We start from the raw sequence: 53716 nt of genomic DNA, 5'->3' as shown, positions 1-53716 counted from the left end.
ATACATGTGTGGATACATAGACAACACCATGTCCCTAGTAAGCCTCTACTTGACTAGCTCGTTGATCAATAGATGGTTACGGTTTCCTGACCATGGACATTGGATGTCGTTGATAACGGGATCACATCATTAGGAGAATGATGTGATGGACAAGACCCAATCCTAAGCCTAGCACAAGATCATGTAGTTCGTATGCTAAAGCTTTTCTAATGTCAAGTATCATTTCCTTAGACCATGAGATTGTGCAACTCCCGGATACCGTAGGAGTGCTTTGGGTGTGCCAAACGTCACAACGTAAATGGGTGGCTATAAAGGTACACTACAGGTATCTCCGAAAGTGTCTGTTGGGTTGGCACGAATCGAGACTGGGATTTGTCACTCCGTGTAAACGGAGAGGTATCTCTGGGCCCACTCGGTAGGACATCATCATAATGTGCACAATGTGATCCAGGAGTTGATCACGGGATGATGTGTTACGGAACGAGTAAAGAGACTTGCCGGTAACGAGATTGAACAAGGTATCGGGATACCGACGATCGAATCTTGGGCAAGTATCGTACCGATAGACAAAGGGAATTGTATACGGGATTGATTAAGTCCTTGACATCGTGGTTCATCTGATGAGATCATCGTGGAGCATGTGGGAGCCAACATGGGTATCCAGATCCCGCTGTTGGTTATTGACCGGAGAACGTCTCGGTCATGTCTGCATGGTTCCCGAACCCGTAGGGTCTACACACTTAAGGTTCGATGACGATAGGGTTATAGGGAAAGTATGTACGTGGTTACCGAATGTTGTTCGGAGTCCCGGATGAGATCCCGGACGTCACGAGGAGTTCCGGAATGGTCCGGAGGTAAAGATTGATATATAGGAAGTATGGTTTTGGCCACCGGAAGTGTTCCGGGCATCACCGGTAGTGTACCGGGACCACCGAAGGGGTCCGGGGGTCCACCAGGTGGGGCCACCAGCCCCGGAGGCCTACATGGGCCAATAGTGGGAAGGTACCAGCCCCTAGGTGGGCTGGGGCGCCTCCCACCAAGGCCCAAGGCGCCTCCAAGAGGGAAAGGGGGCAAACCCTAGGGCAGATGGGCCCTAAGGCCCACCCTAGGTGCGCCTCCCCCTCTCCCCCTTGTGGCCGCCTCCCAGATGGGATCTAGGGGCTGCTGCCACCCCTAGGGAGGGAACCCTAGGTGGGGGCGCAGCCCCTCCCCTCCCCCTATATATACTTGAGGTATGGGGGCTGCCCAACACACGATTTGCTCTCCCTGTTGGCGCAGCCCTACCCTTCTCCCTCCTCGTCTCTCGTAGTGCTTGGCGAAGCCCTGCTGGCATCTCGCGCTCCTCCACCACCACCACGCCATCGTGCTGCTGCTGGATGGAGTCTTCCGAACCTCTCCTTCTCCCCTTGCTGGATCAAGGCGTAGGAGACGTCACCGGGTTATACGTGTGTTGAACACGGAGGTGCCGTCCGTTCGGCACTAGGATCATCGGAGATTTGGATCACGACGAGTACGACTCCATCAACCCCGTTCACTTGAATGCTTCCGCTTAGCGATCTACAAGGGTATGTAGATGCACTCTCCTTCCCTTCGTTGCTAGATTACTCCATAGATTGATCTTGGTGATGCGTAGAAAATTTTGAATTTCTGCTACGTTCCCCAACAGAACGAGCCTGACACATCGTAGCAGCTATTCTAGAGGATCATGATGTTCTCCTTGATTTGTGTGACGGGCTGATCAGTCATAGATATATACTTGGGTCAATTGAGTGATATGCAAGATTTATATGGGAAAGTGAGGAATCTTGGAATTGAAACTAGATGTATTTGGTACCTTGACATGAAGTAAGGAGATGGCATCGCCAGGTTGTATGCCACTGGAAACTTGGACTTCCTCTCCCACCACACCACCATTAACTAGCACATCCCACTATGTGAATAACACATGACATGAGTACATGACTAGCCTTGGAGATAAGTGATTTTTATGTGCCCACAGTGTTATTGGAGCGCTAGGCGTGCATACCTTTGGGCGCAGCAAGTTGTTCTTGAGCAGATCAAATGTTACCATAAGTGGCATTGGTAGATGGAATGACGCACTCACAAACACAATGGCAGTGTTTCTATTGTTGATATTCCTCTTGTATGCTATCTTGATATAATCATCTGTACCAACGCTACACATAATGGTCCATGCACCCTCGGGGATGGTAGTGATGCTGCTAGTATAACTCATGAGCAGGTCATCTGCTAGCTTCATGAGGGTCTCCCTCCCCTTTGAGTTGGCTGAAACAAACAAATGAAGAAAATCTTGTTTCTAAAGATATGTTTTCAGAGTTTAAGAAATTGAATAGTTTTAGGTTGCAATTACCGCTTAGAACTCTTTTGGTGACATAGCAGAGTTCTCTCATACGTGCACACTGTCATGCGATGCTCGTCACAATACGCCTAGCTCCGAACATGAGCCCACTAATACATGGCTGGTAGAGCTCATTGATACCCATATCTTCTACTTGAACATGTTCTATAGCAGTGATCTACCAAAAATATTTACGAGAAAATCATATATTGGGTAAGGTGTCGACACCATAGATGGTAGAAGTTCATTACTATCTGGTACTTTTACCATACCTTGCAGGTGTTGGGACCCATGGTTTGAATTAGTACTCCTGATGGCATTTTGCAGTAGTTGGAGAAGGTACCGTGAACATCGTCCAAAGACACATCAACAATTGCCACTTTGCCATTTTGTATCACCCTACAGTACCTGACGAATGTGCATTTCCTAGATGGTACTAGAGATGATGGGAACATCGTCTCAGTTGTCATCTGTTGTTTTCAAGCAACCATAAAGAAGGAAACCAATGAGTAATGGGACAAACTAATTTCTTGATATGCATGTTTTGCCAACAATATATTTGGTATTGTTTTTGTATGATATATTTGCAATCATGAAAAAACATATTTTTCTCAATACATAAAGAAATAAAGCATACATACCAAATACATGCATGGCCCCATTGTAGTCTGCATTAGTAGGCCACTTGTAGACCTTAGTGGTTTTTGCACTATATAGAATTCCAGGACATAATGACGCACAACACTCCTGCAATTATTTAAGACTGAAATCAGCTTGCGTGTGACATGAGATAGCATCATTGACAAGGAAAAAACTTTATGTTGTTTTTCCCTCACAATAATGTTTGTTATAGTTTATATGCAACTTACAGTATCCATGAGATAATCCACAATATTTTTGGCGTCCATCATGACAATAGCATTAGCACGAGTAGCCTCGGTCTTGAATCCAATTATACTAGCACTATTGTCTCCACCAAATTTTTTAGCATATTTCATCTTGTTCAATATTTCAAAGGATCCATCAAGGACAGCGACAGACAACCATAGAGGGCTATTGACGTTAGACAAAATGACAAACTCATGCAACGCTTTCTGAACTAGTTCAGTAATCATATCTATGTCATTTTGTAACGCAACAACAGTTTTTGCGTATGGGTTAACTTGGGCATAATGGTTTGAGCTTGCATCTTTTTCACCATGTAACCGCAAAATCTGCCAACCAAAGAATACAACATTAGTAATTTGAGGAAATTTTTTAAAAAGGATAAAAAATTAAGTTGGGATACAACCTTTTATAATACTTGGTAACTTAATTATTATAATTGCATAAAGATATCAAAGTTGGGCCATAATTTGCGAGAAAAATTTGTGTTTGCTTCAAACTTAATTGAAAATGCTAGAAGGGCTTGTTTTTCTGACGCACCTCTTGCTTTAACCACTCATTTTGCTCCGTTAGCAATCGCATCTCTCTAGAGTGATGATTTTCTGTTGGTAAATCGATGCAAGTGAGGCAAAGTGCATTCCTCTGTGCCATCTTAAGACTCTTTTTTTCATCCCTCAACATTTCATTCTGCACTTTTAGTCCATAGCTCTCCTCTTTTTCGGTCAGATACTGAAGTTTGTGCCAAGGTACAAGTACAAAGAGTGATTAATAAATTTATAATGCACCTTTCTATTTTAGATCCTATGATGCTACATATATATTTAGTTTGTAAATAAGAAGTGAAGATATCACAACTTAGTACTATCTGATGGATGCATACTTAATAGTGATCTAAATGATGACCAACTATATCATTGAGATTTTACATGTAAAACTATTTTAAACCGGACCTTCACTTGTGTTCTCTTGTTCTGGAACCAACACTTGACTTGTTCCATTGCAAGGCCCGTTGACTCACTCAACCTCCTCCTTTGATTTTCATCAGGGTGTTCACATATGCCAAAAAAAAATGTTCATTCAGTGGAGAAAATGAAAATTGGGTAGACACTGTAAGTTCTTAAAACTAACTACATATAGTTGAGTCTTGTAAATTGTTTCCTTTTTCATTGTTTATTGATAGTATACAAGTATGTTATATGGCATTTCAACTAAATACTTGTTGAGTATAAAGCAGCCATTGGTGATAATTAAAATACACATAATACTCCCTCCGATCCAACCTAATTGTCACTAATTTAGTACAACTTTGTACTAAATCAGTGCTAATTAATATGAATCTGAGGGAATATAAAATTATAACTTGAAATTAACCATGTTCTATAGTAGGAACCGGACCCTTCAAGTATGTAGCTCTGATGACCAGTGAGCCTCTGTAGGTACTTCTTTGTTTGTGGGGTCTCAATGCCATGTTGGTCATCAGAGGAGTTCCCCCCAAGTGTGCTTCTGTTGCTATTTGATATTCCAAATTCAACATCACGTGCTCGATGGTTCCTTGCATGTGACCTGTCATTCTGATATTCAAAATGGTACGTCCGTTTTTAGATTTTCACTGGTTTCAAAATACTAATAGCTTCAAAAGTAAACAAGTTACTCCACAAGTTAATTTTGTTATTATACCCCCAAGACACTTAAAATAATGTTTTGTTCATGTTAAAACAAAGTTCTATAACCCAATTGTTGCATTTCTATACTAACCAATTGGGACATAGAGTTGCCTATCCCTTGTTCTATGTGTTTGGACAAAAAGGATACAAACATGGAAACAAATTATGTGATACACTAGGTGGTACATGTTCCATAGAAGAGGCCCTTCTAGATAAAGGATCACATGTGTTAGTTTTCAAAATGAATTTCTGATGCTTGTAGGTCCTATTATGAACATAGAATTAACGACTTACAACAGCGGTTCTTGAAAAAAAGTGCCTGAAAATCCAATGGTAATTTATTGGGAAGAATGAGTTACAACTCTAACAATGAAAAGCTACCCCCTCATATTTTATTTTCCTAGGCTCAAGTCTATTTAATATTTTGGTCAGTTTCACTTCGCAACCCCACTGGTAATAATGTCTCGTGGCCACACTGGCATCTGTCCTCAATTAGTTGTTCTGTCCACAAGGTCTACTCCGGGTCTCTCTACTAATGTATGTGCATGTGAGCTATTGAAATTGGAAAGCCTCACACAATTAAGCAGTATAGTTGTGGATTTTGAGAATGTAAAGAAGGATTATGTTGATTAGATTGAATCCATAGTTTTTGATAAAATTGATATTGGTACAAGATTCTATTGAGAGACTGGCCTAAGAACTCGGAGGGAATACCTCTGTATAAGCAGATCTAGGAGAAACATGTTGGAGTCAATATAAAGAAACAACAATAGTCTATCAATCAAGTAAGGTCGCACTTATCTAAAACTAGATGGATGAATTCCATGATATATTTCAATATTTCCTAACGAATAGCCAAATAAAAGCCACGTGCAAGATCTATTTCAATTTCTCCTAGGAAATACAAACCATAATGTTCTCATAAATTTCTTCCAACAATAAAATATGATACTAATCTTTGGAGTAGCAAGAAAGTGTGAAAGAAAACTTTCAACTAGCCATCATTGCAGATGGGGAAGGAATTATACCGACTGTGTGGTATGCCCATCATGAACTTCTCCAATCTTTCTCGCCATCAACGAGTGGACACCCTCAGCAAGATGATCCACTGCAAGCTTGAGAGAATTCACAACCTATAAACTGTTATAGTGTTTACTCACTCAAGGATGGAGTATTGTTATGTTGTTTCCCCTCATCTTTTCTTCTACTTATAGATGCCACCTATATGCGGATTTTCTTCTTGGCTTCTAAACCCCGATAGTAGCGCCTGGTGAGAGAGAGAGAGGGAGAGAGAGAATAATTAACTATTCAATTGCTCTTGAATACGACGAATATATAAGAAATCATTTTCTTCATTTTGGTACACTAAAAAGGTGTCCTATTAATTGCACAGGCTGGATGAGATATATTGTAGTGAGTGAATTAATGCTACCAATTAATAGAGAGAGAGGCAGAGAGAAAGCGAGAGAGAGTGACTCATTATTCCATTGCTCTTAAATAAGAGGAATATGGGAAATCTTTTGGTTCACTTTGGTACACTAAAAACATGTCCTATTAATTTCACAGGCTGGATGAGATATATTGTAGGGAGTACAATTAATGCTACCAATTAAATCCAGGCCTAATTCATACTGAGTGGCTGAATGTGTGGGCTATACTCTATTTACTTCATGAGTATGCGTATGGCCTTCAATATTGTCACAAAAGCAGGGGGTCTCCATAAATATACTACTCTAGCCATTCCCCCCTTTCGGCTAGTGGCCAGTCCCTCACTAGCATACTGATGAGTGATATTTTTACACACATTCACCCTTAGTTTAAATAGAGATATTCGCTCCGATATTGCTACTAATGACTAAAGAATGCAATGAATTCCATAATACTCTTTTTGATGTGTTTCCACATGAAATGGGCTAAAAAGGGAAGAAATCATGTGAGAACATGGAAAGGAATGGAAATGAAGGAAGAAGCAATCACCAGGAGGCGCACCAGCTGCCACAGACCAAAAGACGGCATTCCATATGGGCACCGCGTGGATTCCGAGGCAGCTCGTCTACCTGAACAACTTTTGTAAAGGGGACCCCATCAAAATGTCAACATAGGAGAGAGTCGAACGAAGCCAAAATAAAACCATCATCATCCCCTTTCATCAACCTTAGTCGCCGACACTTCCATCTCCAAAGCCGCCATCACCACCATAGGCCAACACCATCTAGTTCATACTTGTAATCGTGCATCGCATAAGGACTCCATTGTAAGACATATTTGCAATCAATCAATCTTCAAGATGTGTTTTGAAATGTTTTCTTCTTGCGATCTAATCTCCATGTATGAATAGTTCGGTATGGTATGGTTTGAGGCATAGGCCATGCAACCCTCTGTATTTGTTGTGGGGGTCAATGGAAGATCTTTGAATTAACAACATGTATGTGTGAAATAAAATTGTTCCCTAGATGTCTCTTGTCTTGTCCGCGATCTTCATCCTTGTAGGTACCTAGGGTCATGGAGATCGAGCAAACTGTGAGGCTAAGTGCAGGGAGAACGTGAAGTGTTATTCTAAACACGAGTGATAGAAGGGTTTAGTACGGTAACACGGATCCAATGCTTGGGGATTCATGAGGTGTAGTCATTTAACGCCCAAAGCTCTTATCTAATATTTATTATCTTAATTATCGTGGCAACCCCGCGCGACGGATAGGGCCTGCGGTAGGACAATTGATTCCTGATGCAGGACTCGTGCCGGTCAAGATGTTATTTGGACACATCCGCCACTTCGGTTCATAACACATCTCAATGGGTGACTTACAACACACAAATTAAGATCATATCTGATCTGAACACAATGGTTGTAAGCATTAAGACCTCATACCCATATCTCCTTTTATTTTAGGTTTTGAACCATCATTTCCTTGATTGATCCGGTCAAAAGATGGAATTAATCCTTTAACAAAGCTTGCTAGAGACTATCACTTCAAGCTTTTCCCAAGTGTCAAAGGTACCTGCGGGATGGCTATATAACCAACGCTTTTGCTTTGACGGTTAGTGTCAACCCAAATAATTTCAATTTTTATTTCATCATATGTGAAAGCATTAAATTTAAATATCCCATACATTTCATCAAAGGGTTGTAGTATTGTTACGGATCCTCTATACTTTTGCCTGTAAATTGTTTACCTCGTAGCTTCCTAAGTAAATGCGGATTAATTCAAAAAAAATCCATTTGGTCCTGGTCCTAAAGATGTAAATATTTTCTAAATAGGTGGTCCCAAGAGATTTATTGTCGTGAGTTGATACACATGTTCAAACTGGACCATGGTTTGTTAGGACTGGCAAAATAAATTAGTACATAAAAATTAACCAAGACTTAGAACAAAAACTAAAAGAGCTTAGCTCCCCAGCAAGGACACTAGATTTTTTTTAAGTCCTACAGTATCATAGGGTTTAGTTGTAGCCCTTTCAAAGTAATAGTATCAATCCCACATGAAGCACGTGAAATGGTCTTTGCCTCTTGTAGAGATTTACTCGAATGTGCCTCCAAGTAAATTTTTGTCTAAACCAAAAGCGGCATGGAGGTGGAAATATTGCAACGGTGAGTGACTGAAATCTTAAGTGCCAAAAGTAGTAACAAAGACAAAAGGAGTAAGGATAGTGATGAAATCTGCACTAAGGCTAAGGCGTTCTCAAGGAGTTTGGATTCCCCACTTGTATGTTTGCTACTTAATTATGCCAACACATAATTCTTGGTCCAGATAACTAATACGCTTTACATGATTTTATAGGTGGGCGGAGCCAAGTACAGGCACATGCATACAGTGTAGCTCCATATCGCACACGCTGCCACCTTTCCTCCCTATGCGGCTGATGGCAATGATGATTAAGGATCCCCGAGTGGTCGTAATAAAGGGGGTCTCGATTGGTCCCCTATCAATGGTCAGGGAAGGAGGGAAATAGCTTATTTCACCGCAATACCTCCTCAACCCACCTTCGCAAAGACGGTAACATCCTTTTCGTACATCAAGGCAGATGTTGAGCGGTTGACTTCACTCGGCATTGGGAAGAATAGTTAACATAAGCATATGAAAAGAACGTTGTATCTTATCAGTATTTCGCTCCTACACATACTAGAGTTACTCCATATCCCCTAGAACTTGGGGAATTACTCAGAAATAGAGACAACAAGCATTACCAAAGTATTCATGGCAATTGCAGATGAATGATTAGTGTAACACACATATGAATCCACGCTAGGTTTCGGTATGACAACACGGTAAAATTATGAAGATGCGGATGGAGATGATGATGTAGGTTGATGTCGAAGTCTCCTCAATCAGTATGATGGTGTGGTGGTGCCCTTCTACTGATTCCCCTTCCAAATCAATCCCAAAGGTGAGGATTCATGGTTATGGTGTCTATGTTTGTCTTCTCTCAGTTCTAATAATGCAGAGTTAAAAGTAGTCACCAAGGGGAGGCGGCACCATGCGGTACTACCACTCCTATGAGCAGGTATGACCGTACCACACACCATATGGTGTCTATGTTTGGCTGGTTTGTCCCTTGGTCGGTGCTTCATATGGTATTTTATTATCTTGTCAATTGACGTAATATTCACTCATAAATGGGTATTTTCCCCCCCCCCCCCCCCCCTCAAAATTTTTTGGGTATTTCCCAATTAATGCTCCAAATATCCTTCCCCTCCGGGTCCAAGGAGGAGGATACCCATAGGCTCCAACATCACTAGCAATGACCCCGTACCCCGTGAAAGAATAAGGCATTCAGACAGAGGCCTCGCTACCTCTGACCTAGGGTAGGGGCTAGGCCACTACGAACCTTGGGAGACCAAGCGGCAACAGCAACGCGTAGGCATGCCGTCGCCGAGGGAGGGGAGAGGGGGAGGTGGGTGGTGGCGGCGGTCGGTAGGGTTTCCTTCCGAGTCGCTTGTAAGGCGACGCGGGGCGGGAGAGCTAACCACTTGTTTATCTCCTGCTTGCTTTTTTCCACTTTGTAGTTGCACTATAGTCGTCAAGAGCTTTGTTAAATTAAAGTGAGGAGTGTAAAGCCTTGTATTGAAAAGTAAAAAAACTTTACCCGTTCGAACAATAATCCACTTTGACTAATCCACGTGAATTATTTCCAATAACCTATCTATAGTTCACTTGATTCTAGTAGAAAGATGAAGAAAAATGGAAGAAAATAGCGAACTATGTCCTCCTCCTTTGGGTGCCGAAAGACAGTTGCACCTTAATCACCTTGACGCAGCGGCTCGTCACACGCTCTGCATGATCCGTGAATGACCATGCTCTGTTTCTTCATCCAACGCGAGCTTGGAATGTGACGGAGGAGGCAGCGTGGGTTTGCTGCTCGCCTCGTTGCTCTTCCCCCAGAGGACCAAGTAGAGCCCCACGACGACCAGCGCCGACCCGACCACGCTCCCGAGGTGGAGCTGCTCGCGGAGCACCGTGACGTTGATCCCGGCGGCGATCATCTGGATGAGCGGCATGAACGCCGTGGTGAACACGGGCCCCCGCCGCTCCACGCACCACGACATGGCCAGGAACCCCAGCCCGGACCCCACCACCCCCACGAACAGCACCGTCACGGCCTTCAGCGCCGTGCCGGGGAGCCACACCTGGAGGGTCATCGCCTCCGTCGCGGCCCCGACGGCGGCCATCTGCGCGGTGCTCAGCAGGAACATCCACGCCGTGCTGGAGTACAGAGCGGGGTACTTGGTGCCGATCTTGGACTGTAGTATGAACCACAGCGACCAGCTCGCCGAGCCGCCCAGCAGCGCCGCCGACCCGATCGCCCACCTCCACGCGCCACCGTGGGCAGCAGCCGCGGCGGCGTGGTGGTCTGTGGTCCGCGTCCCCGTCAGGGCCGGGCCTTGGTAGAGCGCCATCAAAATCGCTCCGGCCAGCCCCACGGCCGTGCCGGTGAGCTTGGCGGCGCCGGAGCCGGTGGTCACGTCGAGCTTCTCGATCTTGAAGGGCAGCGCCAGCAGGAAGGTGAACATGGGGGTCATATTGATGAAGGCGCTCGCGAACGTGGCCGTCGTGTACCGCAGGCCGAAGAAGAAGAGCCACTGGGTCAGTGACGCTCTGCCATGCCATTGCCATGCATTAATTAGCATACGAAATTTAAGCTCTGTCAACACTTGTTACTCTTGCTATAGTTAAGCAAAAGAGATTAAGCTCTGTCAACACTTGGTGTAATTAAGCAAAATAGATTAATTACCCGAGCAAGGCACTCAAGAAGAGGTAGACGAAGATCTCTGTGGTCATCTTAGGCCTAGTCTTCCTACATATATATACATGAAAACCACATAGAAATTAGCAAACTCAACATCAGAAACTAGTATCTTGTGAAAATATAAAAGCTTTCATTACTCCTGGTCTATATTTGCAACGACATAATTAGTGCTGACACGAACCTCTCTTTGAAGTAGGCGATCGGGGCGAGGAAGAGCGTGGCGGTGAGCTGGCGGAGGACGATGAGGACGGTGGTGTGCATCCCTTCGTTAAAAGCCATCTTTGTCAGCGTGTTCATCACCGCGAACACGGTCACCACCGCCAACATCGTCACTATAGGCTTCCAATCCATTCTCCTCTCTTGATCAACGCAATCAAGTTCACTAGCTCGATGTATGGTGAGAGGGGCTTTGTCTTCCTTTTCGGAAAAAAGCTATATGATGAGTGTGATACTAATTAACTAACTAAACTAGGTCCTGGATTTATAGCAAAAGACATACTAGTGGCAGGGCTATTTATGGCCTCCACTCATGCCCTGCAGACAATCCGTGGAGATCCATGTGTACAATATTCTACAATTTAACTAGTTAAATCAGCAGTACATCACTATTTGCTTTAACTTTGTGTGCAATGTGTTCGGCCAGGCATGACTGGTATAGTGGCATTAGTTATCTAGTCGGGCCATCCAAAAGTTCTAATGGAACAAGACATTATCATCTAGCATTATAAATGGAAGAATTTGTGCATCTAGCTAGCTTTACACGAATTAGCTAGCTAATCTAGTTCCTTAACTGATAGCATCAGACATGTTTGTAGTAAGACTATTAAAGGTATCAACTCATGCCCTGCAAATAATCTATGGATGTGCATGTGTACAATATTCTATAACTTTAATGGTTAAATCAGCACAGCAATATTTGCTTTAATTTGTGTGCGCTGAGGAATGCTATATCATTGTGTGTTGGCCCATATGCATGCACGACTAGCATTAGAGCAACTCTAAGAGATAATCTAAAAAGATAATGCCTAAACCCATTTTAGATGCAGCCCCTAATACTTTTTCAAGGATTTTTAGGGTGCATTGCTTGGACAAATTTCACAGAAGTGTAGCCCCAATACCTCCTCATTCCCTTACATTAATCGGACATTTCTTGTGTGCGCCAATATGTTCAGCCATGCATGACTGGCATACTAGACCGGCTATCCAAAAGACATTGTCACCTACCAAAGGAAATTTAAGGATTTGTACACCGAGCTAGCTTTCTACTCCCTCCTTTCCAAATAAGTGCCATGGTTTTAGTTCAAATTTGAACTAAAACCATGCCACTTATTTTGGAATGGAGGGAGAACTATTTAACTAGCTAGTTTATTTTGATAACATCGGAGATGCTTGTGGCATGGCTTTATTGCCAACCTTTTGTAGTCTGAGGAGGGGAACCCGTCGGCTCTCCATACTTTGATGCACTAGCTATTTATTACTGTAAAGTATTAGGTCATACAAGGAATAAACATATCTCGAGCTTAGAAGCTACGCCAACCACAATAGGGATTACGTTTCACAGATATGCTACATCAATCCTATTGCTAGACTGTCATCCATGTCGGTTGAATAAGCCTACGCTACCATTTCCAATTCATTACACTTAAAAGACCAACGAATCCAGCACCCCCACACGCTAAAGTGAGTACCAACAAGAAGTTGGAAACTTTCTTATTAAAGTAAATTTGAGTTCCAAATATCCCAGCTTAATCATAAAGCACACCAAGGTGGCATATATTGATTTCAGAGAAAAAAATCCACAAGTATGAAGATTACACCAATACTCGTCTAGATCCTAGGTTAGATTGATAGTCATTAAATATGGCAGGTGGATCCAGGTAGTCCACTTATCACTAGTCAGGATTGCAATTTTTTCCCAAGGTGGAAGTGCGGGAAATAAGATCAATGATGACATTGGCCACTTTTCTAGATGAATAAGGGTTTGGGAGAAGGAGATCCATGTATGTGTGTTCATTTGTACGTCATTGTAGATTTGCTCATCATTCTTATAAGAAGGGTTAAGGGGGATGTGTTAATCGATGGTGTTGGTGTCGGGGGTTCCATTTTCTAGTGTGTCGAACAATTCTTATAGAACCTGGTATGGAATAGGCATTGAAATGTGAATCAGATGCTATGGATGTTTGAACAATTATCCGACCTCTAGATTAACTTTCATAGGAGCGAAATATTCAGCTATGTGCGAGCCAAAAAAAAAGCACAAAGATCAAAACAACTGATTTTTTTTTTGTTGCGAGCCAGGGTCGCTTCCCTTTTTTCACATGTAAATTTCCATACATTTTTGGAAGCCCCTGATATTTCTGAAAAGAATGGACTACTACAGGTCCATGTTTTTCTGTCAGAGTGGCAAACATAAATGAAATAGGTCGACTAGGTGGAGTATTATTCGTAGACCGAAGGACTGAGATGACCTTAGAGTGGAGAATTTGTAGGTTAAAAATAAATGCATGCTGAGTAAGTGGCTCTTTAAGGTGCTCATGCGCATGGTGTGTGACAAGAATTGCAAGGGACAAAATATCTTCACAACTAAACACTGTCACGGAAAGTGGCGGACCTAAACAAAAATTACCAAATGTCCACTTATATGCCAAAGTATGTATAACTGTTTACAAGGCGCTAGCGCACTAAGTATTGGTTCTAACCATGAAGCAATATATTTCCCCTAGCTAGTAAGAGCATCTACAGCTGGGCGCCCCAAACCCTTCTCAAACGCTCGGGCGTTCCATCCGACCACTGACCGGTCATGATTTTTCAACCCAGACGGACGCCTCAAATGGGCCTCAAATGCCTGGTCTGAAAGGCAGCCCTCATATCCGGTTCAAATATGGGGCGGATATGAGGGCGCCCAGGCATGCCCACCATGTCGTACCCTGCCCATGCTGGCCCACCCGACTCCACACATATTCGTCCACATCCGCTTCCCGGACCAAACCCTAACCACTTCACTACACTCCACTCCACTACCCTCCACCAGCCGAGCACATCTCCGGGGGTGTCCGGCTGTCTCCAGCATGGCAGACAGCGGATTCGACTCCGACCAGTCCGGATCCGTCGACTGGGGTGTCATCCCATGCAGGTTGGAGGAGGCAATGGCGGTCCAAATTGCACTCCGCCGCTCCCGAGAGGACAGCGCCCGGCCGACGGACGGATCTGTCTGCCGTGACTCCATAGCATCGACTGACTGGGCGCTCGGGTCCTCTGGGGCTAGATCATCGCGGTCCCGGCAGGCGGAACCCCTCTCCTTCCCCATCACCGGTCAGGCAGACTATGAGTCCCACCAGGTACGGGAGGCCGCCGTGGGAAGGAGAGGATAAGAGCCACTGAGGCCTTTATCGCGGTGGAAATGGTGGCGGCGAAGGCGGCTGATGCGGTGGCATAGGCGTCCGCAGAGGAGGAAGTCATTCGCGCCCGCATTATGAAGAACCGGCAGCGGAGGAATACGTGCGCCCTCGCCCGAGAGCAGAATCGGGCGGACTGCGCCATGGACGGACTGCCACTGAAGGAGGAGGAAGACAGTGACGGCGAGGACGGCTCCGGCGACAAACAGATCCGTCTCGATCCCTACTGCGTCTTCGACCGGTGCTTCTGCGAGAAGGGCGGCAAGGGCGCTGGGAAGGGCAAGGGCAGCCGTGGATGAACTCTACCATATCCAAACATGCCATATTTTGATAATATGATGGCATGTTTAGTTAGTAGTGATGAAGTAGCCAGACGATGTGTGTGCATCGATGTAGTTGCATGAGTTTGTATGGATTTGAGAAATGATAATTGAGGTGTCCGGATGTGGATTACATTATCTGATGGGTGCCCGCGAACACGTCCGCGGGCGTTTAAGGGACCGGATTTGCTCATCGTGACTGTAGATGATCTAAGATAGCATAGGTCACAGTGTCAAAGAGGAGTTTTTCAGCAGCAGATAGATATGCTCCTTCATCGTTTGAAAGGTTCCAACACACGCTTGTGGAAGATTATTTGGTTGGAGACAAGCCACTTAGTCAGCAGTACCCAGCACTCTATAACATCGCCCAACATAAAAACATGTCTTAGTGGCTAAAGTGCTGTCAACAGTGCCTATGGATATTGGCTTAATGCCTAGCAGACAATCTATGGAGATGCATGTTAACATTGTCTCAATATTCTACTACTCAATTCGTTAAATCAGTACTAGTACAACACTGTTTGCTTTAATTTTTGTGCGCCGAAGAATGATGCATGTGTGTGTAGGGCCAGGCATTCATTCTGCAGACCATGCATCCGAGGCAATGGAAGAAGAACCTCGTTATCGTATCTTCCAAAAGGAATGGAAGAATCTGTAGCTTTATGCGAGGGAGAAAGAAAGAGAGGAGACTAAGGCTAGATGCTTTGAAAAGGCTAGATATCCAGCCGGACTCAGACGTACTTAAAACGTTGAGATATACATACATTATTACTATCTTGGTTTATTCCAAGCAAAAGAAGGCGCGGTGCATTCACCAGGATATATATTTAGCGAGAGTCACAGGTTCATCCCTTATCCTCAAGGTTTCCAAAAATTATGGAAAATACATGCATGTAGGGAACACTTCACTCAAAAGAAGAGGAGAAATCTGGTGCATTTGTTCCTAAATAGCGAGCTTCTTCGGTGATTTTCATTAAAGAAACCACCTCCCAACTTACAAAAGTTCTCCCAAGAAAGAAAATCTCGAAAGGCTTTAAGAAAAATTCGGGTGGAAATGTGGATACATCCTGCGAATATTGTCTCATATATGTTTGTCCACGGAATCGAATGCTTAATTTATCTTGTGAGAATTGTGTCCTTAGGCCCAGATTTAACACATGGGGTGATGACCAATAACCCATCAGCTAGATCCGCCAGGCACTAACATTCCCCCCGTAAATATATGTATGTTCTTGACCTGACTGAATCTTTTAAATATTGCGTAGTGATTTTTGTGCTCTGCAAAAGGAAAAATAGCATCCTTCTGCGTCAGTAGCAGTAATATTTATGCTCCTGCAAATCGATCAAGCATCACGTCAGTAGTAAAATATTTAACCAACCAAAAATAGCATCTAGACGTGTACCACTGAGAACCAACGAAGAAAATAGAGGACGGTGCAAGATGATCAAGCACGTGCTTATGCTGCTAGCTACTAGATCGAGCTCCTCCATTGGTGACAAGAGATAATTAATGTGATTCACACAAGCTAAGTAGAGTGTGAGGTAAATTAGAAAGGTGAATGCTACTTTTTTAGCACTTCTGTAAAATTGTTACGCTGTGTCCTCTTCGCCCCATTTAAAGTTCACTGCCACATTTACCACAAAATTGTTACACTGGGTTACCCCATTTAACTTCTTTTTTTTGGCTGGTTAAACCTACTTGTCGGACCAACGAGGTTGATGCTACTTTTTTAGCACTTCTGTAAAATTGTTACCTTGTGTCCTCTTCGCCCCATTTAAAGTTCACTGCCACATTTACCACAAAATTGTTACACTAGGTTACCCCATTTAACTTCTTTTTTTTTGGCTGGTTAAACCTACTTGTCGGACCAACGAGGTTGATGACTTACCAACTCGAAAGCACAACCCTCAAAGCAGGGCCATTGATTCCATTTGGTCGTGAGGAGTGTGCCAAAAATGAATAAGGGTGCCAAGTGGCGCAAAGAGGCGACCACAAAACTCCCTAGCAACGACTGCTGGATTCACCACTAGGTAGGGTTGTGCGTGTAGGAGGACACACCCAGCCGGTTTGCACTTCCGAATTCGAATAGTTACCAGGCACCTGACAAGGTTGGCCTCGCAAGTGGTTCGAGCCGGTCAGAATTCAGATAAATTGTTATATTGGGCTAAAGATGACAAAATATAACGATTTTGATGTAAGACGTGGCAAAAATATTTAAAAGGGATAAACACCGCCACAAATGTACAAAGTGGGGATCAAAACATGGGATTCACTACTAAAGTAAACTTATTGAAATGAATTTTACAAAAAAAAATCCACCTGAATTAGCAGTCCATCCTCATTAAATATATCCAAAAGTGTATGGTTGCTTCATGACTGGACTAACCCCTTGCATGCATACGGACATAATTGAGTTTCTTCACGTTCTAGTTTGACTTTCCAACAAACAAGACCAATCTTTCTATTTTAGCAAATATAAAAAAATAATGTAAGCAGGATGTAAGCGCTAAAATATTATACTTATACTGAGTTGAAATACAGGAAAGATAAGCGGACTGTAGCTAAAAAGCCGCACGGGCTCTAACTGCTATTGTGCGATTGTGAGGTGGACAATTAGTTATAGATGTTAACTACTCCCTCTATAAACAAATACAGGAGGTGACCTAAAACATCTTATATTTATTTACCAGAGGAATTATTAAATTGGTTATGGATGGCATAACAATAATAAGATATATTGGACAATTAACAGCATTGGATCGTACTGAAGAAAAAACGAGGAACTGATGCTGCCTGTCGGCACGTACTAATAAATGAGGAACGTATGGCTTGCAAACCAAGAAGAGCAGAAATAGAGCAAAGCAGAGGCGGTGGATGGGAGCACTCATTCGATCCTGTTTGTCTATTCAAAGTCTATCAACTATCATTCGCGAGCGTATTAATTTGTTTCGGCTTTTTGGAATTGGCACCTCAATCCAATGGATGGACGGAAACATATTAGGTACGTGCTCTTGTGTTCTTCCTGTCTCTTTTCGGAATACGTATCCAGAGGAAGAGAGAATCCAAGTACGCCGACGGTACTGTTTTGAATGGACTAAAATGACATCCGGCGCAAGAAGTCTCTCCCGAATCTCTCCGCTTTATGCCAATCTCTTGTTATGTGGACGTGCATCAAATCTGCCGTCCGGTGATTAATTAACGCCGGAACCTGCAAGATAATGGGAGGAAAGAAGCAAGCTACGGGTACTAATCATCAACGGAGTAGTACATTGGAAGAACATTTCGAAATATGTTAATAATAAAGGGGGTAGTGCTGGTATCTATGCCCTGGCAAAAAGAGATATAATATTTTTATCGCAGATATCCTGGAAATAAGTAAATTCGATAATCAGACCCTTTTTCAGCTTTCGAATCTGGTTATATAAACGACGCGTCCCACCTATGGAAATGTTGTTTTGCATCATTTAAGAAGATAGACAGAGTTGGTTAATCCACTATATACATTTAGCATTTTTTAATGATTACATACAAGATTACTTTTTAGAATGATTTAACAATTACTAACCTTAGCTGCAGCATCGTTCCAACTATCTCTTTGTAACACCCCGGTCAAACCTATCAGTTCACTCATCGGTTTCATGCCGATACGTCGGCCGGCGATCTAGGCTGGCGTCACATATCAGCACTAGTATTTTCTCCTCCGCAAAACAAAACATTAGTTTTTTCTACGCAATTGTTCCCCCTCATATGTATCCGAGATCAACTTTTCAGTCGGTCACCCATTCTTAAATTGGTCTAAGCCAGGGCTCTTGAAAATAAGATGCACCTTGTTGATATAAGTAGTTTATCACTCCTATTAAGTTTGATGTCACTGTTGGAGTATAACGTTCGACCATCTCCCATAGTTCGGACTTTTGGAACAACTGACTGGTGCGTGAATTCTATATGGTACTAAAGCTAAGAGATCTTGAGTTCAAGAGCCGGCTGACACAATTAAATTGCAGCCCATTTTGCTGCACATTTAGGCTTGAGAGAACCACACGTAATGGGGAGTAGAGCAGTTTTCTTCTCAAGCACCTCGTAGCACCGGAAGCAAAACTTTACTTCTGTTGCACTATGAGAGAGGAAGCACCTGTGCAACCTGATCTCAACAAAGAAAAAAAATTGGTTTTCTGTAAAACAAAAATAACACAGTACAGTCACAAGTGCTCATACATATACACGTATACACTCATCCATATAAACGCATACACGCACACTCTACCTTATGAGCATCTTTAAGGAACTGAGCCGGCATATCATCTTGAGATTTTACGAAGTTACCATAGACGCCTCGCAGTCGACAAGAAAGTCTCCTCCCACTAAACGTGCATCGCTGAAAATTCTGAAGTAAATCCAGGATAAATGCGAGCATCAGAATTTAAATTCTGATGAACTGAGGATACCATTGTCCACCTAACCATCCAACCACAGGTTGGTTTGCAACTGTTTTTTCTACTTAAGGCACCCATGTTAACACTTGCGCTGTACATGATCTTTTTTTAGCGGTATGTTCTACAGAACCATGGCAGCTATACACCGCTTGAAGTGGGTAACACGGCGTGGATTAACCGCTGGTGGTCGTGACGCTGACAACTGTGATAGCCTCGAGCACATGTCTACGTTGGTGTCCTAAAAAAATTAATTCGTTTTCATTACTTTTTATTCCACTTTATCACTAATAAAAAAATTTAAACAAAGTGTTCACTTATTTACAAAAAAATGTGTAATTTCAAAATTGTTAAAAAAATTAAAAATCATGTAATTTGTGTAATAGCAGCTGGATCAACACTTGGGCCCATCCATTAACCTCTGGTGATAGTGGCGCCGACAGCTGCGCAACTTTCTCAAGCGCATGCACGTGTGGGTCGAAATAACTATTTTCATTTTCTCATACTTATTATTTCATAAATGCTTAGGTAATTCAAAAATGTTTTCACGTATTTTTCATATGTTCATGACATTGAATAAATTCCATGTATTCTCATGCAATTAAAGAGTTAATGGAAATATGAAATAATTAAAGTACTCTATGTATAAATTGCCTGTTTGAAAAATCATGTATTTTATTAAAGTTTTCATGAACTTTTAAAAATGTACAAACAATTTAAAGTGTTGATATATTTAAGAAATGTGTCTATAATTTAGAAGTATTCACAGTTTTTCAATAATTGTTCATGTAATTTGAAAATGTGTTCACGCATTTTAAATACGTTCATATCTTTTAGCAAAAGGTGATCATGTATATTAAAAATATTCACGTAACATATAAAACTGTTTTTGTATCTTTTTAAGACATGTTGAATTATATTTGTAAAAATGATCGTTTACATTTAGAAATGTGCAGCTCGGCCCATTGGTGCTCGCCTAGACGACCCGTTATTATACACATATTGGCCAAATTTCAAGTGATGCTTCATATAGGCGAAATTTTTGAGAACAACTAATCAAGGAGTACTCCTTGGGCAGGCCCCGCAAGGGTCACTTTTGGAGTGCGCCACTTTGCGCGCTCTCAACCGCTGCCACGTGTCGTGTGCTGGGTGCTCCCTCGGGTTTAAAAAAATCTATACGTGTTTTTGGCTTTATGATGATTTTTTTGGGGGGGGCGGGGGGTGGCTTTTTGGTTTCTTCCTGGTTTTCCTAGGTTTGGACACAAAATCAAATGGGGAGAAAAAACTTTTTTCCTTTTTTTCTATGACAGGCACAGATTTGCTTTCGCGAGGGTACAATTGTGCCTCTCAAAAAAGGAAAAAGTGTGTTTACTTTTTTCTTCTATCGCGAGAGGCACATATGTATTTCTTGTCTTCTCATGGAGGCACATATTTGCTTCCACGAAAGGCACATTCATGCCTCTCGGAAAGGGGAAAAACGCCTTTTCTTTATATCTTTACTTCCGTGAAAGTCACACACTACTAGGGAAAAGCTTAGCATTAGCACAGGTTTTTGGCCTAGCAGTAGCGCGGGGTGCCGCGCTACTGATAAGGCGCTACAGCTAAAGGTTAGAAGTAGCATTGGTCAACACACGCTACTGCTATAAGTACTTAGTAGTAGCGAGATTTTCGTAACGCGCTACTGGTAAGTACTAGCAGCGTGCCTCTGCGCCCTACTACTACTATTATTGCGTATTCTATTTCTTTTTCATTTTATGTTGTATTCGTACAACATTATACAAGTTTCCATACAGTAGCAATTTAGAGATTGTTTTTACATCATAATGGTTTATTACATCACTGGGTGAAAGAATCATGGACTAGTTTTAAGTGGATGGATCCATCCACTTGAAACTAATCCGTGGTTCTTTCACCCAATGATATAATAAATCATCATCATATCATTAACAACTTACCATCATGGCATCATTGTCATATAACACCTCCTCGTGATCATCATTTTCATCAATGAGACATCATATAGCAAGTCGGTCACTAGTCATAATCACAACTCCTCCTCATCGTCATCATCAACTCTAACACATTGTAGCACATAATAACACATTGTACCTAAGACCTACTCTTCTCTCATAGGACCTGCTACCTTCTCTTAGGTAAAATAGTATAAAACAAGATAGGCCCTGACTCTCCATTATGGAGAATTGAGATTATCATGTCTCCAATTCTTGCGCTTCGCACAATGTTGCTTCCAAGTAGCTCCCTACGATTGACCATACATTTTTTCCAATCTTTGATCGTCATGTCTCCATCGGTTTTAGAAATCCGGTATGAACAGCAGTGATGCGTAGGATGACCTGGCCGTAAGCTCATAACATCAAGGCGACCTTTCGGAAACATCAGATGAGGCACACAATCATTCAGGATTTTCTGTTGAAAAACATAGTAATAACTTCGTAGTTAGCAATGTAGTTGAGTTTTAGAAGAATTTATGCAAAAGATGCACGGATGTTCTAATAGTAAAAAATCTTACCATGACATGTCCATGGATGTTACCATAGTTCAACACGTGCACTAGTGGCACGTATTGATCATAATGTGGAGGAGTTTGATAATAGATATTGTAATTTTCAAGATCATTAATAAATGAGATCAGATGATTTTTCACCTGATAAGTTAATTTTGAGACATCGGTGTAGTAGGTTCTGTCTACGATCTTCCGCACATTCTTTGAAGAATGAAAATAAGCTATGAATGAAAATAAGGTGTCAACTATTTTGAAATAAATAATATAAATTACTTAATAACTATGTTTGAGAAAATCACATAGTGGTAGAATTGGAAGCGTATCAACAAGGAATTAAATGTCCATATTGTCTTCGGCGATGTTAGGATCACGAAGATCCATGGTGACAAGCATAGCCTCATGAAAAGCATACGTCTTGCAAAGTGCTTCCCAATTCGGGCAACCAAAATGGGTTACGCTCTCAGAATTGTATAGATTTATATCAAAATCCATACCATGATGGGTCCTTAGGTGAATTATCTTTGTTTCCATACTTTCAGGATCTTTAGAATCCATCCTCTCCAAGGCATAGCATCTCGCATGGCATGGGATAAGCTAATCGAATTGTAGAAGACAAAAATTACACGTTGAAGAAGCGGAAGTCGTGCTTAATTACAAAAAAAACACTTGTCGTCGTTGTGTACCGTTTCAACATCGAAGGTCTCCTGGAGCTTAATGCTGAAGCGCCGACCTTCTACCAGGTGAGGCCTGTCGCACAGGCCCCGGTCGTCGCCGCACTAGTCGCACTACGCCGGGAGACTTTCGTCGTCCGACGACGACATCGACAACATTTCCTACGTTTATAATTCAAATATTAAACTTGTACAATTAAATATATGTACTACAAAAACTAAATTAGATCATTATTATTCATAAAGGGTTGACTATCGGTCTGTCGAGTCTTTTCTTGAAAACTCCCAGCTCACGTGGTGTATACATTCGACCGTTGGTGATGGTCGCTCCTCCTTTCATCCCCGAGTGTATTACACCAAAATGTCAATCACACGAGAACGAAAGAGAAGCGACCCCCACGACAACAGTCGGGATTTTTCGTCCTCTCATATATGGTGGAGACTCTCCCTCACTGATTCCTCTCTGACATTTGTGACCGTCGGTGATGGTCGTTACTTGTGACGCCCGGATAATTAAGCTACAGTAATCCCACACTAATGATGCCACATCACCACTGTTACTGTTACTAATCTCACATTGATCCAAATCCGGTTCAAATTCAAATTCAGATAATAAGTGAAATTCTGAAATTCTCAAACATGAAAACTAAAATGTTCATCATGTGGCAAATAATTCCTAACTTATTTTGGTGTTGGAACCAACCTTTTTCAAAATGTTTAAGTGCCCTAAGCTAAATAAAAACACTGGCTGAAATAACAATTTAATTGCTTTTTAAATTATAAAAATATTAAACTAACTTGTTTTGATATCAAACTAGGTTTGGCAGTGGCCTATATTAATGATACTAACTTAGGTGCTGACTCGGTATATTATAAAACTAAAATATATAGAAGCTAAGTTAGAAAGGAAAATAGATAAAAGGAAAAGGTCAAACAGAAAAAGAACAAAACATAAAAACAGAACCCAGGGCTCCGGCCCAGCACGGCACCAGCCCACCTGGCCCAACCAACCGGCCGGCCCACCCCCGCACCACATAACCACCCCACTCCCCACTCGCCCACCGACACCCCCCGAAATATCTGCCCCCCTCTCTCCCTCGATTGGATCAGGATCGAGAGGAGGAGGCCGACGCCGCACAGTGCCGCAACGCCGCATCGCCTCGCCCTCCACCTCGCTCCCTCGTCTCTCTCCCTGGCCGATCTGGATCGGGGTAGCCCCCCTGATCCCGTCTCCTCGCCGGACGCCGTCGTCGCGCTCACCAAGGACGTCGTCGTCACCACCACCTCGCCGGACTGCTTCCTCGTCTCCGACGCGTCATCCCCATCCTCCACCACACCCCCACTGCCTAGACCCCACGGCCCGTGGTGAGACCCCGGTCCTCCTCCCTCCCCTGCTCCGGTGACTTCGGCCGTGGCCTCGCTCACCGGCGCCCGCACGCGCGTCGGCCGCACTGGTGCCGCACTTGCCCCCTTGAGACCGTCCGCGTCCGAGCTTCGGCCACCGCCTCATCCGTCCCCGCCGTCGATTCTGGCCGTCCCCGGCCAAGCCACCGCCACCAGTCGACGTGCGGCAACGCCCGTGTTCGATCCCGACCAGCCGCGTGCCCTACCTTGCCTGCCTACGCCCGCCGCCCCTGCTGTCCCTGTCCCTGGCCTGTGTGCACGCCCGGCCGCTCCCCCTCCCCCCCGCTGCGTCCCGCACTTGCTACTGCGGCTTGCTGCTTTGGCCGCGCCGCCTCCCGCTTGCTCCCTGCCGCTCATGCCCCTCGCTGGCTCTGCCTTACTGCTGCGCTGCGCCTGCTGCCGCCGGCAGCTCGTATTGGCCGTCCCGCACCCCGCCTCCCGCCTCTGCCCCCACTGCGCTGCCGCCCCAGCGTGCTCTCCAGCTCGCGCGCACCCCACTTGCCTCCCCCACTACCCTGCATCGCCGGCGCCGCCCCATTCCGGCCACCCTCGCCGCGGTCTCGGTCGTCGCTCAGCGCCGGCGCCCGTCTGCGCCGCTTGACCCGCTCCTGGGATGGGCGCTCGCATCGCCCAGCGCCCGCTAACCGCGAGCCCGATATGGCCCCCTGTGCCAATGACAGGAGGGCCCCATGTCCAGAACGTTTTAATAAATAAAAAATATAAAAATAGTAATTAATAAAATTAATAATTAATTAACTTAATTAATCTTAATTAATTAACTAAACAATTAATTAAACTAATTAATCCTGATTAGGTTAACCTAATTGATTAACTAAACCCTAATTAACCTAACAGAGTATGACAGGCGGGTCCCGCTGGACCCACGCGTCAGTTTGACCCAGTCAACCCCTGTTGACTGCTGACGTCAGCATGACATCATGCTGATGTCATAAATCCAATTTTGAATTAAATTAAATAATTAATTAAATTCCAGAAATTAATAAAATCTTTAGAAAATCATATCTTTTAATCCGTAACTCGGATTAAATTATTTTCAACATGAAAGTTGCTCGGAACGACGAGACGAATTCGGATACCCAGCCCGTTCATCCGCCACACATCCCTAGAATAGCGAACACACAACTTTCCCCCTTCGGTTCATCTGTCCGAAAACACGAAACACCGGGAACCCTTTCCCGGTTGTTCCCCCCTCTCCCGGTATCACCTAGTACTGCGTTAGGGCACACCTAGCACTGTGTATTACTATGTTATGCCTTGTATTGCTTTGATTGCTTTGTTATTTATTGTGTTCCCCCTCCGTTACTTCTTTCTGGTAGACCCCGGGACTACCGGCGACCCCCAGTTCGACTACGGTGTTGACGACCCCTCTCTCTTGCCAGAGCAACCAGGCAAGCCCCTCCCCCTTGATCACCAGATATCGCCTACTCTCCTCTATACTGCTTGCACTAGAGTAGTGTAGCATGTTACTGCTTTTCGTTAATCCTATACTGCTGCATAGCCTGTCCTTGCTACTACTATTGTTACCTTTAGCTGCAATCCTAATGCTTAGTATAGGATGCTAGTTTATCATCAGTGGCCCTACATTCTTGTCCGTCTGCTATGCTATACTATCGGGCCGTGATCACTCGGGAGGTGATCACGGGTATATACTATATAGTTTATACATGATACATGTGGTGACTAAAGTCGGGTTGGCTCGAGGAGTACCCGCCGTTGATTCACGAATTGGGGGCTGGAAGGACATACTTTCCCGACAGCCCTCTGTGTGGATCTTTGTGGCGAAGCGACAGGGCAGGTTGAGACCACCTAGGAGAGAGGTGGGCCTGGCCCTGGTCGGCGTTCGCGGTTATTTCAAAATAACACGCTTAACAAGATCTTGGTATTTGATCTGAGTCTGGCCACTGGCCTATACGCACTAACCATCTACGCGGGGACAGTTATGGGCACTCGACGTCGTGGTATCAGCCGAAGCCTTCGTGACATCAGCGACTGAGCGGCGCGCGCCGGATTGGACTGGAACGCCTGCTAGGCTAGGTCTGTTTCCGGCCGCCCTCGCAACGTGCAGGTGTGCAATGGGCGATGGGCCCAGACCCCTGCGCCATAGGATTTAGACCGGTGTGCTGACCTCTCTGTTGTGCCTAGGTAGGGCTGCGACGTGTTGATCTTTCGAGGCCGGGCATGACCTAGGAAAGTGTGTTCGGCCAAATGGGATCGAGCGTGTTGGGTTATGTGGTGCACCCCTGCAGGGAAGTTAATCTATTCGAATAGCCGTGATCTTCGGTAACAGGACGACTTGGAGTTGTACCTTGACCATATGACAACTAGAACCGGATACTTAATAAAACACACCCTTCTAAGTGCCAGATACAACCAGTGATCGCTCTCTCACAGGGCGACGAGGGGAGGATCATCGGTTAGGATTATGTTATGCGATGCTACTTGGAGGACTTTAGTCTACTCTCTTCTACATGCTGCAAGATGGAGGTTACCAGAAGCGTAGTCTTCGAAAGGACTAGATATCCCCCTCTTATTCCGGCTTTCTGCAGTTTAGTCCACATAAGATACCCTTTTTCGATTTGATACCAATGCATACATATGTAGTGTAGCTCCTTGCTTGCGAGTACTTTGGATGAGTACTCACGGTTGCTTTGCTCCCCCTTTTTCCCCCTTTCTATACTCGATTGCTGCGACCAGACGTTGGAGCCCAGGAGCTAGACGCCACCGTCGCCGACGACTACTACTACTCGGGAGGTGCCTACTACTACGTGCAGCCCACTGACGACGACCAGGAGTAGTTTAGGAGGATCCCAGGTAGGAGGCCTGCGCCTCTTTCGATCTGTATCCCAGTTTGTGCTAGCCTTCTTAAGGCAAACTTGTTTAACTTATGTCTGTACTCAGATATTGTTGCTTCCGCTGACTCGTCTATGATCGAGCTCTTGTATTCGAGCCCTCGAGGCCCCTGGCTTGTAATATGATGCTTGTATGACTTATTCTATTTATAGAGTTGTGTTGTGATATCTTCCCGTGAGTCCCTGATCTTGATCGTACACGTTTGCGTGTATGATTAGTGTACGATTGAATCGGGGGCGTCACAAGTTGGTATCAGAGCCGACTGCCTGTAGGAATCCCCTTCCACACTCCTTGGCTGAAGTTGAGTCTAGTCGATGAAAATTGTTTTACTAACTTGGCTGTGCAGCCCCTAGGCCCACGTCACCATCGGGTGGTATTAGAATCTTTTATTCCTCGACCTATACTCTGGGACTCTGATCTCTCTTCTATTCGGGTTAAATGATTTTACTAAATCTGACTCTAGGTTCTCGTAACTACTTCCTCCCGGAGAGCCCCTTATTACAATGTCCGCCTGCTTCACCAGAAGATTCCGAAGATACTCTTCGATATTCTCTCGAGACTTGTGCCCACCACTTTTGCTATTCCCGACCACCGATAAATCCTTATGGATAACTACTTACACTTGCCATTCATGCGATCATCCCCCATTGATCTGGTTATTACAAGATACTCCGAAGTTTTCTCTATTGTTCCGAGAATACTTTGTGCCTACTGCCTTGCAGTTCTTTGCCACATGAATACCCCTACAAATAAGTCCTCACACTTGTCGAGTATCCGCTCATCCCCAGTTGTTCATGTGTTTCACAAAAGTCTTCAAAATACCATTCGATCTTCCGAAAATCCTCAGGAGCCTTTTGCTCATGAAATTCTTGCTTACTTACAATATGGTTAATCCCATAAGTCTAGTAATTTTATTGACATCCTTTGTCATTATCATTTTGAGTCCGTTGATTCAATATGTTGCGGTTGCTCGCAATCTTCGGCCAGTTCCTAGAATTCATCCTTCCGGCTCAGGCGTCATTTTAAACATGAGCTGGATCTTGACCAATCCAATTGTCGTCGATTGTACCCCTATGCTTACTCAACTTATCCATCCTTAATCAGAGCGTTTGCTTCTGATCCATTGATTTGGAAATCATAATTCCTTTGCGTTTGAGCTTTGGATTAGTCAGTTGTTTCTATAAGCCAATGCCCTTGCATTGTTTTCTTCCTCTGATTGTGTGTTGGTGCTCACATCAGCTCCGTTATGGACTTTCAGATCCTTTGTTGAATTTATTATCCGACAGTGTCCTTCATATTCAATAACCTTGTGAGCCTTTCCACGGGTATGAAATGCCTTTGGTAAATTGTATCCTCTGCTTTTGTCAACCATGCTTTACTTTCGAGCTGGTGATATTTACTCTTGAAGCTTGTGGTATATGTTTCTAAGATGCCCCGATGGGTTGAACCTATACCTTCTCTAAAACCGTGTGAACCCGAAAGTTTTCACGAGTCATACTCTTCTGGTGCTTCGCCAGATAAAATTTCAACACTGCAACTCCTTCGAAAATGAGAAGTGAATGAAAGGTTATGCATTGGAGAAGTGGGAGTCGACCTTGAACCCTGTGTTCATGCCCATGGAAACGATGTATACCTTATCATGGAAGCTTCTCTTAAAATAATTATCCCCTTGTTATAAGTTCATCTTGTATCTGTGGACATGGTTCCGACCATGTTTCTCCTTGATTCCATTTCTCGTGCAAATTTGAGCACTTGTCTTCTGCAGAGCATTACCCTAGTCCAACCTCTAATATGATATGTCGTCGAGTATTACCCCCTGGTATCTCGAGATTATCATGGAACTGCCTACTTCTTATGAGTTCTTCATCAAGTGCTACATTCTCACTGATTCCAATTTTTCACGGGCTCTGAGTTATTAAACACTCAAAGACACCGATAACTGACTGAAGTCCGCACCGCGATTAAGAAAATCTTGGTAACCTTCGTGACTTACGAGTTTGAACTCGATCACGTCATTCCTAGCCTGCTTGGCTATATCCTTGTCATGCCAATTTTAACTGTGCTATCTGGTCCTTCTTTCTAGAGCAAAAATTTCGAGGTGAGCTAATCTTACGTCGATCTTCCTCGTCATAACAATTGTCCTTGAATGACAAGCTTGATTTCAAGTTTGTGTCGTACCTATGGTCTCAATAGCTTCTCGCTTCATCATTCTGTTGACTTGATGTCATCGCCGATCGGTCGGTTACATCTTCTTGAAACCGCTTGAAATGTGTCGTGATCATCATCAACATTTTGACCCCTTCCAAGATATCGATTGAATTCATGATGATAAGTACCCTCCTTGCCCTCGATGATTTGTGTTATCATCGAACTTTATTGCCTTCCCTCCAACACAAACTTGTTCGTGTTCTGTGTTATACCTTCCTTGAGTTCCTTGCTATCCAACATTTGTTCTTCTTTACCATGGAGTATTACCATCTTTTATATCCAGGATGTCATGCTTAGCACACCCGGCCGGAGGCCCTATGGTTATAGATTCCTTTTCAGCAAGGTTATCCATTCTTCCATGAGGAAATTGTAAGACTTATTCTACAAGTTATTCCTGATGGATCCTTTGTGTTTCCAAAGTCTGACCTTTGCCTGAAGACCATGTCAATGCTATCTCGAAGCATATAGATGTACTCTGATTTTCAACAAAATCATTTGAAGCCCAGTGCTAAATGTTTCCTGCTCTATTATCCAAACACCGCTGTATGGATAATGTCATGAAAATTCTCTCCCGTACCTAAAGAGTTTTCTACAATATATCCTGTCATGGATATCATGATCTGCTTGTCCTTGGGAAGGATATACCCTTGAAATATGTGTTTAAACACATTTTCCTTTCCATTTTTCTGTTTAATCTAATAATCACATTTTCCTTTCCATTGTTTTGTTTAACCTTCTTGAGGTTTATATGATCTAAGCAGTAATAAGTCACTGCTTTTGTAAACACCTCGGTGTACAACTCTATCAGTAAGAACCTGCTACTATTGTTGATGACGTTCCGGTATCCACCGATGGATGAGAACTTTGCCTTATGGTCCGCCTCGTTCAACGAGCAGGAAAATGGTTCTCTTCGTCCCTCGCCCTTGGTACCGAGGTTGATGCCGACATAACTAACATGCTATCCTTTGACATGCCTTGCTTACATGATCGTGCAAGACGTCACCACCCTTCCTACTTTTAACCCACATGGTGGGCCCATAACCCACAGTTTCGTAGGATCAAAACCTGACTCTCCTGTACATCCCTGCTTTGAAGTTATCCCTTATGCTTGGCTTCGTAGGTAATTCGCGAGCCACCTTCCTACTTCTCTATTCTGGTATCAGACGCAATGCTTACTCTCGCCGCTCTGAACCCTTTTCTCACTCTAGTTCAGACTTTGAGCAGCTATCTATCCGCTCGGACCCTCTCATTGTACCTTCGTATTGTACTCTCGATGTATTTTATATGTTTAACTCGAGAGATAATCTTATGCTCATTCATGGTTAACCCCAAATTGTTTCCCTCGTAAGCATGCTGTCGTAGCCGAGCTGCCCCTTACCTATTCATAAGTACGTTGGAGTTCCCGAAGAAAAGGATGATGACTTCCTCAAGATGACCTGAAGCAGAGGAATGAAGGCGTCGATGTAAAGGATCGACCTCTCCGAGAAGAGCAACCAAAACTGAGAAGACTCGATAGAATTTTGTAGCCACATCTTTCCCTTACTCCCCTCTTAAATCTCGGGACGAGATTTCTTGTAGTGGAGGAGAATTGTGACGCCCAGATAATTAAGCTACAGTAATCCCACACTAATGATGCCACATCACCACTATTACTGTTACTAATCTCACGTTGATCCAAATCCGGTTCAAATTCAAATTCAGATAATAAGTGAAATTCTGAAATTCTCAAACATGAAAACTAAAATGTTCATCATGTGGCAAATAATCCCTAACTTATTTTGGTGTTGGAACCAACCTTTTTCAAAATGTTTAAGTGCCTAAGCTAAATAAAAACAGTGGCTGAAATAACAATTTAATTGCTTTTTAAATTATAAAAATATTAAACTAACTTGTTTTGGTATCAAACTAGGTTTGGCAGTGGCCTATATTAATGATACTAACTTAGGTGCTGACTGGGTATATTATAAAACTAAAATATATAGAAGCTAAGTTAGAAAGGAAAATAGATAAAAGGAAAAGGTCAAACAGAAAAAGAAAAAAAAAACATAAAAACAGAACCCACCCACCCCCCAATTGGGCTCCGGCCCAGCACGGCACCAGCCCACCTGGCCCAACCAACCGGCCGGCCCACCCCCGCACCACATAAACACCCCACTCCCCACTCGCCCACCGACACCCCCCGAAATATCTGCCCCCCTCTCTCCCTCGATTGGATCGGGATCGAGAGGAGGAGGCCGACGCCGCACAGTGCCGCCTCGCCGCAACGCCGCATCGCCTCGCCCTCCACCTCGCTCCCTCGTCTCTCTCCCTGGCCGATCTGGATCGGGGTAGCCCCCCTTATCCCGTCTCCTCGTCGGACGCCGTCGTCGCGCTCACCAAGGACGTCATCGTCACCACCACCTCGTCAGACTGCTTCCTCGTCTCCGACGCGTCGTCCCCGTCCGCCACCACACCCCCACTGCCTAGACCCCACGGCCCGTGGTGAGACCCCGGTCCTCCTCCCTCCCCTGCTCCGGCGACTTCGGCCGTGGCCTCGCTCACCGGCGCCCGCACGCGCGTCGGCCGCCCTGGTGCCGCACTTGCCCCCTTGAGACCGTCCGCGTCCGAGCTTCGGCCACCGCCTCGTCCGTCCCCGCCGTCGATTCTGGCCGTCCCCGACCAAGCCACCGCCACCAGTCGACGTGCGGCAACGCCCGTGTTCGATCCCGACCAGCCGCGCGCCTTACCTTGCCTGCCTGCGCCCGCCGCCCCTGTTGTCCCTGTCCCTGCCCTGTGCGCACGCCCGGCCCGCTCCCCCCGCTGCGTCCCGCACTTGCTGCTGCGGCTTACTGCTTCGGCCACGCCGCCTCCCGCTTGCTCCTTGCCGCTCATGCCCCTCGCTGGCTCTGCCTTACTGCTGCGCTGCGCCTGCTGCCGCCGGCAGCTCGTCTCGGCCGTCCCGCGGCTCGCCTCCCGCCTCTGCCCCCACTGCACTGCCGCCCCGGCGTCCTCTCCGGCCCGCACGCACCCCCCTTGCCTCCCCCACTGCCCTGCATCGCCGGCGCCACCGCCCTTCGCCGGCGCCGCCCCATTCCGGCCACCCTCGCCGCGGTCTCGGTCGTCGCCCGGCGCCGGCGCCCGTCTGCGCCGCTTGACCCGCTCCTGGGATGGGCGCTCGCATCGCCCAGCGCCCGCTAACCGCGATCCCGATATGGCCCACTGTGCCAATGACAGGAGGGCCCCATGTCCAGAACGTTTTAATAAAAAATATAAAATAATAATAATAAATAAAATTAATAATTAATTAACTTAATTAATCTTAATTAATCTTAATTAATTAACTAAACATTTAATTAAACTAATTAATCCTAATTAGGTTAACCTAATCGATTAACTAAACCCTAATTAACCTAACAGAGTATGACAGGCGGGTCCCGCTGGACCCACGCGTCAGGTTGACCCAGTCAACCCCTATTGACTGCTGACGTCAGCATGACATCATGCTGATGTCATAAATCCAATTTTGAATTAAATTAAATAATTAATTAAATTCCAGAAATTAATAAAATCTTTAGAAAATCATATATTTTAATCCGTAACTCGGATTAAATTATTTTCAACATGAAAGTTGCTCAGAACGACGAGACGAATCCGAATACGCAGCCCGTTCATCCGCGACACATCCCTAGCATAGCGAACACACAACTTTCCCCCTCCGGTTCATCTGTCCGAAAACACGAAACACCGGGAACCCTTTCCCGGATGTTCCCGCCTCTCCCGGTATCACCTAGTACTGTGTTAGGGCACACCTAGCACTGTGTATTGCTATGTTATGCCTTGTGTTGGTTTGATTGGTTTGTTATTTATTGTGTTCCCCCTCCGTTACTTCTTTCCGGTAGACCCCGAGACTACCGGCGACCCCCAGTTCGACTACGGTGTTGACGACCCCTCTCTCTTGCCAGTGCAACCAGGCAAGCCCCCCCCCCCTTGATCACCAGATATCGCCTACTCTCCTCTATACTACTTGCACTAGAGTAGTGTAGCATGTTACTGCTTTCCGTTAATCCTATACTGCTGCATAGCCTGTCCTTGCTACTACTGTTGTTACCTTTACCTGCAACCCTAATCCTTAGTATAGGATGCTAGTTTATCATCAGTGGCCCTACATTCTTGTCCGTCTGCCATGCTATACTATCGGGCCGTGATCACTCGGGAGGTGATCACGGGTATATACTATATAGTTTATACATGATACATGTGGTGACTAAAGTCGGGTTGGCTCGAGGAGTACCCGCCGTTGATTCACGAATTGGGGGCTGGAAGGACATACTTTCCCGACAGCCCTCTGTGTGGATCTTTGTGGCGAAGCGACAGGGCAGGTTGAGACCACCTAGGAGAGAGGTGGGCCTGGCCCTGGTCGGCGTTCGCGGTTATTTCAAAATAACACGCTTAACGAGATCTTGGTATTTGATCTGAGTCTGGCCACTGGCCTATACGCACTAACCATCTACGCGGGGACAGTTATGGGCACTCGACGTCGTGGTATCAGCCTAAGCCTTCGTGACGTCAGCGACTGAGCGGCGCGCGCCGGATTGGACTGGAATGCCTGCTAGGCTAGGTCTGTTTCCGGCCGCCCTCGCAACGTGCAGGTGTGCAATGGGCGATGGGCCCAGACCCCTGCGCCATAGGATTTAGACCGGCGTGCTGACCTCTTTGTTGTGCCTAGGTAGGGATGCGATGTGTTGATCTTCCGAGGCCGGGCATGACCCAGGAAAGTTTGTCCGGCCAAATGGGATCGAGCGTGTTGGGTTATGTGGTGCACCCCTGCAGGGAAGTTAATCTATTCGAATAGCCGTGATCTTCGGTAACAGGACGACTTGGAGTTGTACCTTGACCTTATGACAACTAGAACCGGATACTTAATAAAACACACCCTTCTAAGTGCCAGATACAACCGGTGATCGCTCTCTCATAGGGCGACGAGGGGAGGATCATCGGTTAGGATTATGTTATGCGATGCTACTTGGAGGACTTCAGTCTACTCTCTTCTACATGCTGCAAGATGGAGGTTACCAGAAGCGTAGTCTTCGAAAGGACTAGCTATCCCCCTCTTATTCCGGCTTTCTGCAGTTTAGTCCACATAAGATACCCTTTTTCCATTTGATACCAATGCAAACATATGTAGTGTAGCTCCTTGCTTGCGAGTACTTTGGATGAGTACTCACGGTTGCTTTGCTCCCCCTTTTCCCCCTTTCTATACTCGATTGTTGCGACCAGACGTTGGAGCCCAGGAGCTAGACGCCATCGTCGCCGACGACTACTACTACTCGGGAGGTGCCTACTACTACGTGCAGCCCGCTGACGACGACCAGGAGTAGTTTAGGAGGATCCCAGGCAGGAGGCCTGCGCCTCTTTCGATATGTATCCCAGTTTGTGCTAGCCTTCTTAAGGCAAACTTGTTTAAATTATGTCTGTACTCAGATATTGTTGCTTCCGCTGACTCGTCTATGATCGAGCTCTTGTATTCGAGCCCTCGTGGCCCCTGGCTTGTAATATGATGCTTGTATGACTTATTTTATTTGTAGAGTTGTGTTGTGATATCTTCCCGTGAGTCCCTGATCTTGATCGTACATGTTTGCGTGTATGATTAGTGTACGATTGAATCGGGGGCGTCACATTACTCCTCCTTCCCCAAGTGCATAACAAAGGTCTAGCACAAGGAGAAGAAGGAGAAACGAACCCCATGACAACAGTCGGGATTTTTCTTCCTCTCTCATATATGGTGGACACACTCCCTCACTGATTTTTCAACCGTCGGTGATGGTCGTTATTCCTCCTTTCCCTAGTGCATAACAAAGGTCTAGCACAAGGAGAAGAAGGAAAAAGACCCCCACGACAACAGTCGGGATTCTTCTTCTCTCATATATGGTGCAGACTTTCTCCCTCACTCATTTGTTGACTTTCATGTATGGAGCCTCGACGGACTTAAAGCCAACCCGAAATGTCGTTTAATTATCTTTCTAGAAAATGCAGGCCACTCAATATTTCTGACTTATTCTAGCACAGTCGTGCCAAAATTCAAGGAAAAATCCGGCATGACATGTGCTAAAAAAGGACATATCGAGCACCTGAAATTTGCCAGAACGGAAATTAATCAACACTCCGCCAAAAGATAGGCCCCTCGGAGGTGTTACCTGCAAACATGGCTAGATACTTGGTGAAGCACATATCCTATTTGAGCAACACAAGATATACATGTTTATATCTACATCATACGAGCGTTCAAATTTGATGGTCATTGCATTTCAATGGTTGAAAATATGAACAAAAACATTTCAAAATATCTTATAGGACTCATATTGATAACAACAAAAGATTGGGTTGGTCTCAACTCGAGGTCGGAGGGAGTCGATGACGGGGACGACGGCGGGGATGATGGAGGGGCTCCTTGATTTCTGCAAAAACAAAAACCCTATAATCTATCAACTAATCAAATGCATACACATTGCATAGTGCTCTCCAATTTGAGCATTCAAAATAGGAGCAGTTCTCCAATTTGAGCATTCAAAATAGGAGTAGTTCTCGAATTTGAGCATTCAATAAGCAACACTAAGTCATAAAATAAATTAGTATTCAAATTAGCATACATTCAATAAGCAATACTAAATCATCTCTTGCGTCCGTACATCGTCGAATATTATCACTAATACATCTCGAATAGTATCATACATATAACATCACTAATACAGCTAAAACCCTCGCGAGCGACGGGTATCGGCGCGGGCGGTGGACACCCAAAGAGAAGGAACCATCACAGGATCATAGCTCCAGTGAGATCCCTGAATAACCTGTCAGGTATTGTTGAACCTGCCCTCCAACGCAACCATGTAGCGACGGACGTGCTCGTCCTCCTCGCTGATAAGGTGACTTACCACCTCTGCACCGTCCCTAGCCCACGCGACCGCCACCAAAGAAGGTTCGGGTCAACGACGGGCTGGCTCCTCACCAAGCTGCGCCCCCCGGAAGGTAGCACCTCCCAGTACCAGCCCGGCGGAGCCCAGTCCCGGACATGGCCCCTCTGATCAAGCAGGCCCCCTTCGCCGAGTCGACGTCCAGGATGCGGGACAGGCATCATCGACGTCGATGCCGGAATAATTGCTTTAACTAAAAAAATAACAACAAATGTGACATGTTCAAAATAAACTAGTTCTATTAATTTTCTTACTAAAAATAAACTAGTTCTATAGTAAAATTTTAATTAGATCATCAAATCTCAGATACCTAAATTTTCTTACTAAAAATAAACTATTTCTATTAATTCAACTAGTTGAACTAAGCACTTACTATAAATAAAAATAAACTAGTTCTTACTAAAAATAAACTAGTTCTTACTAAAAATAAACTAGTTCAGGAGTGTCCGTGGCCGGAGGAGGAGGGAGGAGGGCGCGGTGGGAGGAGGAGGGATGGAAGGACTACCTCAGTGGAGGAGGTGCAGGAGTGTCCGTGGCGGCGAGCGACGACGGTGGCCGGGGAAGGGCGGCGGCGGGTGACGGGGGGTGCGGGGGAGAGTGACTAAGAGGGAGAGTGAGAGGGTCGGCCGCGCGCGGACGATAAGGTAGGGTTAGTGGCAGCGCGGGTTCATGAAAAGCGCTACTACTACGGAGCATAGCAGTAGCGCTGGGTAAGGATACGTGTTGCTGCTAGGTGGGGCTAGCCATGTGCGCCCAATTCAAACTTAGCAGCAGCACGTTTTGCTAACACGCGCTACTAATAAAAGGATACCAGTAGCGCACTACTACTAAGTAGCGGTAGCGCTTCATTTTGTCCAGCGCTACTGCTATACCTCTGTGTATAAGGTTTTCCCTAGTAGTGATATATTTACTTCTCGTGGAGAAACGGATTTGCTTTCGCGAGAGGCACAATCGTGCGTCTTGGAGAAGGAAAAAAAAACTTGTTTTTCCTTTCGCGAGAGGCACATTTTTTCTTCCGTTGGCAGAACGGATTTGCTTCTGCGAGATGCACAGCTATGCCTCTCAAAAAAGGAAAACAAGTCCCTTTTTGCAAGAGGCACGGATTTGCTTCTGGTGGATGCACAAATTTACTTCTGCGAGAGGTACAGTTGTGCCTCTTTGGAAAGGAAAAACGTGCTTTCGGTTAAGTTTGCTTCGTCCATTTTAAAAGAAAAATCATCAAAACCTATCAACATGGGATCTAGTTTTGAAGATCTCGACGTGAGGAATCCACTGATGAAAATGTTTCGAGATTTGGATGCATGGTATAAGAGATAAAATAGTTTGAATAAATGAAACTACAAAAAAGCGAAAACTCTCATCTGCGCCACTTGTCGCAACCTGGGAAAGTGACAATGACTGTTGCAAAGAGTACTCCTTAATTAGTGATTTTGTCAGTTTCTTATGTTCTAGGATGGCCTCCAAACAAACATAGGTTGAGCACTCTATCAACTTCTAGGGCCCATTTATCTGACATGCATACTTATTTTTGTTTCCTGTATAAAAAAATACTACTCCCTCTATTCCTAAATAGATGACATTTTGGTAGTTCAACTTGAACTATGAAAAACTCTTATATTTAGGAATGGAGGAATTAGTTACTTATTACCTCCTTTTTGGCTTCGCTGCATAGAAGGAATTAAGACTCAGATTGCCACTACTGGTATTTATTATCTCCTTTTTCTTACAACACTGAAATTAAGAAAAATGGGAGGCACAATGGGATTATGATAATGCACTGCAATGCCAAACGTAGTCTAATATTAACCTCTATCTTGTTCTGGTTATTATTTTATAATCAGATACAAGATCTGAAACTATAAAAATTGGAGGCGCAGTGGGACTATGAGAATGCACCGCAATTCCAAACATAGTCATCATTAGTTACATAATGAAAATGGCATATTTCCAGTTGACGGTCTTGATCATTAATTATGTATCTAGCATTGACCTATTAGCCATGCATTCAAGCAATCGTGTGAATTTTGGGCACATGAAATGTGTAACATGTCTATCAGCCACTCACTTATTGAGATAAAAGCTTTATAACTAAAGACATTATGTTTATGTGAAACTTAGGCTTAATGGCGTTTAGCTTGCTTGACAAAGAAATTATATAGCTTTTTTACCAACTACAGTAGGGAAACCCCCTACTGTGATCTTTTTCATTAATAATTAGAGGATAAAGTATCAGTGCAAAGTGTTATAGGAGGCTATAAAATGGTTAGTGGGGAAGAGAGAATGAAGAGCTAATTACACACTGTCAAGCCATGATTACAAGCCTTGTTTGATACTAGGCTTAGCCCTGATCATATGGAGGTTGAAGAGTCTGTTGAAATCATGTTTGCATTCATCCATTGAGCATGTTTTATTCTCATATATCTTTCCGTTTCTTTGGTTCCAAATGGACCAACATCCAATGATTAATATTTCCATGGAGAACTTCCATTGGTATCTGTTCTGTGCATCGATCAATGATCATTGTGAATATATTCTAATCAATATTCCATTCCATAATGATGCTCCACCAGAAACTTTGACTGAAACGACATTAGAATAGAAAATGTGTTTGACCTTGTATATTGCAATCATGGCATAGGACACATTGTGTGTTGTCTAACTCAGAAAAATTCTTGGTGAGTAATTCACAAGTGTTGACTCTATCATTCATCATAAGCGAACAGAAGAATTTGTGTCTGGGTAAGCAACATGTTTTCCAAATCCATTTCAGAGGCAGATGGGTTGGAGAATTACCCATTAAGGCATTGTATATCCTCTTGGTGATTATTTTGCAATCACCCCACATGAACTTCCATTTGTCAGCTTCATTATTATGCTTGATATCATCAACTTGAGCAGAAAGTTGATGTAATTGCTGATGGGCAATGATAGATAGTCGAAGCTGGGAATGGTTATAAGAGCTCTCCATGGATTTGGCTTTTTCAATAGACTAGCACGATGCCCGTGCATTGCCACGGACCCATTGACTTAGGAGGTCAAGTAAGGCTACTATCCTTGTGGACATTGCATGATCTATGATTAGATAAGATAGCAAAAATACCCGAGAGGCACGCAATGTCAAAGAATTTTAAATGACCATAGTAGGTTAGGAAGAGAAACTAAAACCAAAATAGATAGATCTCACATGTGAGTAAAATACATTTGTTTATCTTTCTCTTGGAAGGTTGCTTTTTTTACTCTTCTTGGAAGGCTGCTAGTTCAACATGTGGAGATGTGTGTATTTGTTTGTTTGAAAAGGATGTTGGGCCCACATGTGAACTCACCACCAATTTCTATCTTTATAAGTAGGGAAGATATATTATCATGCTTAGTAAAGGAGTGAAGTTCTAGAATTCTTCTCATCATAGTATGACCCTTCGAGACATCATTCCATACCAATATAGTATCACCCTTGTTGACCTCACATGTAGCCATACCTATGTAAAGATCACTTAAACTTAGTCAATCCCTCCGCTAGAATGATCCCTTGCTGTTGCTAGCATGTAGCACAGATCATATAGTTCCTCTAATTTTTTAGATAATGTTGTTACTATGATGAATTATAATATCCACAATCATGTTTTTTATGGAACGAGGAATGTATTATTGCTCACGATAGGTAATACAACATCGAGTAATCATTTTCTCTACATAACTAAACAAGTAAACAACCACGTCATTATCTAGTAGTCTTAAATCCCTTAAAGGCAAATCCAAAAGTTCCCAACAACAAATTAACACTGATTTGTTGGATCCCCAAATAGGCCATGTCCTCACAACAAAAAGAGGCAGTGTCAATTATTTGAAAGTCGATTCAGATTTTTCAAGATGTAAAAGCTCTCACTTGAGCATCCAAGTGGAGTTTTGTTTTCATATGTCTTTGTGTTGACGAGATTTCAAACTTAGATCATGATTTTAGATGTTCTTCTGACCTTTTTCTGCACTATATATTATCGGTACTAGATCTTCTTATTACTGTCTAAAAGACGATCTTCTTGTTACATTCTTTGTACTATTTTATTTGTATGATAGTCTTCTACCGCATTTCTATACTAGCGTCGTACATTAGTTTTTAGTGTGTTCGTTATACCTATATCGATTATTTTTTATATTGGGTGTTTGAAGTACCAGTAGAAAAAACGAGAGAGAAAACATGCATTTTGTAAAGTGTTCGCAAAAATAACAAAAACATATAAATTATATTTTTCTATAAAATGCACATTTTAAAAATGTATTTTTATTAAACTGTTCATGCAAGTTTTATAATATATAAACAATTAAAAATGTTTAGATATTGGAAAAATGTCAGTGTATTTTTTTAATTGTTCATACCCTTTTCAATAAATGTTCATGTAATCCCATATGGTTTCATACACTCTAAATATGTTTATGTCTTTAAAAAGAGTGTTCATGTAATTTAGAAAACATCTTCAGTATGTTTATTAGAAATGTTAAAGTATAGTCGTAAGAATGTTCATGTTCTTTTAGGACTATACTCACATATATTTTTTTGAAAAAAATCACTTAATTTTAAAAAGTGTCCACGTAAATTCCAAAATATTGCTCATTCTGAAATTCATTCATAAAAAAGTGTTGATATAAAAAAAGTTTACTTAATTCTTAGAAAAACAGAAAATCATAAAAAGTGTTCATTTATTTACAAAACAAATGTGTAATATAAAAATTGTAATGTCTTTTTTTAAAAGTCCGTGTAATTTCACAATTTGTTCACACATTTTAACGATGTGCGTGTAGTTTTAAAAAAGTGTTTATAATTTTTAACAATGGTTAATTCCAATATACAATTATATTTTCTTAATGATTCGAGCTTTTCTTTTTAGAGCGATTTACAGATTGCTAACTACGGGGGCTATTGTACACCGCTTGAAGCGTCTAATAAAAGCTGAATAACTACTTGGGCTGGCCCATTAAACGCTGTTGGTACTGCCGCCGACAGCTGTGCAACTATCTCCAGTGCACGTCTACATGGTTGGGTCAAAAAAGTTATTTTTATTTTTCATGAGTTTTATTTCAAAAAACATTCACCTATTTTTAATATGTTCATGATATTTTAAGAATTCCATGCCTTTACAAAAATATCAAACAATTAAAGAGTCCATGAAAGTAAAAACTAAATAAAGTATTTTTCTACAAATTGCATGTTTTCAAAAATAATGTCTTTTATTAAAGTGTTCATCCACTTTTAAAAGTGTATATTTTTTATATTTAAGAAATGTTCGTGTAATTTAGAAGTGTTCACATCTTTCAATAAATGGTCATGTAATTTGAAAATGTGTTCATATACTTCAGATAAAGATGTTCATATATTTAAAAAAATACTTAGATAATTCAGAAAAGTGATTTTGTATCTTTGTATGAAATGTTGAATTATATTTGTAAGGATGTTCATGTACTCTTAGAATGTGCAGTTCGGTCCATTGGTGCTTGCTTGACGAACCTTTGCTATATGCATATTGTCCTAATATCTATAGATCTTCATATATGCATGTTTCCTATGTTCTTTGATGAGCTTCATACAAACATAGGCTGAGTACCAATGGACCGAACATAGGCTGAGTACTGTATGGGCTTCTAGAGGACCATTTAGCTGACGGGCATGCTCCTTTTTTCATGTCTAAAAAATACTATGTATTTATTATATCCTTTTTCGCTTCGCCGCATAGACGGAATTAAGACTCAGGTTGCCACTACTGAACTGTGATGTTATCTAGTTGTTATTTTAAATAATCAGCTACAAACACTGAAATTGAAAAATGGGATGACCAATGGGATTATGAGAATGCGCCGCAATGCCAAACATAGTCTCATACTATACCTCTGTTGTTTGGAATAGTCTGATCATTAGTTACACAATAAAAAAAACCCAGATTTCAAGCAATCATGTGAATTTTAGGCACGGGAAATGTGTAATTCAGCTGTCAGCCACTGAAATATTGAGATAAAATCTTTATAACTAAAGACATGATGTTTATGTGAAACCTAGGCTTAAGGATGTGTAGCTTGCTTAACATAGAAATTATATAACTCCACTATTTTTTAGAAATTGGCGTTATTATGATGAATTGTAATATCCAGAATAATGTTTTTTATGGGAACAAGAAATATATTATTGCTCACGATAGGTAATACAACATTGACTAATCAATTGCCGTACTAACTAAACAAGTACCCAATCATGTCATTATCTGGCAGTCTTAAATCCCTTAAACGCAAAGCCATGTTTCCAAAAGGATAGCATCATATGTCAATGATGTCTTCCTTTTTATAGTACCCAAGAGGTTACGGGAAGGAATGCACTACAAGAGGTCCAGATTTTGTTTGTAAGTGTGGCGAACATAGAAGAAAGTGTAGGTAAACTATGTGGGGAATTTTTTATAGACAGAATATCACACGGAAATCAAATTTCAAAGAAAACTTCATGGAAACCATGTTTGAAAGTTCCGAAAAAACTCAAAAAATATATGGGATGTTAAAAAAGTGATGTTCTATTGCCATGCGAAATTCCTAGTTCAAACACATGACCATTTACTGTTTGGCACTATTCAATGCTGATTTTGCATTTTCTTACCTCGTAATGGTCACGTGTTTGAACTTGAGAATTTCATGTACTAATAGAAAATCATACTTCTAACATATCCTACTTCTTAAGGTTTTTTCAGAACTTAAACACATATTTTTCATGTGTTTTCACTGAAACTTGTTTTCCATATCATATTCTAGACCAAAGGACTAAGATGACCTAAGAATGAATTATTTGTACGTGGCTCTTTAAGGAAAGTATATTTCCGGAGCTCGAGCTCCATCAAGCTGCTTTTCTGGAAATGAACAAAAAAAATCGTATTTTGATGTTTCAAAAAAAGGAATACACATGGATATAGAGCCACGACACTTATTTTGGGACAGAGGGAGCACATCTCTTGGTTCATGTGTGCTTTTTCAATTTTTTGAAACTTCAAAGTATGCCCCATGGAGCCCGAGCTCTGTGTGGCAAGAATTGGTAGAGAACAAATATTCTCACTCCTAAACACTTCACTGGGCAGTGGCGGACTTAGAACCGAAATTACCGAATGTCCACTTACTTGAAAAAGTTTGTATAACTACTGTTTTATAGAGTGTGATAGCACTAATTTTCTGTTGTATTATAGTGAAAATTGTATTTGTCAGTCTCATTTGAGTGCCCTGGTAAAATTAGGGGGGGTACAGATTTATTATCTCCTTTTTCGCTTCACTGCATAGACGGAATTAAGACTCAGGTTGCCACTACCGAGCTGTAGGCATTTATTATCTCCTTTTTCTTCCAACACTGAAATTAAGAAAAAATGGGAGGCACAATGGGATTATGAGAATGCACTACAATGCGAAACATAGTCTAATACTAACCTCTGTTGTATTTTTTAAGATATTTTTAAACTTAAAATATCATTTTCACATGATTTTCATTGGTTTTCACCGAAACTTGGTTTCCATATGATATTGTAGACCAAAGGACTAAGATGACCTCAGAATGAATTGTTTGTAAGTGGTTCTTTAAGGAAAGTGTATTTTTGGAGCTCGAGCATCATGAAACTCCTATTTTGATTTTTTTTAAAGAAATCATATTTTGACATTCAAAATAACTGAAATGGAATACACGTGGATATAGAGATGAATACTACATCTCTGTAAATTTTCATGATCAAATACACTGTGGTATGAGCTGCACACCATAGTGTATTTGATCATGCAAATTTACAGAGCTGTAGTATATATCTCTTGGTTCATGTGTACTTTTTTCAGAAATTTTTGAAACTTCGAAGTATGTCTTAAAATAGAAATCCATGGAGCGCGAGCTCTCTTAGGAATTTTTGCTCTTTAAGGTGCTACTAAATGAGAATGGTCTGTGTGGCAAGCATTGCTACAGAAAAAATATCTTCACTCCTAAACACTTCACTGGTCAGTGGCGGACCTAGAACCATAATTACCCAATGTCCAGTTACTTCCAAAAGTTTGTATAACTACTATTTATGGAGTGTGAAAGCACTATTGTCTGTTGTATAGCAGTGAAAAATATATTTGTTGGCGTCATCCGGAGTGCCCTAGTAAAATAACGTAGGTCTGCCCCTGGTCACAGGTGGCGATGAAACCCACTGGCTCTTATTTTTGGATCAAAGAGGACTACTTGGGTCAATGTTCTTTCGTCGTTCGAAATGGTACAAACACACGCTCGTGGGAATATATTTTGGTTGACAGACAAACAACCGCTTAGTTAGCAGTACGCAGCACTATGGAGATGGCTTCCACGCATGTCGTGCGGACAATCTATGGAAATGCTTGTTGACAATATTCTACAACTTAATTAGTTCAGTACTAGTACAACATTATTTACTTTAATTTGTGTGGCAATCCATGCATGTCATTAGTTATGCACACAGATTTTTCTGGGTATATTTGGGCACAAACCCCATCCACGAAGCCTCTACCCAGTTCTTACTCTATCTGGTTCTTTGTGGCAGTTTTGTTCCTCTGAAATTTTAGTGGCTTTTGAAATAATTCATGAACATGGACAAATGCCACTGAATAGGCTCTGTTGCAGTTAGCTTTCTATAAAAAAGACGAGAAATAGGGTGTGTTATTTTTACCTAAAGATCCTCATCGGTGATTTTAATTAGAGAAACGGCCGCCCAACTTACAAAAGTTCTCTAAAAGAATCTTGAAAAGCTTTAACAAAAATTTCGTGTGGAAATGTGGATACAGCTTGCGAATACTATCTCATAAATGTTTCTCCACGGAATCGAATGCTTGATTTAGCCTGTAATGGAAGATTGTGTCATTAGGCCCAGATTTAAAACATGGGACGGCGAGCAATAGCCCATCAGCTAGATCCGCCAAATACTAACAAATCCACGCATAAAAAATATAGTTTATTTTATTGTATGTGGGGCCATAAATATATGTTCTTGTCCTGACTGAATCTTTTCGATTTGCATCATGATTTTTGTGCTCCTGCAAAAGGAAAAATGGCATATTCGCGTCAGTAACAATAATATTTATGCTCCTACGAATCGACCAGGCATTGCATCTGTAGTAATATATTTAACCAACAGAAAATAGCATCTAGACGTGTACCACTGAGAACCAACGAAGAGAATAGAGAGGATGGTGCAAGATGATCAAGTACATGTTTATGCAGCTAGGTAGCAAAATAAAACTTCTCCGTTGGCGGCAAGGGAATCCATCCATGTGTGAGGTAAATAAAAGAGTTAATTTCACCTTTTACCCTCTATTTGTGTCGAAGTCTTACCGCATATATTAATTTTCTCTGATTTTTACATACCACATTCATATATACGAGGAATATATTAGTGTTTTAAAAATTAATAGTATACATAAACAATGAGCAAGTATTTACACTTGTGCACTTCAAGCACACATAAAGCACTATAAGGTACTATGCCAAATAAATCACTAGCGTTCGTATGTCTCATCTCATAAGCAAAGATAGCATTCACATACTTCTAGTTAATACTTAAAACTTCACTCATAAATTGAATATTCATATTATTTTAATAGAAGGAATTCAAAAACGGTTTCAAACACTAATATATAAGCAAATTATTATCGGTAATGCCAATTGGCTGATGTTCACGGGAGGGAGGTCCCGGCGAACGCCATCACAACCATTGCATCGTGATCAAGCGGTAGCAGTTTTCTAGGAAAGAATTACGACCTTCCACACCAAAAATTGTCATACTCTTCTGAAGAAAATGTCATCCTTTCTAGCGAACGTTCCTCAGCTAGCAGGGTCCATTATTATTGATACCCAAAAGTTTAATTTACCTCCTCCGTTTGTAAATATAAGTCTTTTTAGATAGAAACACACCTTGCGAGGAGCACGCTCCCCCCGACCATTCCCCAACCCCCCGAGTCGCTCCCCAGGCGACTCCGGGGGCACAACCGCGCCGCCGCCTAGAAGCCCTCAATCCGGTGCTCCCTCTCCGCCGCTGCCGCCGGCATCTGCGCCGCGGTGGCGGCGGGCCCCCGCTGCCAAACGGCGCCAGGGGCGGCTCCTTCTCGTGGTGGCGCTGGCGACCGCCGGACTAGGCTGGGGGCGGGGATGGCGGCTGGCCGGCGCAGGCATGCCGGGGCGGCGACCCCGGGGACGCGGAGGCAGGGGAGTGCGGTGGCCGGCGGTTCTCGGCGTGGGGCTACGGGATGGCCTCGTTTCGGGGGTCCGTGCTCTCCCAGATCCGGCCAGGACAGCGGCTTCCATGGCGGGCCTCCGCGCATGGCGGGCGGGCTGGGGCGTGGCTGCCCCGGCTGGCATCTGCGGATCTGTGGTGGTGGCGGTGTGCCACGGATCGACGGGGGCGGCTCGGCGGCATCGCTCGAGGTGGTGGAGAGATGTCCTGGTGATGGCGGTGTTGACCCATGGATGGTAGGCGGGTGTTGGCTGGTGGTAGAGCGGCTCTGAAAAGTGGATCCTCAGTGTGGAAGCCGGGGCGGCGGCTCCCCACTTCCTAGTTTGCTATTCTGCGTAGACTTGATGAACATGGTCAGGAGAAATCCGTGCGCTGCTGCGGCTGCGGGCAACGACGATGCCGGTGGGCGCCGTCTCCTCCCTGGAGGCGTTGTCATGGCCATGTCCATCCCCTGATCAAGCACCGGGGGAAACCCCAGGTTCGGTTCGCCGGGCCACGCAGCGGCGGCGCCATGGCGTCGTCCTCTCCTTGGAGACGCTGCGTGGGTGCTTGGGGTGTCTTGCGTGGAAGAGTAGCTGGTGTGGTTGCCTCGTTTGCCTCGGCAATGCGGCTTTAGGCGCCATGTTGTCACGTGCTGGTTGTTGCCAGGGCATGGGCATCCAGGGCGCAATGTACTCCATCTTCGACGCCTCTTTTGAGATATCTTCCTCAAGTTAGGCTAGCTCCTGCTGTTCACTTGCCGATCTCCTAGGCACCAAGAGTGGAGGGTGCGTTGATCTAGTTTGGTTTGAAGGTTGTACTCCGAGGTGTTGGATCCGGATGTGACGCGGCATGTGTGCTCTGTGTTCTACATCTTCGCCATTTATGGCTTGAGTTTGGGCAGGGCGAGTAGTGTGTCGGTGTTGTCATGGTGGATGGGGATGCTAACCTCTTGGTGTAGCATTGTGCCGAAAGGCGTTGTATCGGTCATCTTGGCCTCTTCTACTATGAATATATGATACGCATGCTTGTGCGTATTCGAGAAAAAAGAAGTCTTTTTAGATATTTCACTATGTACTATATATTGAGCAAAATGAGTGAATTTACACTTTAAAATATGTCTATATACACCCATATGTAATTTGTAGTGAAATATCTAAAAAAGACCTATATTTAGAAACGAACTATCACCCAATCGCCTAATTCATGCATGCATGGCAAAAGTAATCAATCTTCCTTCTCGATCCAGCTTGTCTACAGATGCTGCCAGCCGACACGTACTACTAATGAAGGAACGAACGACTGGCTTCCAAACCAAGCAGAGCAAATTAGAGGCGCTGGAATCGATCTATTTGCATCATAAAATTGTCATCCATTCGATCCCGCTTGTCTATCCGAATTCGATCTATCACTAGATCTGACCGTGTTTATTTGTTTCAGCCTTTGAGGCTGGAATCGAACGGATGGACAGAAACCTTTCACGTACGTGAGCTCGTGTTCTTCATGTCTGTTTTTGGAATACGTATCCGGGTGAAGAGGGAATCAAAGTACGCCGACGGTACTGTTCTGAATGGACTAAAACAAACGTAACATCCGACGCACTGCTCCCACGAATCACTGCTTTATGCCTTTATGCAAGAAAGAATGAGAGGGGTGCTAAAGCTGGATTTCATTGTAATCAACGAGAACCCTCTTGCCTTTCCCTCGAAGGAAGAAAGCAAGCTACTAATGGTCAACGTACGTACTAGTATATTTCGTGGGAAAACATTTCGAAATATGTTAATGATAAAATGGGTGGTGATGGTATCTATGCCCTGGCGAAAGGGATACATAATATTCTATCGCAGATATCCTGGCCAAAAAATTACAATGTGATAATTGGACTTTTTTTAGCTTTTGGGGTTAGGAATATGATGTCGAATCAGATTATAAACGATGATCTCAAAACAGGCTTTCGCTCAACTTTAAATATATAACCCAAATGGGCCACAAGGTGATAGGGAAATCCCCATACAATCAAGTCAAAAGAATAAAAATGACAATACGGCGAGAACGACATCAACCCAGAGTCGAGAATGAAAACAAGAGTCGTCGTACCTAACAAGAGGCAACCAAGACTATCGGACATGACCAATCAAGACGATTAGGAAAACCACTGGAACCCGATGCATCGAACACCCCAAGCTATCACCAGAGAGGGTAACCGTTTACCCTCTCGCTCTGGGCCGTGGATCTTTGAACCCGCCGACGGATAGTGAGGACCAAGGATGGTGACTACAAGGACACATGTAAAATACTAGGAGACCAATGAATCTACTCGACACGAGAGTTGAAGAAGCTTCATGCCAGGGACACGACACAAGCCCCAACACATTGGCTCACTACAACTAGATGGCCCCCGGTTTCCTTGATGACGCCTGAAAGGAAAACGACGCAATGCACCGCCGCCTCCAAGATGGCCTAGGTTTTCACACGACACCCTGACACAGAGAGAAAACCCACAACGATGTCCCCGAGAGCAAGTGATACTCAAAGGCATCCCCATCGCCGATGCAAAAGGGCAGAGCTTTTGGTACCAGTTGGACCTTGCCATCACTGGGCCTCTAGATCTTGACAATAAGCCAACATGACATAAGCCACGATGACACAAGGATCACCCGACATCCCTCCCCTTACTACCCATGTAGCCAAGAGGGGGCGCCACCTCCATTATAGTGCTGCTGGCCACGGAGCGAACTGCACAACCTCACCACTAAAACTAAGGGATGTTGCCCCATCTTCCAAGGACGACACACCACGCTTTTGGGACACCAAGCCACCGAAACTAATGCACCTTGAGATGGACAACAAAAGGGCAGAACCATTGTGCCATAGCACGACCACAGTCAGGACCTGCCGACACAAATGTCCAAACACATGCAGAGGACTGCAAGCTATGGGTGCCAGATCCCACTTGGATCTAGCTAGCCCCCCCCCCCCCCCCACGCCTGGGAACACATACCGTCGGGTGTAGAAAGCATCATGCGGCAGGCTGACCGCCGACCTACTCATCATTGATGCGGCACCGGCCATCCGGGTAGCCTGAGTAGCAGGCCTTCACAGGCCAGATATGACCGTCTAGATCTGGCCAAGGAAAAATCACCAAGGCCCGCTGACACCCAAACTCTAGATCCCACCATGCATCGGTATCCAGAGCCAAGTGCACCACCACCTCACGCTGCCAGCCACCTAGGCAGCCTTGAAGCTACCACTAACTCGTGCCCATGGGGAGTTTGCCACACCCTCACTTAACAAAAATCATCATTTAAGAAGATAACTACAGTTCGTTAATTCCAGTATCTAACTATCTTTTTTTAATGATTTGAATATTATGTTTAGACTGATTTCAAGATTGATATCCATGTTAGCATCGTGATTCCGGCTATCTCCTACAGGGGGTTGCTACACACCGCTTGAAGTGTGCAATAGCGCACGGATCGTCTACTGGGCCGGACCACTAACCGTTGGTGGGTGTGGCACCAGCACCTATCTGATAGTGGAGAGCACACATCTACGTGGGTTTGTAAAAAAACATTTTCTCTTACTTTTGTTTTGGTTTTATTTTCAACAAATGTTTAGGTAATTATAATATGTATTCACATATTTTTATATGTCTTTATTTTATTTAGAAAATTCAAAATATTTCAAAAAAATATCATGCATTTCGAAAAGTGCTCGCGAAAGTAAAGAGTTGTTGAAGTATTTCTTTCTAAGTATCACATGTTTAAAAATCATTTATTTTCTTATGGTGTTCATGCACTTTTTAAAATACATATGCATTTAAAAGTATTCACATATTTTTAAGACGTTCATGTAAGTTCAAATTGTGTTCACACATTTTAAAGTTGTTCATAAAGTTTAAAATGTGTTTATGAGTTTTAAGAATGTTTCATGTAATTTAAAAAAGATGTACCTACTTTAAGAAATGTTGAAGTTTATTTGTAAGAATTTTCTTTCGAAATGGGCATCTTGGCCCATCGGTACACGTGTGGATGACCCATTTATATATACTACGTATTGTCCCAATTTGGGAGCCACAATCCAAGGGTTACTCCTTGCGGGATCACTTTCTTGGCATGCGAGCGATCCAAGTGGTGTGCTCAGTCGTCGCCATAGGTCATGTGGTAGGCCCTCCCTCGAGATTTCAGTTTTTTTTTCTATTCAGGTATTTGGTTATTAGAAGTTTTTTTTTTGTTTTCTGCCTACTTTTTCCTAAGTTTTGCAGCAAGGTTGTGCTTTCCAAAAAGGGAATAACCAAATACCTGAAGCACATATTTGTTTTTGCAAGAAGCACAACTATGCTTCCAAAAAAACGCTCACCAGAAGCACAAATTTGGTTCTCGTCGAAGCATAGATTTTCTTCCGTGATCTGTGCTTCTAGGAAAGGAAAAACAAATTTGTGCTTCCGCAAGAAGCACAATTTGCATCTTTGAAAGCACAAATTTGCTTCTGTGAGAAGCACTGTACTTCTCGAAAAGGAAAAAATACATGCTTCCATGAGAAGTACAGTTTTGCTTCACGTGAAAACATAGATTTGCTTTCATGAGAAGCATGGTGCTTCTTGGAAAGGGAAAAAACTGCAACCATGCTTGTGGGCATGATTTTTCTTCCTTTTTTTCTTATTCTTTTTTCGATTGCCGGTTTTTTTGGATTTTGTTTTTTACCAGATTCTTTTTTTGGTTTTTTGTTTCCTTTTCTTGGTATCTAGTTTTTCTTATTCTTTTGTCGATTGCCAGTTTTTTAGTTTTTTTAACGGTTTCGAATAAACGAATACAGGGAAAAATGCAAATGAATTAGGTTGTGACAAAGTGGAGCAAATGCAGTGTGCCGCTTGTCAGTGCCCGGGAAAGTGATTTTGCTTTTTTTTAATGATTCTACATATATGCTTAATTTCCCGAATTCCCAACACATCATATTTGACGCATGTTGACGTCAAAATGCCCAAACCTTATATGCCTCTTTAGGCACCTGTTACTTTGTTACAGCTAACTGGCGCACACCATTTATGCCTTCTGTCGGCGAACTAGGGCAGCCCATATAAGAGTTTTCACATTTGGTTTTTCAGACGCCCCTTTGGTTTTGTGAAGATTCCAGATGGTTCCCTACCAGTTATTATGACTTTTTTGTCTTCTAATTTCACTTGGTTTTTGTCCGGTTCTTCCTTTTTTGTTTCTTCTATTATTATTTTTTTATCACTTACTTATTTTCAAATGCATGAACTTTTTGGCATACTCAAAAGTTTCCTTTCGGAAGTTTGTGAACCTCTTCAAATATCACTGAAAATTTTCAAAATTACGATTTTTTTTACATTTTCGCAAGCTTTTTATATTTTATGAACTTTTTTCGAATTTGAGAACATTTTTGAAAAAAATAGAAAAACAAACTTCTTGATATATATTACAAAAAACAATAAAATGATGCGAATGGGTCGGCCCAGTTCCAATGCCTCATTTTTTTCCACTATTCGCTTTTTAGTTTTTTTGTTTACACTTCCGAAAATTCTAAATATATATCTTACAAATATATACTTTACATAATGTGTTAAAAATATTAATCATGCATTTAAAAAATGTAAAATATGTATTTATTGACCATGTTTATGAGAAACGTATACAGAGAATATACAATATGTGTGAAAACAGTTGATCATGTATTTAAAAAATGTTAATCATGCATTTGATTTTTTTGTTAATCATATATTTAAAAAATGTTATCAAGCATTTGAAAAATTGTAAATGTGTATAGAAAAAATGTGTATGCAGAAAATAATAATCTTCTATTGTATCAAAAATGATAAACAAGTATTTTGAAACAAATTGATCAAGGATTTAAAAAATGTTACCAGTGTATAGAAAAAATGTTGACCATGTATGCAATGCAAATTAATCTTGTATTTGAGAAATATTAATCAAGCATTTGAAAATTTTAAAATGTCCAATTAAAAATGCTGTCCATGTATTCTTGTATTTGAAAAATGTTAATCAAGAATTTGGAAAAATATAAATGTCTAAATAAACAATAATGACCATGTATTCATAAACTTTTGATCTTGTATTTGAAAAATATTAATCAAGCATTTTAAATATATTTAATGTGTATATAAACAATGTCGACCAGGTATTCAAAATATTTTGATCTTGCATTTGAAAAATGTTAATCAGGTATAAAAATAATATATTACATATATACCAAATATGTTTATTGAAAAATAGTGCACACCGAGAGAAAACATGAAACCGATGAAAATGAGAAGGAAACAACCAAATAAAACCAAAGAATAAAGAAAGTAAATAAAATGGCCAATGAAAACCGTGAAAGAAACAAAGATAACAGAAGAAAACCTATAAAATGATAGAATAGAATAAACCAGTGAAAAAAAGAGAAAAAAAAAAGACAATGATGTAAAAATAAAAACAAAAAAACAAGCGAAAACGCAACAAGAAACAAGGAAAAAATATCAAAATAAAGCGATATATAGATCTCGCGGAGCAGGAGCACTCTGTCAAATAGTGGAACACACGTGCGATGAAAGGCGCAAATGGGCCGACGTACTATGGCCATCTCACTTGAGCGTTTTTGTTTTCTATTGGGTTTTCAAGTCTGTGTTTTCAAAAACTATCTATTTGATTTATTTTCCATTTGTAATAATCAGTTTTATATTTGTAAAGTGTTCACCATGTATTTAGAAAAAGTTCGGTTTGTATTACAACAATTATCATTGATTTTTTTCATAAAATTTTCTGAATTCCTGAATTTTGTAAATTATATTCTTTTAATCAAAAAGTGATTTGGTTAATGGTGGACCGGTCAACCATTTCCAGCGAAGCGAATACCGGCGGGTGTCGAGCAATTGCTCCCGTCCTTTCTTGGGTCGGCTCACTCTGGGGCGCACTTGGGTGCTTGTTTCCTTTACCAAAGCTACATGCACCGAAGAGGAGGTATTGTTCCTAGTGGCTAATCCTATTCGACACCCACAAGCGTTAAATGGTCGCAATGAGACCCATGTGTGAAGTGATACAGGCCGGCCTAATTTGGGCCTTTGTCATTCACTATGTTTGCCGCAACGTGTTTTCTGTTGTGTTTTTGTTTAGATATTTATTCTATTTTTTTCTATTTTAATTTCCTTTTCCTTTATGTTTTCTATTTCTTTTGTCATTTTACCTTTTTTGTATTTTTAATTTTTCTAAATACATGGTGAACAAATTCTTAAACATGGTGAACGTTTTCTTAATACACGTTGAACATTTTCTTAATACATGTTGAGCATTTTTATTGAACATGACGACCAATATTTCTAACAAACAGGGAATATTTTTTAATACAAGTGAACATTTATTAAATACACATTGAAACATTTTTATGTACAATCAGGTAACTTGGGTAACAGTTGTGAAAGACTACAAACGGTTTGTAGCGTCTACAGTTAGCTGAGTACCGTTTGTTAGGCAAGGTAAGTGAAAGACTAAAGACGGCTTGTAGTGTGTGTTGTCGCCTTTGATTTATCCATCTCGCATGGGTTGCAAGCGTGGATT

At 42.7% G+C, this 53716-nt stretch overlaps 1 protein-coding gene and 1 pseudogene across 1 annotated transcript; both read right to left on the bottom strand.

Annotated features, from left to right (window-relative positions):
- Positions 1–1650: 1650 nt before the first annotated feature.
- On the bottom strand, positions 1651–6924 carry LOC125516334 (annotated as a pseudogene).
- Positions 6925–9921: 2997 nt separating this feature from the next.
- LOC125514066 (WAT1-related protein At3g30340-like) lies at positions 9922–11650 on the bottom strand. Its single transcript, XM_048679314.1, has 3 exons — positions 11336–11650; positions 11140–11202; positions 9922–11003 (listed from the first exon to the last, which is right to left on the bottom strand). Exons 1-3 carry the CDS (start codon positions 11503–11505, stop codon positions 10172–10174), a joined length of 1065 nt encoding a protein of 354 aa, XP_048535271.1. The 5' UTR covers positions 11506–11650; the 3' UTR covers positions 9922–10171.
- Positions 11651–53716: the final 42066 nt, after the last annotated feature.

The sequence above is a fragment of the Triticum urartu genome, chromosome 6 (assembly GCF_003073215.2).
Source record: "Triticum urartu cultivar G1812 chromosome 6, Tu2.1, whole genome shotgun sequence".
Classification (NCBI taxonomy): domain Eukaryota; kingdom Viridiplantae; phylum Streptophyta; class Magnoliopsida; order Poales; family Poaceae; genus Triticum; species Triticum urartu.
The sequence above is the reverse complement of the archived record's forward strand: the minus strand, read 5'-3'. Positions and strand labels throughout refer to the sequence as shown.

Bases quoted from the DNA above. Each gene is read 5' to 3' on its own strand.
- LOC125514066 (XM_048679314.1), bottom strand. From the start codon at position 11,505: ATGGATTGGAAGCCTATAGTGACGATGTTGGCGGTGGTGACCGTGTTC. The intron at 11,203-11,335 runs GTTCGTGTCAGC...ATATATATGTAG, and splicing joins ATCGCCTACTTCAAAGAGAG to GAAGACTAGGCCTAAGATGA. The intron at 11,004-11,139 runs GTAATTAATCTA...ATGGCATGGCAG, and splicing joins TTCTTGAGTGCCTTGCTCGG to AGCGTCACTGACCCAGTGGC.